Below are 67,838 nucleotides of genomic sequence, written 5' to 3' on the forward strand. Positions count from 1 at the left end.
GCCTCTCGGGTTCAAGCGATCTTCTCACCTCAGTCTCCTGAGCAGCAGGGATTACAGGCACACACCACGCCCGGCTAATTTATTTTTATTTTTTTGAGACAGTTTCACTCTTGTTGCCCAGGCTGAAGTGCAATGGCGTGATCTCAGCTCACTGCAACCTCTGCCTCCCAGGTTCAAGCGATTCTCCTGCCTCAGCCTCCGGAGTAGCTGGGATTACAGGCATGTGCCACCATACCTGGCTAATTTTGTTTTAGTAGAGATGGGGTTTCACCATGTTGGCCAGGAAGGTTTCAAACTTCTGACCTCAGGTGATGCACCCACCTCAGCCTCCCAAAGTGCTGGGATTAAAGGCATGAGCCACTGCGCTCAGCCTAATTTTTGTATTTTTAATAGAGACGGGAGTTTCACCATGTTGGCCAGGCTGGTCTCGAACTCCTGACCTCAAGTGATCTGCCCTCCTTAGCCTCCCAAAGTGCTGGGATTACAGGCATAAGCCACCACGCGCGGCCTGGAATGTTTTCTTAAACAGCTACATTTTGCACCTGTTTTCTCAAAGCTTCGTTCTTTACCTACCTGCATAAGATGCCTGAAATCTTTACCCCCAGTCCACACTCCAGACCAATTAAGAATCCTTAAGAATGACTCAGGCAGGCATCAGTACTTCTAAAGCTCCCCAGGTGATTCCAACGCCCAACCAAAGTTAAGAACAGCTGAAAACCTTCCCTAACCAAGGGGCACAGTGAATAGGTCATAGGTGTGCCTATTATTCCTATTAGGAATTGGGACACAAGCAGCCCCTGACTGACAGCATCCTTTTATCCGTGTGTGCCATCCAAATATTGGGACTATGTTAAAGGCAGCACCCCAACTGTAGGAAGCAGTTCATTTGTTTGGATGAGATGAAGTTGTCCCTATATAACCTCTACCTCAGGCTAGTAGTTAGAGTGAAATATATTTCAGTAGATGTTAGACAGCAAGTCTGCTTAAAGTAGATTAAAATCCAGTTATCTCAATGTTAAACCTCATTATCAGCAAAGAGCTGGGCTTCATTATCAAACTGAAGGGCATATAATTAGAACCATGATATTGATGATGCTCACCCTGAGTGAGGGGGAAAAAACCCTTACAATTACAGCATTAGATTATAAAAACTTCCTCTTTAATCAAGGCTTTTAACATGAACAGATTTCTTGAATAAAATGGAAAGTTTCCAGTACACTGAAACATAAATCCGCAAGTCACCATACATACAACACCCGGCAGGAAAAAACAAAAACAGCAAGTTTACATGATCCCTGTAACAGCCATGGTCTCAAACTCAGATGCTTCCTCCATCTGCCAGGTGTGTTCTGGATACAGAGCACATCGTGGCTTCTGGGGTCACACTGAGCTGAGGCTATGGGTCCACAGAGCACTCATCTGGCTGGGCTGTGGTGGTGGTGGCTCTACTCAAGAAGCAAAGCAGTTACCAGCACATTCAAACAGTGTATTGAACATCTTTTAAATATCAAAGTGAGAAACAAGAAGGTAACATAATAATGTTATCAGAAAGATGTTAGGAAGTAAGGACAGCTGTGTAAAGCCTGAGGCTGAAAAGTAGCTTGCCAGCTTCATTTCTTTGGTTTCTTGGGTAGTGGGCGCCGGAACAGCAAGATGTGAGGTTCTGAAAGAGTGAGGGAAATCTAAGAGACAAGCTCACACCATTCTATGTACAATCTATAGTGTATTCCACTACCACCTCCCCAGCTATCACCCACTCAGATCTTTATAACTAAATAAAGACTTAAGCATATGGCCTTAGAAGCAGACCCAGAAGTCTGGACTGTCTGCCAAGTACAGAATTGTTAATATCAGTTCTTTTGCTATGTTTATACAGCCCCAGGGTGTCCTTTATTAGTTTTGCCTGGCAGCTGGGTGTCTGGTGTCTTATCAATAAATATACTTTCCTTTGCTTATTTAGAATACATCCAAGAATGTTTTCTGATGGAGAATGAGGCAGGGGTTATGACCAGGCTATACGTGGCCTTAAAAAGAATACCCTCTGATTGAATGAAAGATTACAGGAGGTTTTTCAGTGACAGGTTCTCTGAACTTCCCAGATATTTTAGTCTTATTTTTGGTCACTAGTTGTTTTTAAAAAAAATCCCCCACGACTGGAGGGGGAAGGAACCAGTAAACCATTTCCTATCTCCCTATTTGGGTTATAGAATCTTATTCCTTCCTTCTCTCAGTGTAGCAGTTCTATATGGTTGTTTTTAGCCAGTGCACTGACCTGGTTCATGGATCATATAATGGACCCATCCCTGACTCTGCTGAACGCCAAGATTCCTCCATTCAGATTCAGACATCAAATGGGTTTTAGGGACCAGCTTGGCTATGTCCTTGGGCAGCATGACATGTCTGTAACAGAAACGGGGAAGTGGGGAATTTATGTTAGTACCAGATACAGTCTCTTAGACAAATGCCTGTTTACAAGGCCAAGAAAGGAAAGAAAAACTGGTTTTTGATGTCAGAGTTTATATAATTTTATTGTGGGGTAGCAGCAGCTAGAAATACAGGCTATGTTATATAAATTCCGAGAGTATATTAAAAATACAAATTAGTGAATAATTCCAGTGAATGAGCACTTAAGTTCCAGGCACATTTTCTCTGCCTTCATGGACCTTATAGTCTTCTAGTTGATTACCTACAACATAATGGGAGCCCCACGGAGCACACAGTGTTAATAATTAGAAGGAAGGAAGACAAGTTTTTTTGTGGAGAGGAAAGGCCTTTTATGAAGTACTGTGTGGACAAATTATCACAAAGGATGAAATGAAATATCTTGTCCTTTAAAATCTAAGCCAGGCATGGTGGCACAAACCTATAGTCCCAGCTACTTGGGAGGCTGAGGCAGGAGGGTCATTTGAACCCAGGAGTTTGAAAAAGATACAGTATGAAGTTTGAAATCTGATTAAAATACAGAAGAAATAGGCCGGGGCGGTGGCTCATGCCTGTAATCCCAGCACTTTGGGAGGCTGAGGTGGGTGGATCACTTGAGGTCAGGAGTTGGAGACCAGCCTGACCAACAACGTGAAACCCCGTCTCTACTAAAAATACAAAAATTAGCTGGGTGTGGTGGCATGCACCTGTAATCCCAGCTATTTGGGAGGCTGAGGCAGGAGAGAATCCCTTGAATCCAGGAGGCGGAGGTTGCAGTGAGCTGAGATCTGGGCGACAGAGTGAGATTCCGTCTCAAAAAAAGAGAAAAAAAATAAGAAAAAAGAAAGGGCTGCAACGCACAATGGTTGTGCCTGTGAATAGCCACTGCACTCCAGTCTCGGCAACAAAGCAAGACCTTGTCTCTTTAAAAAAAATTAAATCTATCCTGAATCTTATCTTCCTAACTCTGGAGGGATGTACCTTGAGACCTTCTGGGTAAATTCCGTGCTTTTCTAACCAAGGATAAGTCTCCCGTCATAGCAAAAAAATTATTACCCTGATATGAATCAAACTAATCCACATAGTCTGCGTCATGCTCAATGAAAATGTACTAAGTTCTCTCTCTGTGCTAATAACAGTGGTTCCCCACCATTCTCCTAAAAGAAAAAATTCTAGTCCAAATATAATGAAAATAGCTCACATTCTAACACCACCCTGGCACGAAATTTGGCTTCAATACATAGACCAAAAAACCCCTCTTAAACCAAAATGCCACTGCCAAGAGTTTCATCTTCCAGGGGATGAAACGGTGATTCCTTCCCAGCTCTACAAATCTCTTATAAGCACATACAGTTTTAAGTTAGTTTAGTTCAGATGTAGAGGAAAACAGCTGAGGAAAAGAAGTTAATTATATCAAAGATATATATGAAGTCGTCTTGGCATAAAGATGATTATGTATTTATTTGTCAATGCACATCGAGTTCTCTGGAAGACCCAAAGCCCTGAACTAGGCTGGGTGAAGAGACACAAGAAAAGCAAGTTTTCATTTTATGTTCTCCAATTGAGGAGACAAGATACAAACCAGGAAGTGGTGTTAATTATTACAATTAATACAGATTAGCATAATGCCAACATTTGTGGAATCCTGTGTCTTCCCTTATTCCCAATCTAGATTATGCACTTAAAACTTATCAAACCCGAATGCCACATCCAGTGCCAGGATTCCATCATCACCATCCTTGGCAGATGGCTATCCAGTGTCTTCTAAACAATTTCAGTCAAGAGGTGCTTTCTCCCACATACCTTTTTCTTAGAGTCTCATCTCAGGCTCTGCCCTCTAGGAAGCTTTCCCCAACTTTCCCTCTTCCTTTTTTTCTCTCAGTATTTTCAGTTTCATGTTCAAGGGTACATGTGCAGGTTTGTTATATAGGTAAAACCCTGACTCGGGGGTTTGGTGTACAGATTATTTCATCACCCAGCTACTAGACATAGTACCCGACAGTTTTTTTTTTTTTCCCAGAACCTCTTCCTCCTCCCACCCTCCTCCCTCAAGCAGGCCCCAATGTCTGTTGTTCCCCTCTTTCTGTCCCTGTGTTCTCATCTCCGACATATAAATGAAAACACGCGTAGTTTACTACTGGTTTCGTTTTCAATGGTGGTGAAAGAGACATCACGCTGAATTGGCCCTTAGGACACTCCCCCGCCCCCACACCAAGCCCAGGGAGGAAGACCGACTGAAAGTAAGAGGTCAGCCTGCAAGGCGATGGCGGGGGGCGGGGGCGGTTCTCGAAGGGTGGGATGGGGGAGCGTCCTGGAGTTAGCAAAAGTAGGGGACTGACTTTCTAGCCCCACCTCAACCCCCGCGCACGGCTAGGAAGCCGCAGCCTTTGGGTCGCCAGTTCTCTCTCCTTAGCAAGTCTTGTGTGCTCCAATCACACCATGTAATGGCTCCTAGCATAGCGTGTATCACTTTTCTGGTGTCTGTCGGTACCACCCACATATTTTTAAGTTTGCCAACAGCAGAGACCATATGTTATCCTTGCACTTTAGCAGAACACCTGAAACCTGTTAAGTATTCCGTAACTGTTTCCTTTGATATTTAAAGGGCATCTATTAGACCCATATTAAGTATTTTCTCAATGCTCCTAGCCAGTTTTATTCTATTGCAGTCCCAAGCGATCCCCTTCCTTACACAAGCCAGACAACTACGCCCCTTCTCTTTTTCAAGAGTTAATAAGCAATATTCAACTCTCTCAGCGCTACTCTCGCATTAGGGACGCGAGGAAACTTCCAGCTCCGCTTTTGCCACGTTCTCCCACTGGATTCGACAAGATTACTGTGAAACAGTCTCTACAAGGCAAGTTTGCCCGATAAAGTTCAGAGAATAATCCAGAAAGCCTCATGGGAGAGGGTGGTCAGTACTCTAACCACGCCCACCCCTCCCTCCCTCCCTCTCAACTGAGAGCCGACTCCAACTTCTCAACCACTTTGTTTTACGAGCGCCTCCCACCTCCGCGCATGCGCCTTACGCCTTCCACAATATCACACCCTTGCCCGTTCACATCTCGTACGCATGCGCCAATTCTATCGCCTCAGTTCCTGTTACTAATTCCTTGTGCCCTCAGCGGCCAAAGCTCACGACTTCGCTGTTGCTCCCGCGCCAGCACTAACCGATACTCAAACTCCTCGTCGTCGTATTTGTCCGAATAGTAAATTTGTTTGTGCGACATGATCGCTCAGTTTGCTAGCCTTCAGCCCCGCGCCGCCAACCTCCAAGCAACTCCCAACAGCAAGCGCTCCCACCCACTTTGGCCTCGCTTTCAAACACGCCGCCCGCACTTCCTATTGGTCCGTTTGGCTCGAGGCGGGACAGCTCTACTTTCAAGCTTCCGATTGGTTTAGATTTACTTCTCTTCCGATCCTTATTGGAGAGCAGTTCTTTCGCTTCTCAAAAACGAGCGTGGGTCAAAAGTAGGCGTCTTATTGGCCACCACTGCCTCTGTGCGCGATCTCGCGCTGCCATTGGCTAACTCGGGAAAGTGGGAAGCGGGAAGGAGGGACCCTGAGGTAGAGGGTCAGGGGTTAGTGAGGCCGGAAGTGAGTGTAATAAAGTTTCTCCAGGGAGGCAGGGCCCGGGGAGAAAGTTGGAGCGGTAACCTAAGCTGGCAGTGGCGTGATCCGAAACCAAATCGGCCCGCGGTGCGGTGCGGAGACTCCATGAGGCCCTGGTGAGTCTTGACTTTTTTCTCCTTAGGTGACTCACTCTTTCACCCCGGAACCCCTCTCCCGGGACCCCACTTCCGGTCTTCATTTATAAGTCCCGCCCCTGAGACCCCTCTCCCCGGAAGTCCCACCTCCCAACTTCAGGGGGCTCCCCCGAACCCCGACTTGATTCTTATTTTTTGTCTCCGACCCCACCCTGTCGCCCAGTTTTCCTGGAAGTCCCACCCCGCGACACGTTCCAAGCCCTACTACGAGAAACCCTTTGTTACTCCTTCCATTCTCCGAAACTCCGCCTCCTAGCAACGATCCTCCGCTAACTCCTGTCAAAAGACCTATCTCCCAAAAGGGCAAAACCCTGCTCCTCAAAGAACGATTCGAATTTGTTGAAGCTCCGCCCTTCCGAAGCCACGCCCCTTCCGTAATCCACGTCTGACTGTCCAGAAAGCCTCCCCGCCCAGAAGTCTGAAGTTCCCGTTCTAGGGGACCACGCCCCTTAGGAGCTTTATCTTTGTGGGACCTGGGTCATCAGCTGAAAAGCCTTGTCGTCAATCCCTGAAACTCCACCTGCTTATATTTTCTTGTCCTTTCTCTTTTTCTGGGCCTTGGGATCAGTTTTCCGAGCACTCTCGTGCTCCCCCAGGTGGGAAGTCAAAGTTCCCATCTCTGGCTGTAAGGAGTGAGATTAAAGGCAGCCGTTTTCCGTTTTCCTTTTTTTTTTTTGAGACGGAGTTTCGCTCTTATTGTCCAGGCTGGAGTGCAATGGTGCGATCTCGGCTCACTGCAACCTCCACCTCCTGAGTTCAAGTGATTCTGCTGCCTCAGCCTCCTGAGTAGCTGGGATTACAGGCGCCCACCACCACGCCCGGCTAATTTTTGTACTTTTAGTAGAGACGGGGTTTCACCATGTTGGCTAGGCTAGCCTCGAACTCTTGACCTCAGGTGCTCCACCCGTATCAGCTTCCTTAAGTGTTAGGATTACAGGCGTGAGCCACCGCGCCCGGCCCCGTTTTCCTCTTTCTTAACCTCCTCCAAGGGTAGAACTATTTGAGAGGGCTGAACTTGGGGTTTGGCACGAGAGGGAGAGAGAGACTTGCTCTCAGACCCCCTGCCTCACTTCCTGGCTTTCCCTTCCCAGGACCAACCCCATCCCAGAAGTAGCTCTAGGCCTTCCTAGACATAAGTGGATAGGACCATGGATTTGTTGGTGTGTGGCATGTGGGTGTGACAGGAGCAAAAGTTTTCTACTACCAGAAAAACGGTGGTTTGGAGTAGGGGTAGATAATAGTGCTCTTTTTGTTGTTTGATTTTTTTTTTTTTTAAGGGACAGTCAGTCACTACTTCTCTGTCTCTTCCCCTCCCCCTAACCAGAGTTCTTGTCTGGGCATTCCTCCTGGCCCCATTTGCCCAGCCTTCCCTGCTGGAAACATTCCTGAGGCTTTCGCCATTTCCTGCCACTTCCCGCCCCTCTCCCCTCCTCCCAGTTGGGCTGCGAACCACACACAGCTTTTCCCCTACACCCAATCACCTGGACTTCCAGCAGGCAATCTCCTTTCTCCCTATGTAAATTTCAAGAGTCATACTTCTTTCTTTTCTTCCAAACGCCCACACCCATTGGTCCTTCCCTGGCTCTGGATACTGTAGGCTCCCACAGAACATCATCTCTACAGATGAGGACATCCTAGTGTGTGTTTGTGTGTTTTGGGGGTGTGAGGCTATGGTGGAATCCTTTCCTTATTCTTTCTATGCCCGAGAGCTGGCTGGAAATGAAGTGATAAAATTCCTTCTCAGGATTGGCTGACAGAGTGACAAAGCTCTTCTGGAATGAGCACTAAGGGGAGATGTAAGAGTTAAGCACAGTATCTAACACACTTCAAGTGTTAATGTTGTTAATCAAGATAATTATCTATCTGTATTGACCAGGCTGGTCTCGAACTCCTGACTTCAGGTGATCCACCCGCCTCAGCCTCCCAAAGTGCTGGGATTACAGGTGTGAGCCACCGCGCCCTGCAGGAATATGTATCTTTTTTTTTTTTTTTGGTCGCTTTCCAGCTTTGCCTGTGGCATTCTCCGGAAGAGCAGTGGCAGGAAGCTGTGGGTGGCAGGAATGGGTTTGGGACTGTTCCATGTGTCCAGCTTCAACCCATCTTCTCCTGACACCCCTTTCTCCTGTACTTATTTATTTTTTCTCCTGTCCTTACTGACGCAGATGTGTCTTCTGATCTCTCTGTCCCTTCCTGGCCTGTGGTTTCTACTTCTCTTGGAGAACTGTTTCTTCCACCTCCTCCAGCCAGGCTCCTCCCCTGGTGTGAGGGATGCTGTGCTCTTTGGTGGGGCTTTCTTAGGGCCCTGTAAGAGGAGGGATATTAATTGGGGTGGTTTGCAGTGGGAGTGGGGACCTGATTGCCTCATTCTCTCCCTTGACAGTGTGCTGTGTTAACAAGGCCTGTGGAAAGGGGAGACAGGACAGTGCTTGGCTACGAGCCATCGGTCTTGGTGTGGTAGATGGCATACATAGAGAACAAGCTGTGACCAGCATGTCCTCTTGTTCCCTTCTTGCCTGGTAGCTTCCTGATGCACCATCCAGGTTGGACTTTATTCCCCTTTTTTCACCAGCTTTGCTCTTCCTCTTGGCCCTGCTCTGCATCCATTGGGACCACTTCCTTTCCATCCCCACTTCGCTAGCTCCAGTCCACAGCTGTCGTAGCAGAGGATGCTAATGGCCCAGGCTTACTGTATGGGGTAGCGGTTGGGGGTGGCCTGGGCTGGGGCCAGCCAGCTCTCGGGCATAGAGAGGGTGGGGGAATTCGAGTGTCCAACCAGGACAGGAAGGGAAATGCTGAGCTCTGAGATCTCCTCCCTTTTCCACCCCCAGCTGCCTCTGTTTCCTCCCTCATTCCCCTGTACTCTTGCCTGGCTTCCTGCCCCCTTTGGCCTGCGTGTGTCCGGTTTTGAGTGACCCAGAACTCCTATCTCCTTCCTTTCCGTCCCACTCCTCCATCCTTCCCTCCTACCCCCACTTTACTTCTCCCCAGATTACTAGTTGTTTGTATAGGGCAGGGGAGAGGGGCTTGGATAGCCCTACCCCCTGCTCCAGTTCGAGGTTGGGGCGGGGTGGGGGCTCAGCCCCTCTGAGCCTGTGAGTCAGCACTGTCCTCGCGATTGGTCTCTCCCCTTAGCTCCCCGCCTCTGGGGAGGAGCCAGCAGCTCTGGGTCCAGCCTGTTCTCTTCTCAGCGAGAGAAGAGGCTCCACGTTGGGCGGGGATGGGGCCTGAAACTGTCTGGGTCTGAGCTGGGGAGCGGAAGCCACTTGTCCCTCTCCCTCCCCAGGACTTCTGTGACTCCTGGGCCACAGAGGTCCAACCAGGCTAAGGGCCTGGGGATACCCCCTGCCTGGCCCCCTTGCCCAAACTGGCAGGGGGGCCAGGCTGGGCAGCAGCCCCTCTTTCACCTCAGCTATGGATCTCCTGCCCCCCAAGCCCAAGTACAATCCACTCCGGAATGAGTCTCTGTCATCGCTGGAGGAAGGGGCTTCTGGGTCCACCCCCCCGGAGGAGCTGCCTTCTCCATCAGCTTCATCCCTGGGGCCCATCCTGCCTCCTCTGCCTGGGGACGATAGTCCCACTACCCTGTGCTCCTTCTTCCCCCGGATGAGCAACCTGAGGCTGGCCAACCCGGCTGGGGGGCGCCCAGGGTCTAAGGGGGAGCCAGGAAGGGCAGCCGATGATGGGGAGGGGATCGTAGGGGCAGCCATGCCAGACTCAGGCCCCCTACCCCTCCTCCAGGACATGAACAAGCTGAGTGGAGGCGGCGGGCGCAGGACTCGGGTGGAAGGGGGCCAGCTGGGGGGCGAGGAGTGGACCCGCCACGGGAGCTTTGTCAATAAGCCCACGCGGGGCTGGCTGCATCCCAACGACAAAGTCATGGGACCCGGGGTTTCCTACTTGGTTCGGGTGAGTGAACATCCTCCTTTCCCTTCCCCCCCAGACCCCCTCCAGTTCTAGTGCTCACTCCAGCTTGGCTGGAATCTCTTTTTTCCTGCTGTTCCCCAACAACCCCGTTTCAGTGTCCTATTTCCTAAACCTTTCTCATCCCTTCCCCGAGTCTGTAGCCCCTTCCCTTCCAGCTCTGCCTGGGCCCCCTTCCTTCTTTTGACTCCCCCACCCCCACCCTGCCATGCTTAGCACAATGCCCAGCATGGCAGAAGCTCTTAATAAGTGTTGGAATGAGTGACTTCTTGATCCTTTCCTCCATTCTCCTCCCGCTTTCTGGAGTTGTCACTCCATCCCAGCCAATGCCTGTCGGTCCCCTCCAAACTCTCTCCCCAGTGCGTGAGGTCCTTCTAGCCTGCCTTTTCTTTTTCTCCTCATTCCCTGTTGTCTTTCACCTTGGTTGTGGGATGTAGCCACGGGAAGTGGGCAGAACTTCTTCCTCTTTACTTCCCTCAGGGACCATATGGGCAAAGTCCTAGGGCCCTTTGTGAAGGGGCTGGGGTGGGGGAGCCGCTGACCTGCTGTCTTCTTCTCCCTCCCCTTAGTACATGGGCTGTGTGGAGGTCCTTCAGTCAATGCGTGCCCTGGACTTCAACACCCGGACTCAGGTCACCAGGTTAGTGGGGAGGGAGTGGACTGTGGGAGTCCTGGGATTAGTGAGGCCATGGGAAACGGAGGAGGGGAGTGGGTCACTTGGGTGCTGCTGCTGGGGGCTGATCTTTGGGTAGTAAAGGGGATTGAGAGAAAGCTGGGGTAGTGATTCTGCCTCCTACTGAAAGGAGGTCCCTCTGGCCCGGATCCTCCTTACCTATCCAGCCTTGGGAGTTGTGGGGAAGGTGGCAGAAGCAGCTGGCAGGTGGAGCTGGAGTAGAAAATGGGGGTAGATGGAAGGTTGCTGCTGCCTTTGGGAAGGGAATGGGACATTTGGTAGCTGGAAGGGGGTGGGGCTATACCCATTGAGGCCCTAACCCAATCAGCCAGGAAGTGGCCTCTCAGTGTCATCAAATATTAAAGGCCCTTAATTCAATCCACCATGACAAACAGCCTGGAGTGCCCTGGGAGTCTGGCCTGGCTTTCCCCTCCCCCAGCCCTGTGGCAGCCCCAGTTGAGTGGGAGGCAGGCAGGCAGGCGCTGGGTCTGAGTACCCCTCTTTCCCCAGGGAGGCCATCAGTCTGGTGTGTGAGGCTGTGCCGGGTGCTAAGGGGGCAACGAGGAGGAGAAAGGTACTTGGGGTCCTTGGGGATAGGGATGCTGCTGGGAAATGTGGAGGGGCAGTGGGGGGACAAGTGTGGGGCATGTGGGGAGAGGGCCAGGAGGCAAAAGTGTCATTTGCCTGTGCTGGGAACCCTCACCTTCTGAGACCCTGGGCCCTACCTTAGCCCTGTAGCCGCCCGCTCAGCTCTATCCTGGGGAGGAGTAACCTGAAATTTGCTGGAATGCCAATCACTCTCACCGTCTCCACCAGCAGCCTCAACCTCATGGCCGCAGACTGCAAACAGGTTGGTGGAGGTGGGCAGGCGGACCAGAAACACCGATGGGGGTGCTAAGGGGAGATCTAGTTAGGAGGCCAAAAACGAGGAAGAGGGCTTGAGAGCAGGAGACCAGTAGCAGGAGACCAGTAGGAGGAAATGAGGATATGGGATAAGGAACCCAGAGAATGAGACTGGGGCACCAGGGTTCTGGGCCCTGAGGCTGCCTGACACATGGCATTCCCTTCCTTCTTCATCCCCTGCCCTAATTCTCAGATCATCGCCAACCACCACATGCAATCTATCTCATTTGCATCCGGCGGGGATCCGGTGAGTTGGGGAACAGAGCAAAGGTGGTGGGAGAAGAGCAAGGGACTAGGGATTGGGAAGACATTGATTAGAGAAGTGGGGGTGCTAGGATTGTGGGGATATCTGAAAAGGACTGGGTTTTAGGGGTCAGGAGTAAAGTAGAACTGTAAAATTTTTTGACCTTCCTCCCCAGGACACAGCCGAGTATGTCGCCTATGTTGCCAAAGACCCTGTGAATCAGAGAGGTGAGGCATGGTGGGGAGCACTGGGTGGGTCTGGCTGTTTGAGGAGGTGAGCAGGACCTGGGGTCATCTGTACCCACTCTAAGTAGATCTAAGTGGGGGTTCCTGCGGAGGAAGATGAGGGCCCCTGTCTGTGCCTCCTCCCAGTGGGCTCAGCTCACTGACAGCCTTTGCTGTGCCCTCAGCCTGCCACATTCTGGAGTGTCCTGAAGGGCTTGCCCAGGATGTCATCAGCACCATTGGCCAGGCCTTCGAGTTGCGCTTCAAACAATACCTCAGGAACCCACCCAAACTGGTCACCCCTCATGACAGGTGAGCAGGTGGGGAGAGTGTGGAGCAGCTTTTGGATTAGGATTAGGAAAGGAGGGCTGTTCTTCCTACACTTGAGCTGAGAGGTTCAGGGAGGGAATAACCTGTGTGCCTCTGCTTCCCACTTCCTGCTATTCTGTTTCCTGTGGCCCAGGAGGAAAGACTTTTGAGGCCCTGCTTGCTGCAGGACCAGCTTTTCTTGTTTGCTCATGGTGGAGCTGTAGTCCGGGGCCTCCAAGTTACATCTCTCTCTGGCTAGGTGGGATTTTCTACTCCCATCCCTCTTTCTTGCTCATTTCTTTGCTTGGCATTCTGTGTTTTCCTGCCTCTAGAAGCCATCAAGAATTTGGGTTTGGGAGGATATCTCTTTTCACTGAGATTACAACCTTTCCCACCTCAGGCCTTGAGGGATAAGCAGTGGAGCCAGCAGGGATTGAATATTTAGGAGAGGTTAAAATATTCTGGAGCTGGAGTGCCTCCCCCGACTCCCCACACCTCTACATGGTGCTTCCCTTCCTTGTTGGGAGATAGCACAGAGATCAAGAGCAAGAGCATTACTTATTTGAGACAGAGTCTTGCTCTGTAGCCCAGGCTGGAGTTCAGTGGTGCAGTCACAGCTCACTGTGGCCTCCATATCCTGGGCTTGAGTGATCCTCCCACCTTAGCCTCCTGAGTAGCTGGGACTACAGGTGCACGCCACCACACCTGGCTGAGTAGTAGTATTTTTATTCTGGTACAGATAAGGTCTCGCTATGTTGCCCTGGCTGGTCTTGAACTCCTAGGCTCAAACAACCCTCCCTCCTTGGCCTCTGAAAGTGTTGGGATTATAGGTGTGAGCCATTGCACCTGGCCAAGGGGATGAGCTTTAAAGTCAAACCTGAATTTAAATCTGAGCTCGGCCGCCTTTTAGTTGTGAGACCTTGGGCAAATCTTTTCACCTCTGATCCTCATTTTCCTCGTCTGTAAAATTGGGGAAGGAAACAATACCCACCTTACAGGGTTGCCAGGAGAATGACATGATTGTATATAAAACACTCAGCCTCAGGCTTAATCCATAGTAAACACCCAATAGATGGCTGCTGTTCTATTCCGTCCTCCCCTCCTCCTGCCTACCACACATTTACAGCCACAACTTCACTGTCCTGTCCCTCAGGATGGCTGGCTTTGATGGCTCAGCATGGGATGAGGAGGAGGAAGAGCCACCTGACCATCAGTACTATAATGACTTCCCGGGGAAGGAGCCCCCCCTGGGGGGGGTGGTAGACATGAGGCTTCGGGAAGGAGCCGCTCCAGGGGCTGCTCGATCCACCGCACCCAGTGCCCAGACCCCCAGCCACTTGGGAGCTACACTGGTAAGTTGCTTGGATGGAGGCGGGCTGGGCCTAGGGTGGGAGTGGTTGGTTAGGGCTTCTGGTCTCACCTTATTTTTATCCCTGCAGCCTGTAGGACAGCCTGTTGGGGGAGATCCAGAAGTCCGCAAACAGATGCCACCTCCACCACCCTGTCCAGGTATGAAGGGAGCCAAGATGGGCAGAGCCGGGGAGTGCTGGAGGCAGGGCTGGGATCACTGTAGAGCCTCCCTTTCCTCAGCAGGTAGAGAGCTCTTTGATGATCCCTCCTATGTCAACGTCCAGAACCTAGACAAGGCCCGGCAAGCAGTGGGTGGTGCTGGGCCCCCTAATCCTGCTGTCAATGGCAGTGCACCCCGGGACCTGTTTGACATGAGTGAGTGCTCATCTCTCTCCTCTCTGCATCCCCACCTTTCTACTTGGTTCTGGCCCTTCTCCTGCCTATCTGCTCTTTCCTTCCTGACTTCCCTTCCCTGAAGTGTGGGTCTTGGGTGTGTGTTGTGCCTGCTACTTCCCCTCACCCTCCCACTATACTTCCAGAGCCCTTCGAAGATGCTCTTCGGGTGCCTCCACCTCCCCAGTCGGTGTCCATGGCTGAGCAGCTCCGAGGGGAGCCCTGGTTCCACGGGAAGCTGAGCCGGCGGGAGGCTGAGGCACTGCTGCAGCTCAACGGGGACTTCCTGGTGCGGGAGAGCACGACCACACCTGGCCAGTATGTGCTCACTGGCTTGCAGAGTGGGCAGCCCAAGCATTTGCTACTGGTGGACCCTGAGGGTGTGGTGAGTGTGGCAGAGGTGTGGGTGAGGGGTGGCAGAAAGGAAGGTACAGTACCCTACAGTGTATCCCTGTTCCTTCCCTCATTGCTTTGTAGACATTCCCGCTGGGCAGCTGTCTGTGGGCCTCTCTTGCTCTTTAAAGTGTCTGGCATCTTCCTCCAGAGGCTCATCCCTTAGCCTGAACTATGTTCTTTATAGTCCTGGCACAGGGCCAGGCGTGGTGGCTCACACCTGTAATCCCAGCGCTTTGGGAGGCCGAGGCGGGTGAATCACCTGAGGTCAGGAGTTCGAGACCAGCCTGACCAATATGGTGAAACCCTGTCTCTACTAAAAATACAAAAATTAGCCGGGTGTGGTGGCAGCGCCCGTAGTCGTAGCTACTCAGGAGGCTCAGGCAGAAGAATTGCTTGAATCTGGGATGCAGAGGTTGCAATGAGCTGAGATCACACCACTGCACTCCAGCCTGGGTGACAGAGTGAGACTCTGTCTAAAAAAACAAAACAAAACAAAACAAATACAGTCCTGGCCTGTCCTCAAATCCCCAAGCCTTAAGCTTATCAGAGCTAGAAGGCAGTCATCTCATCTGTGCCCCTCTTTTGACAAATAAGGAAACCACCCTGAAGAGGTTGTGATGCCCAATGTCAGATAGTTAGAGACTAGACACTGCAAGTTTCCTTTTGTAAGAAGATCCAAGGGCTTCTCCAGCTCCCCAGACTCAGGACTCAGACCACTGTGCTTTCTCTTATCTGCACGGCCTCACTGTTCTTCAAAACTTTCCTTGTTTAGCCAGGTGTGGTGGTTCATGCCTGTAATCCCAACATTTTGCGAAGCTGAGGTGGGAGGATTGCTTGAGGCCAGGAGTTCGAGACCAGCCTGGGTAACATAGTGAGACCTTGTCTCTAGAAAAACAAAAAAAATTAGTCAGGAATGGTGACACATACCTGTAGTCCTACCTACCCAGGAGGCTGAGGCCTGAGGATCGCTTGAGCCCAGGAGTTCGAGGTTACAGTGAGCCATGATTGCGCCACTGTACTCTAGCCTGGGTGACAGAGACCGTCTGGAAACAAAAAAACTTTTGTCTGTTTTCTACAGCAATCTCAGCTTCCTTTTTTTTTTTTTTTTTTTTTTTTGAGATAGGGTTTTGCTTTGTCACTCAGGCTGGGGTGTGGTGGCACACCTGGCTAATTTTTGTTTTGTTTTTTTTTTTTTTTTTTGGTAGAGATGGGGTTTCGCCATGTTGCCCAAGCTGTTCTTGAACTCCTGGGCTCAAGTGATCCGCCTCCCTCGGCCTCCTAGAGTGCTGGGATTACAGGCACGAGCCACCATGCCGAGCCTCCACATCTTTTTTTGCACTGTGTATACTCTTCTGAGACATGCCAACTTCCTCCAGGTCAAGAAAGGGGTATATAGCTCTCAGCTTCACTCTTTCAGGGCTGATGTCGCCTTTGCCTTTTCTCACTTCACTGACCTGTCTATTCCTACAACTGTCTCTTTCTAGAGAAGCCTCAATGATCAGGACTGACAGGCCACACTCTTCCCCACCATTTTTTTCTCCTTCTTCAAGCCTCTTGTCTGTTTCACCCTCTTCCACCTTGGAGGCTGAGGTCTTATTTGACTCTTCACCTGAATTGACCTTCTTCCTTCCCACCCTCCCAGGTTCGGACTAAGGATCACCGCTTTGAGAGTGTCAGTCACCTTATCAGCTACCACATGGACAATCACTTGCCCATCATCTCTGCGGGCAGCGAACTGTGTCTACAGCAACCTGTGGAGCGGAAACTGTGATCTGCCCTAGCGCTCTCTTCCAGAAGATGCCCTCCAATCCTTTCCACCCTATTCCCTAACTCTCGGGACCTCGTTTGGGAGTGTTCTGTGGGCTTGGCCTTGTGTCAGAGCTGGGAGTAGCGTGGACTCTGGGTTTCATATCCAGCTGAGTGAGAGGGTTTGAGTCAGAAGCCTGGGTGAGAATCCTGCCTCTCCCCAAACATTAATCACCAAAGTATTCATGTACAGAGTGGCCCCTCACTTGGGCCTTTTCCTGTGCCAACCTGATGCCCCTTCCCCAAGAAGGTGAGTGCTTGTCATGGAAAATGTCCTGTGGTGACAGGCCCAGTGGAACAGTCACTCTTCTGGGCAAGGGGGAACAAATCACACCTCTGGGCTTCAGGGTATCCCAGACCCCTCTCAACACCCCCCGGACCCCATGTTTAAACTTTGTGCCTTTGACCATCTCTTAGGTCTGATGATATTTTATGCAAAGAGTTCTTGGACCCCTGAATTCAATGACAGGGATGCCAACACCTTCTTGGCTTCTGGGACCTGTGTTCTTGCTGAGCACCCTCTCCGGTTTGGGTTGGGATAACAGAGGCAGGAGTGGCAGCTGTCCCCTCTCCCTGGGGATATGCAACCCTTAGAGATTGCCCCAGAGCCCCCCTCCCGGCCAGGGGGGAGATGGACCCCTCCCTTGCTCAGTGCCTCCTGGCCGGGGCCCCTCACCCCAAGGGGTCTGTATATACATTTCATAAGGCCCGCCCTCCCATGTTGCATGCCTGTGTACTCTACAGCCAAAGTGTAGCCCTTCCTCCTGGAGCCTCTGCCCTGGCTCCCTTTCTGGGAGGATGGGGTGGGGGTGACTGAATTTGGGCCTCTTGTACAGTTAACTCTCCCAGGTGGATTTTGTGGAGGTGGGAAAAGGGGCATTGAGACTCTAAAGCAGTAGACAATCCCCAAATACCATCTGTAGAGTTGGAACTGCATTCTTTTAAAGTTTTATATGCATATATTTTAGGGCTGTAGACTTACTTTCCTATTTTGTTTTCCATGGCTTATTCTTAAGCACAAAATGATACTCAATTATTACATTTATACATCACCTTTTTGACTTTTCCAAGCCCTTTTACAGCTCTTGGTATTTTCCTCGCCTAGGCCTGTGAGGTAACTGGGATCGCGCCTTTTATACCCGAGAGCTGAGGCAGATGAAATTTATTTTCATCTAGGACTAGAAAAACGTGTGTCTCTTACCGCGAGACTGAGAGGCAGAAGTCAGCCCGAATGCCTGTCAGTTTCATGGAGGGGAAACGCAAAACCTGCAGTTCCTGAGTACCTTCTACAGGCCCGGCCCAGCCTAGGCCCGGGGTGGCCACACCACAGCAAGCTGGCCCCCCTCTTTTAGCCTTGTGGATAAGGGAGAGTTGACCGTTTTCATCCTGGCCTCCTTTTGCTGTTGTTTGGATGTTTCCACGGGTCTCACTTATACCAAAGGGAAAACTCTTCATTAAAGTCCGTATTTCTTCTACCTCTCCGTCTTAACCCTTCTGGGAAGCCTATTGTGTACGCCGCGGGCACTCAGCGGCGGACGGGGGAGGCGGGAGGTCGTGGCCGCCGAGGGAAGCTGGGGGTCTGCAGAGTTTGGGCGCGGCAGAGTGGGGCGTTTCGCGCCACCGTCCCCATGGGGATGTCGTGTCCGCAGAAGGGGCTGGCTCCGGGTGGGTCGAGGCGGGAGCCGGGCCTCCCCGGCGCCCCAACGCCGGCCCCCGGGCTACCTGGGCCTCCCGAGTGCGCCCTCTGCTCGCGCGCGCCCCTCCGCGGCGGCTCCACCGCCCGGGATGGTACGGCCCGGCAGCCGGACCGCGCGCCGCCGCCCTTCGGTGAGCTGGTGTGGGTCGTCGCTAGCGGAGACGACCCTTTCCACTCGCGTGGTGCCGTGGTAAGCCTCGCCCCTCGCCCGCCGCCTGTTTTCAGGCGTAGCGTCTTGTCCGGTCCTTGCTCCCCCTCCCCGCCGCGCTCAGTGGTGGTGGCCGCGCCGAGTTCCGGTTCCGGTTGCTGCAGCCGCTGGCGGGTGGCGAGTCTGGAGAGAGCGCGCAGTTCGCGCCGCGGCTCGGCGCTTCCCTGTCGTCGCACTTTGTGGTTGCTGCAGCTCGGGGGCCTGTGCTGCCCCTGACTCCCCTTCTGGGCGATGGTGCAGCCCGAGGGCGCCTCCATCCCCCGTCGCTGCCGCTAACCCCGGTCCCCCACTCCATGGCCGCCTCGGCGCCGCCCCCACCGGACAAGCTGGAGGGAGGTGGCGGCCCCGCACCGCCCCCTGCGCCGCCCAGCACCGGGAGGAAGCAGGGCAAGGCCGGTGAGCGCGCTGCGAGGGGCGGGGGCTGAAGAGGCCCAGGACTTGGGAACCTCAGAGGGGAGGGACGGTGGGCGGGGGGTGTTTCACAGGCTGAAGGCTTGAAGGGAGGCTCAGGTGAAAAGGATGAGTGGGTGTAATCCTCCAGGGGTTGGGGGCAGGTGTCACACATTGAGGACTCTAGGGTTTGGAGCCACATGGAATTCAGTAGTCACTTGGAGCTTGAGGATATCGAAAGATGGGATATCTCTCATTTAAAGGAAGGCATAGCTGAGAGTATGATCATCTTCACAATCTATTTTTCATATTGCACCGCTTGTTAGCATTTGTTGAATAAATAAGCAAGTATGTATTGACGTTAAAGGAGTTCCTCAGAGCATGGCTGAGAGAAAAGAGGTTGGGGAAACCTCAGGGAAACTTGTCTGCGTCTTCCTTTTGCCGCTCTTCCAGGTCTGCAAATGAAGAGTCCAGAAAAGAAGCGAAGGAAGTCAAATACTCAGGTGAACGGTGGTTGGTGGTGGGGTTGGTTCCCATAGCCCTTTGGCGGCACACTGTCTACTCTGCCATTCCAGTATCTGTATCTTGTATCAGCTGCAGGGAGGAGAGAGAAAACTGTCTTTCTTGCTTTGTTTCTTGTTCTGTCGCTGAACCTTATAACAAATTTAGGGGAAAGTATCCTCTCCTAAGAGATGATTCGACCAAAGTTCTTACCACGCAGGGTTCCAGTCTCCTCCATGTTTCCTGTCCTGGTTTCCTCATGATGATAACGTAACACCTACCACTTACTGAGCCTTTTTTTTAGTGCCAGGGATTGTGCTAACATGCTTTAACAGTTTGGGGAGATAGGCATTATCCCTATTTTACAGATGAGAAATCTGGGGGTTAACAATGTTAAATACGTGCTCCACAGTCTTGAGGTTGTTTTTCAGGGTCAGAGCTGGGATTCCATCCTAGTTCTGCCTGTTTTTAAAACATAGTTACTGCACTATGCTGGTTCCACTCTCCACCCTCTTTTTCTTGTCTTTTTTTTTCTTTTTTCTTGTCTTTTTCTTTTTTTTGTAGTAACAGAGACTTGCTGTGTTACTACTCAAACTCATGGACTCAAGGGATCCTCCTGCCTCGGCTTCCCAAAGTGTTAGCATTACAAGTGTGAGCCACTGTGCCCGGCCTGTGGTCCATATTTTTTTTTTTTTTGAGACGGAGTCTTGCTGTGTTGCCCAGGCTGGAGTACAGTGGCGCGATCTCTGCTCACTGCAAGCTCCGCCTCCTGGGTTCACAATTCTCCTGCCTCAGCCTCCCGAGTAGCTGGGACTACAGGCGCCCATCACCACGCCCGGCTAATTTTTTTGTATTTTTAGTAGAGACGGGGTTTCACCGTGTTAGCCAGGATGGTCTGGATCTCTTGACCTCGTGATCTGCCTGCCTCGGCCTCCCAAAGTGCTGAGCCACCGCACCCGGCCTGTGGTCCATATTGATTTTAGACCTGAGCTGCCCAGTATCAGCCTCCAAAATGTGTATTGTGTTGGTAGTGCTCTCTTGGTTTAGCTCTGTGTTTCGCTCCATGACCCTCTTTACCTCAACTGTTTCTCACTAGGGCCCTGCGTACTCACATTTGACGGAGTTTGCACCACCCCCAACTCCCATGGTGGACCACCTGGTTGCATCCAACCCTTTTGAAGATGACTTCGGAGCCCCCAAAGTGGGGGGTGCAGCCCCTCCATTCCTTGGCAGTCCTGTGCCCTTTGGAGGCTTCCGCGTGCAGGGGGGCATGGCAGGCCAGGTACCCCCAGGCTACAGCACTGGAGGTGGAGGGGGCCCCCAACCACTTCGTCGACAGCCACCCCCCTTCCCTCCCAATCCTATGGGCCCTGCTTTCAACATGTCCCCCCAGGGTCCTGGCTACCCACCCCCAGGCAACATGAACTTTCCCAGCCAACCCTTCAACCAGCCTCTGGGTCAAAACTTTAGTCCTCCCAGCGGGCAGATGATGCCGGGCCCAGTGGGGGGATTTGGTCCCATGATCTCACCCACCATGGGACAGCCTCCCAGAGCAGAGCTGGGCCCACCTTCTCTGTCCCAACGATTTGCTCAGCCAGGGGCTCCTTTTGGCCCTTCTCCTCTCCAGAGACCTGGTCAGGGGCTCCCCAGCCTGCCGCCTAACACAAGTCCCTTTCCTGGTCCGGACCCTGGCTTTCCTGGCCCTGGTGGTGAGGATGGGGGGAAGCCCTTGAATCCACCTGCTCCTACTGCTTTTCCCCAGGAGCCCCACTCAGGCTCTCCGGCTGCTGCTGTTAATGGGAACCAGCCCAGTTTCCCCCCAAACAGCAGTGGGCGGGGTGGGGGCACTCCAGATGCCAACAGCTTGGCACCCCCTGGCAAGGCAGGTGGGGGCTCCGGGCCCCAGCCTCCCCCAGGCTTGGTGTACCCATGTGGTGCCTGTCGGAGTGAGGTGAACGATGACCAGGATGCCATTCTGTGTGAGGCCTCCTGCCAGAAATGGTTCCACCGTGAGTGCACAGGCATGACTGAGAGCGCCTATGGGCTGCTGACCACTGAAGCTTCTGCCGTCTGGGCCTGCGATCTCTGCCTCAAGACCAAGGAGATCCAGTCTGTCTACATCCGTGAGGGCATGGGGCAGCTGGTGGCTGCTAATGATGGGTGACGCTGGTGAAGTGGCCCAGGGAAGTGCACATGTCTCTCCCTGCTCTTCCAGGGTGATTTTTCTGACGTCTGGCTCTTGGTCCTTGTTTCCACTGGCTTTCCATCCCCATGGGGCAGAAACAGTGGCTCCTAGGAGCAGAAAAGGAATTGAGGTGGGCAGGCAGAAGAGCCTGGATTGCTCACTTTTTTGGGAAACTTACATGTTGAGATCTACAGAGATCCAGGAAACCAAAGCCCTGCTGAGCAGAGCCATTTTGTGGCTATTTCTGGAGGCCCAGGAGTGTGGCTGCAAGAGAAAAGGGGCTGGAGGAAGATCCGGAGGGCAGGGGTGTTCCCTCTGCTGATGATGGATGCCCCAACACCTGTGCCTAACACCCCTACCGAACCCCACAGCTCCAGCCTTAGTTTTTGGAGTCAAGTGTTAAAGGTTTCTGGCCGGAGGAATTGGGGTCTTGCCATCCCTGCAATAGCCCTTTTATGGGCTCTAGGAGACAGCTTTAGGGAATAAATGGGGATTTTACCTTTTTTCTACCCACTCCTTTGCTTCCTCCAAGACTTACCCAACTCCTTCCCCCTCACAGAACCAAATAGCCTGAGGAAGCAGGAGAGTTCCTGATTATGGCAGTTTCTTGGTGATTTGGGGCTTCAAGACAGTAGGTGAGAGATGCTGTCAGGACGTATCTTCCTCATACCAAAGTCACTGGTCCTTTCTCAGCCTCTCTTGTGCTTTTCTCCTAATGACCATATTTTTGCCAAAAATTGGGATATGTTATCTGACAGACCAGAATATTTGAAGTTTGGGCTGTCCTGAAAGTCTGGACTTTGGTGGTACCCTCCTCCCCCAGCCCATCTGTTGCACATTATACTCCATGTGTTCTTCAATTTTCGGCGCCCTTATTCCCCTGCCTTCCTGGCTTGATTGAAGGAAAGCTTGAAAAGGTGCAGAGCCCTATACCTCATTTCCTCCCTGATAAAAGGATCCAAGTGAGGCCCTGTCACAGCCTGTGGGTAGGTAGGGGATGCGGCGGGATCCTCATTGCCATGGTACTCAAAGGTAGAAGAGCCTGGAGTTTGTTGCTTCTTTTTGCTATTTCATATCCTCTTGGGCCTGGTGATTAATTAGCAATTCTCATTCCTCAGCCAAAGGCCTGCACTGGGCTTTATTTGTCTCTTTTTATTTTTTAAGCACTGCCTGCCAGAGATGGGCCTGGGGCCTGATTAGGACCTTAGCGCTGCTCGTTCTCCTTTTCTGTTCATGCCACATTCCTCCGTGGGGTGGGGAAGGCAGGCATGGGGTGTGGCCCTCCTCGGAGAAGTTAGGGGTCCTCCAGCTCGAGGTATAGTGGCAAAGACCTAGTGGTCCCCTACCCCCACTTCTCTCAGTTCCTGGCATGAGAAGAGAAGACCCTGCTCTGGTGGAGCTGACAACCTTTGAGGCTGGGAGGAGAGCAACCTCTGGGCATCGTTCCCAGTGTCCCCCACACTAAAACGGCGTAGATGGCAACCCCCCACCCTCACCCTGCTGCTCAGCTCTTGTGTTTGTTGTTCTATTTGCCCCATTTATCTGTTGCTATTTTTGTGTTGTCTTCCCCTGCTCTGCATTTTGTAAAATGGCCCCTGGGGGAGTGTCTTTGCTGGATCTGCTCCCTCTCGCCCTCTCACTCCACTACTTTTTGGAAGAAAGTGATGGCAGAATGCGGTGGTGGTGGGGGGTCTTTTGTACTGTTGGATTAATAAAATGACTTTAAAATCCCAGACAAGGACTCCTTGCTGTTGCTGTGTGAAAAGGCTGGAATGAGCCACTGTCACTGCTGGGTAGGGTGCTTAGGGGTTGAGGATATGTATACTCCCCAGGGTCCCTGGGAGTGGGAATGGCAGATTTGGCCCCTGAGCTGACCCTGGTATAAGCTGCTGAGCCAAGGGAGGCCTGTGTTTCCCCGCCCATCCCCCTGTGTCTCCACTGTGAGAAACTGAGTTTCCTTTCTGAGCATATTCCTGGGCCAGGCCTGGAGCCAGGCGGATTTGGCACCAAAGCCTCTGGAAGACAAGTGCTTGAGCTCTTCTGGGTTTTGCACCCCACCCACGTCCCAGTTGTTTGGGTTAGGGAGCAAGTGTCGCTCTGAGGGTGAGGGGAGGGGCTGCTTCTGTTCTAGCAAATTTCATTTTGGGATGTTTTTCAGATCGTTCCCGTCCTCCAACCGTTTTTTAAAGTAGCAATGGCATCTTTTAAGCAGTCTGTTTTGGAGCAGATTGGGGAGAATGGCAGGAGGGCTATTTCCACACCCTGGATTTGCGACCTGTTTCCCTTCCCCCATCTCACAGCTGTCTCTGTCTATCCTGGGGCCAACCTGGCCCCTTGTCTTCGTCATCTCAGAAGACGGCACCCTCTGCCTTTCTCTCAGTTTGGGGGGGTTCCCTCTGGAAACTGTTTAGACACTGGGAAAGAAGGGCAGGAAACTCAGGATTCAGTTAGCTGGGACCCCGGTCGCCCACCAGGAGGTAAGCCCAGGTTTAGGGCCGTGTCGCTAGACCTCCCTTCCCCGCCCCTGGCTCTCAATTCCTGCTCTTATTGGCCAAAAGTTTCCGCCCCTTTGGGGAAGTTGACTTGTCATTGGTCAGTTTCTGGTCACATGATTCTCTTCTCGGGCTGCAAACAAAGGGAAGCCAGCAACAAGTTAAGCTGAAGACCGAAGCAAGAGCTGGTTCAGGTAATGCCTTAGCTGGGAAGGGGTCCACAGATTCCCTTCGAAGGGGGTGGAATAAGGAAAAGGGAAGGCAGAACTAATCTAGAAGGAATGAGCTGCTTTTCATTTCTGGGCTGGGGGAGGAAGGCCAGGTGCCGACGCTGACAAAACAGGAACTTGCTCTGGGTACCCCAGGCAAGTGGCCCTAGATCCTTTGCTTTAGCGGTTTGGAGGAGCAACTGTTAGAGGAGTTTAAATTAACTAGAGGCGAGACTTCCTAGCTTTATACTGAGTGGGAGAGCTCCCCCTTTAGCTGTTTTTTAGAAATAGCAGAAGTCTCTGTCATAATCCTTACAGGAGGTGTTTGTTGAATCCTGCCTGAATGAAAAGAAGGGGGTGGAGGGAGGGAGTGGAGGTGGGTTTTCTTCCAGAAGGTCGATGAAAAGAAAAAGATCTGGAAACACAGCAGGGAAGGGTGGAGATTAGACAGCAGAAGGAACTTCCTAATAAGGCAGTGAGATGCTGGCTTGGGAGAAGAGGTATTTTTTTGAACCCTGGGTTAACCTAACCTAGAAAGAGGGATCAGGGTTTGGGACCCAGAGTATAGGAGTTTCAGAGTGTCTCCTTTTTGGGTCTCATAAGTATTTGTTTTGTTGACCCAAATACCTTTGCTGGTTTCCATGGAGACAGTGGGTCTGACATCACTGTGGTTGCCATGGTGCCTGGTTCTAGAGGACCTGAGCAGGCTGTACACACAGCTAGGGATAAACAGGGACTTCAGCCCAAGCTGCTGCCACTTCCTTCCTGCCACCACCTGTTAACAGTCAGCAACTGGGGATGGGGAGATGATAACAACGGCGGGGGTGGAGCCACAAGCGGAAGGCTGAACAGCCATGGCTCTATGGATACTTACAGATGCATGCCAGGGTGTCCTGTTGGATTTGGTACAGGGAGGTCATTGCAGCCATTCTCCTGTCTCCGTGTGGAATGGGTGCATGTGTCTGGGAGGATGGGCATTGGGAAAGACCTATCCAGGACTTGGATCTTGACTGGCAGGAGCCACAGGAGGTTACTTAGGGCACCAGGCAGGACTTGAAAACAGCTCAAACAGAAGGCGATAATGTGGCTGGTTTCAAAGGTAGAACTGCCATACTCTCCCAGCCTCACTTCCCTTTTCCTGAGTTTCCTTATAAAGTGCTTGGGAAGCAGTCATTTATCCTCTTCTGAAGGATCACAATCCAGTACTCTTGAGAGGTCAGCTCATCTATCCTTCCACCTTTATGCCTGGTCCCAACAGGAGCTGCCTGAGGGAACTGTCTTAGCCTTGGATGAAGGGGCAGATCCCTCTCTTCTTACCCTGCTTTGTGTCAGTCAGGCTTTGGAAACTGGAGTGATTCCCTCCCCTATCCCTGTCAAGTCAGAGCAGATTAACCAGGTGCAGGACCATAACCCTGATTTTTGTCTATTTTTTGCAAGCTATAAAGTGATGTATATATACATGATAGTTGCCATAAATCCATTTTCCCAGTCACCTTCAAGTTCCCTAAGATCAAACTCTGGCGATTACTAAGAAGGTAAACAGAATTTAGGATGGAGACTGAGAGTGATGAGGAGACTTATAAAAGGTGCATCCAGGTGGATCTAAGCTATGCCAGTGGTTCTCAACCCTGGCTGTGCATGAGAATCATTTGAGTGGTTTTTAAAAAGACCCACGCCCGGGCCTGCCCCCCAACTCAATTGAATCAAAATCTTAGGTGATTCCAATGTGCAGCCAAGATTGAGAACCACTGAACTAGACCATACCAAGGACTTATGCTGGGCAAGTGGTGGGACGCTTAGGGCTGAGGGAGGCCATTGAGTCTTCCCTTCCAGGTCCTGGGGGAGAAGGTAGTGATTGTGTAGGTACCTGGTGTGAAGGGAGGGCTGTGTTGTTTCCCTGCTCTTCTTATTAACAAGTCTTCTTATTGGCAAGTCGAGTCTGTCAACCTTGCTGGGCTTCATCTTCCTTGACTAAAATGTCAGGGAGCTGGACTGGAATTCCCCAGAGCCTTTCCAGCCTATGCTACTTTGACCTTTCAAGGTCAGTTCAGTTTTCCAAGGCCCTGTTGGTCCCTGGAAGAGGCTGGCTTCTCTGTGGCTGTTGACAGATTCTGATTTGCAAGGCAAATACTGCTTAGAAGAGCTGGGGTGTCAGGGAGAGAAGGACTGGAACCAGGCTTGGTTCTGGAGGCTGCTGCCCAGCACTTGAACCTTGGAACCCAGCCAAGTCTGCTTTCTGCATGCTGCCCCTCCTGAGGGGAGCTCCCATCCTTAAGAGAGCTTTCTTCTGCAGGTGGCAGCCACAGCAACCTCAGGGACCTCAGCAACTATGGCCTCCTGCCTAGACTCTGATAATAGCTGGGTGCTTGCTGGCTCTGAGGTAGGAAGAGCGGGTCTGGGAACCATGCGGGCGGGGTTGGGAGGTGTTTCTGCAGTGCTGGGCTTCTTTCTTGGTGGGTCCTTTTCCTTAGTCCTGATGGTCACCTACATCACTTCCTGCCGGCTGTTAGAGGAACTCCAGTAGCAGGAAGAAGTAGATCGGGCCCCAGGGGTCAGGTGTTGGCACTTGGACCATGCCATGAAGAAAGGGACCAGTTGGGTAAGCTGAGACAAGTAGGGAGGGATTTCGAATGGAGAGACCAATGTGAACAAAGGTCCCGAGGCGATAGTGGGGAACGCCATGCTGGGGGAGACTGTGGGACGCCCATGGGTGATGTGGAGACGTGGGTTGGAGCCAGTGTTGGAGTGAGGTTGGGGACAGAGCCTGGGAACCCCTGGAAGAGACTTGAAGGGCCTGGCTGAGGCCTTCAGGCCTCATCCTGATGGGAAATCAGTGTGGGGCTTTGGGTTAGAGGGATCAGGACAATCATTGTCTCAGGCAGAGGGTGAAGCCACTGTGCAGGCTGGGTGGGAACAGGGAGACAGTGTTTTGAAGACCCCCTGCATCAGTCCAGGTAGCAGCTGGTGGGGCAGAAGCCCACTGAGGAGGGAGAAGGGGGTTGGCAGGATGGGGAACTGAGTGGCTAGAGAAGGGATGGCAAAAATTTGTCAAAGGCATCTCTGAGAGTTCCAAGACCTAGCGACTTTGTATATTAGAGTCACCAGGAGGGGAGGAGGGGAGAAGCTCAGTTTCAACATGTTGAGTTTGAGGTGCCCTTGAGGAACCCAGCTGGGAGTAAGGAGTTGACCTTGGGGATGACGCTGGAGCAAGATAATGGACTGGGGCTCACTGGCAGAGGGAAGGCAGGTATGAGTAGACGGGCACCAGGCTCTCAGAGCCCTGGCCTCCTGTTGAGGTGTCTTTGTTGACAGCTGGGGGACCTTGGGCATGCCATTTCACCTCTCTGTCGTCTCCTGTAAAACGGGTGTCATGATTTTTGCCTTGTAGGGGGGGACCATGAGAATAAAAATGTTTTGAAAATAGCAAAGACACAATTAAGGTGAAGCATGATTCTCAGCGGGTTAGTCGGAGCCACGGGGCGGGTGGCAGGCCAGGGCCCTGCGGAAGGGGAGTAGGCAGAGGGAGGAGGCCGAGGCTGTGTGGCCAGGGCTGGATGTCCAGGCTGAGAGCACCCTGGAGACAGGCTGTCTGTGGTTGGGGTGGGTTGGGCTTCTGTGAGCAGCTGCTGGGAGACGGGTGTCAGGGGAGTGTCAGGGGCCAGTGGGAGAGGCCAGAAAGGCTTGAGAGATGTAAGTAGTTGTCCAGTTGAGAGGGCAGCTGCAGGGATACCCCGGGAGGCATAACTGTGACCCATGGGCACCCAGGGGACGTTGTTTTCTTGCCTTCCTCCCACCCTTAATATTATAATATCTGAGTTGTTCATCTGTGGGGAAGGAAGTGCTGCTGATCTTGATGGGAGGGAAACGTAGGCTCTAGCTCACCTCCTGGAGGCGGGGTACCAGGTTTGTACTGCAACCAGTGCCTTGGTCTGGTGGTGCTTCTCTGTGTAGCGGAAACCTGGCCCCTGAAACTTCCTCCTCGCAGTGAGTGAGGCTGGGCAACGGCCGAGCACTTGGTGCTGCCCCGAGCCCCTTTTCGAGCCAGCTCATGACTGAACGTGTGTGTTTCTGGGATGTGGGCTGGGGCCCCATTCTTGGGTGCAGCCTTCTCCTTGCACTTCTCCTCCCAGAGCCTGCCAGTGGAGACACTGGGCCCGGCATCCAGGATGGACCCAGAATCTGAGAGAGCCCTGCAGGCCCCTCACAGCCCCTCCAAGGCAGATGGGGAAGAATTAGCTGGGACCATGGATGGAGAAGGTACTGGGCCCTGCTTAGGACATAGCTTACCGGACAAAGCTATTCTCCATATTTTGGGGTTTCTCAGTTTCCTCAGAGAAAGGGAGGCTGGTTCGTTTTAGTTCCTCCATTAATCTCAGTTGACAGACTCCTTTTCTCATTCCATCCTGGCTTTTTCCTGCCCCTTCCAACCTGGTAGGGGCCCGTGGGATGGACAGAGGGCTGCACAGGAAATTCAGCTGGGGCAGTGGGTTTTTCTGGGCCTTTTCTCCTACCACAGGGACACTCTTCCAGACTGAAAGCCCTCAGTCTGGCAGCATTCTAACAGAGGAGACTGAGGTCAAGGTGAGGAGATTCCCTGGGGGAAGGAAGGGAGGCAGGGAGGGCTAGCAGCTGCTCACTGCTGCATCTGCATTAGGGCACCCTGGAAGGTGATGTTTGTGGTGTGGAGCCTCCTGGCCCAGGAGACACAGTAGTCCAGGGAGGCCTGCAGGAGACCACCGTGGTGACAGGCCTGGGACCAGACACACAGGACCTGGAAGGCCAGAGCCCTCCACAGAGCCTGCCTTCAACCCCCAAAGCAGGTGAGAGTCCTCCTTGCCTCTCCTGTCACTCTCCTTCTAGAAGGTATGGGAGAGGGATCAGCCATCACTACTGAGCACATGCTGTGGTCCAGGCCCTGTCACTGAGCAGCTTGGTGCTCTCCTTTCTCACCGCTACCCCTGGGACATTGAGGTCCAGAAAGGTTGAATGACGTGACCAAGGTCACACTGCTGGTAAGAGGCAGGGCCCACATCTGGTTGACTCTTTCCTCTCTGCCATGGGGACCTCCTCTTTTCTTGCTTCCAAAATTCAACCCTCATTTCTGGAGTCCCTTCCTTGTGCTGGCCCTGGGCCTGGGCAAAGGGAAGATGGTTGGTTACCGCCTATGTAAGCAGCAGATCAGACTGAGCCAAGGTGCATATCAGACCTAAGAGAGGTACAGAACTGTAATTAAGGTACTCCCAAAGGAGAGAGAGGCCATTCAGTCAGGGGACTGGTTGAGGGCAAGGGAGAGGCTGGGACAGTGAGAGGTGACATTTGAGTGGAGCCCTGAGCACAGAGTAGGCTTTTGGTACATAGGGCAGGGGAAAGAGAATATTTTAGGCCAAGGCTGCAGCATCAGCAAAGGAGTGGAGACCACCTGTCTTGTGCTAAGGAGCTCTGTTCCAGGCTTGTGGCAGAGAAGTGTAGGAATTGGTCCCTGTTGAGTGACAGGATGGAGGGCCTGGGGGCCATTTAGGAGGCAACTGCAGTGGTCAGGCAAAGATGATGCAGACCTGGGCCGGGCATGGTGGCTCATGCCTATAATCCCACCACTTTGGGAGGCTGAGGTAGGAGGATTGCTTGAGCCCAGGAATTCAAGACTGCAGTGAGCCATGGTCATCCCACTTCACTCCAGCCTGGGCAACAGAGCGAGACCCTGTCTCTATAGAAAATAAAAATAGGCGGCTGGGTGCAGTGGCTCACGCCTGTAGTCCCAGCACTTTGAGAGGCCAAGGTGGGTGGATCACCTGAGGTCAGAAGTTTGAGACCAGCCTGGGCAACATGGTGAAACCCCATCTCTATTAAAAATACAAAAATTAGCTGGGTGTGGTGGTGCATGCCTGTAGTCCCAGCTACTTCCCAGCTACCTGGGAAGCTGAGGCAGGAGAATCGCTTGAACCCGGGAGGCAGAGGTTGCAGTGAGCCAAGATTGTGCCACTGCACTCCAGCCTGGGTGACAGAGGTAGACTCTGCCTCAAAAAATAAAATAAAAATAAATAAATAAAATAAAATAAATAAAAATAAAAATTGGCTGGGTGTGGTGGCTCACACCTGTAATCCTCACGCTTTGGGAGGCTGAGGCAGGTGGATCACTTGAGCTGAGGAGTTTGAGGCCAGCCTGGGAAACATGGCAAAACCTCGTCTTTACAAAAAAATACAAAAAAAAAAAAAAATTAGCCAGGTGTAATGATGCATGCCTATAGTCTCAGCTACTCGGGAGGCTGAGGTGGGAGGATCGCTTGAGCCCGGGAGGTGGAGGTTACAGTGAGTTGTGATCGCGCCACTGCACTCCAGCCTGGGTGACAGAGCCAGACCCTGTCTCAAAAAATAGAAATAAATAAAAATAAATAAATATTAAAAAAAAAAAGAAGATGCAGACCTGAACTAAGGCAGGTACAGTGTGGGTTGTGAACAGGGGTGGACTGTCAAGATGTTTAAGTGTAGAACTGTGAAATTGTCTGGATGTGAGGTGGAGAGGGAGGGCTTAGGTTAGCTAGATAGTGGCAGCAGTGCCTTCCCCTGAATTGGGGAAACACCAGAAAAGAACCAGTTTGCAGGGCAGTGTGTTGAATGTTTGGTCCCAGAGGGAGTGGCCAGTAGGCAGTCAGACATACAGGTTTGGAGCTCTGGGAGGCCAAGTGAGGAGTTACACACTAAGGACTCATTGCTGAAGGGGGTGTCAGTGGTGTGGGTCAGAGAATTGTGACTACGTGTACAGTGAGAAGAGCAGAGAACCTGAAATGGTGCCAGGGAGACCACTGACTTTAGGATCAGGGAAGAGCCAGGCAGGGAGAATGGGAAGGAGTGGCCAGAGAGTTTGGAGGGGACCCAGGAGGGTGGTTAATAGCTGCAGAAGTTTGATGCACGGCGCACACGGAGGAAGGAGGAAGCTTTCAGGATGAAAATGGCTTTTATAGCTTGTAGATTGACAGCACTGGTCTCCTGCCTCCAGACTGGGCAGGGACAGTCATCAGTGCCCAGGCAGAAGTGGGCAAGTGGGCAAGGTCTTCATGTGCCCCTCTCTGGGGTCAGGGCTGAGGACCTCCCTCCCTGTGCCTTCCTCTGCTTCCCCTCTCTCCCTGTGTCTCCCCATCTCTCCAGTCACCTCACTGCCCTGTCCCTGCCCTTTCCCCTAGCTTGGATCAGGGAGGAGGGCCGCTGCTCCAGCAGTGAGGATGACACCGACGTGGACATGGAGGGTCTGCGGAGACGGCGGGGCCGGGAGGCCGGCCCACCTCAGCCCATGGCACCCCTGGCTGTTGAGAACCAGGCTGGGGGTGAGGGTGCAGGCGGGGAGCTGGGCATCTCCCTCAACATGTGCCTCCTTGGGGCCCTGATTCTGCTTGGCCTGGGGGTTCTCCTCTTCTCGGGTGAGTGGTACCTCTGAGGCTGGGGCTTTGGGCTTCCACGCCTGCCTGCCCTCCTGCCATGTTCTCACCTTACCTCACCTCAGCCCTCCCTGAGGGCCTCATCAGACTCCTCTGTCTCTGTCCTTAGGTGGCCTCTCAGAGTCTGAGACTGGTGAGTAGGGAGGAGCCTGTCTTGTGCTAGGGGGTTGTGTGTGTTCTCTGGTTCTCTGGTTCTCTGGGTCAGGAGTAGGGGTGCTGGGGGCTCACATTTATTTCTCAGTTAGTGGCCTTGTCAGCTGTTCAGGGTGCCCCTTGGCCCTTTACCTCACCAGACCTCTCAGCCACAGGGTGGGTCCTGAGCAGGAGTAGTGGCTGTGTGAATGGGAGGGTGTGGGGAGAATGGGCTCTGTGTGCCTCAGGACCAGTTTCAGGGTTTCCCTTTCCCACAGGGCCCATGGAGGAAGTGGAGCGGCAGGTCCTCCCAGACCCCGAGCTGCTGGATGCTCTGGGGGACAGGCAGGTATGTGTGAATGTCTCCAGAGGCTGGTGGGACCTGGCTGGGGAGAACCTGGGCTGTGGGGTAGCATGGCATAACAGGCTCTTCTGCCCTCAGGATGGGCTAAGGGAACAGCTGCAGGCCTCAGTGCCTCCTGACAGTGTCCCCAGCCTGCAAAACATGGGTCTTCTGCTGGACAAGCTGGCCAAGGAGAACCAGGACATCCGGCTGCTGCAGGCCCAGCTGCAGGTGGGCATAGGCAGGAGGGGCTGGGCTAGGGTAACCCACCTAGGCCAGGTGTCTGTCCTAGCATCCTCCCCCAAAAGGAATGTTTCCTATTTACCCACACATCCTGACCCTCCCCTCTCCCACTGTAGTCAGGGCATCTTCCCAGTTCTTGGTTCATATCCCTTGTGCTAAGGTTTGGGCCAGGGCTGGCATACCTGTTCCACATGATACATGAAACATACATGGTATCACCTGTGATTGATTGGTGTGGTCTGCCTGGAGCACTGTGTGGAAAAGGATTTAAAGAACATGCCAGGTGCCGTGGTCAATTAACACTGTTCCAGGTACGGGAGGTGGAAACAAGACTGTGAGAGCCACACACTGGCTATCCTTAGGTGAATCTAGGAAGTGTGTGCTTATATAAAGACGTAGATGCCAAGACCCAGGATGGAATTTGGGGATCCCTGTGTCTCATTCATGATGGAGATGGGGTGGAGGATGAAAACCAAATCCTCTGGGTGTTCCAGGCCATAAAACGGGCTCAGGCCACCTGCCCACTGTAATGGAATGGAATTGGGGTAGAAGGCATTGGGGCTATCCTGACAAGAACTCTTTGTGACTTCCTTCGTCCCAAACCATATTCTAGGCCCAAAAGGAAGAGCTTCAGAGCCTGATGCACCAGCCCAAATGGCTAGAGGAGGAGAATGCCCAGCTCCGGGGGGCTCTGCAGCAGGGTGAAGCCTTCCAGCGGGCTCTGGAGTCAGAGCTGCAGCAGCTGCGGGCCCGGCTCCAGGGGCTGGAGGCCGACTGTGTCCGGGGCACAGATGGGGTGTGCCTCAGTCGGGGCAGAGGCCCACAGGGTGACAAGGCCATCAGGGAGCAAGGCCCCAGGGAGCAGGAGCCAGAACTCAGCTTCCTGAAGCAGAAGGAACAGCTGGAGGCTGAGGCACAGGCATTAAGGCAAGAGTTAGAGAGGCAGCGACGGCTGCTGGGGTCTGTACAGCAGGATCTGGAGAGGAGCTTGCAGGATGCCAGCCGCGGGGACCCAGCTCACGCTGGCTTGGCTGAGCTGGGCCACAGATTGGCCCAGAAACTGCAGGGCCTGGAGAACTGGGGCCAGGACCCTGGGGTCTCTGCCAATGCCTCAGAGGCCTGGCACCAGAAGTCCCACTTCCAGAATCCTAGGGAGTGGAGTGGAAAGCAAAAGTGGTGGGATGGGCAGAGGGACCGGAAGGCTGAGCACTGGAAGCATAAGAAGGAAGTATCTGGCCGGGAACGGAAGAAGAATTGGGGAGGTCAGGAGGACAGGGAGCCGGCAGGAAGGTGGAAGGAGGGCAAGCGACAGGGCCCGAAGGAACCCCCAAGGAAAAGTGGTAGCTTCCACTCCTCTGGAGAAAAGCAGAAGCAACCTCGGTGGAGGGAAGGGGCTAAGGACAACCATGACCCCCTGCCATCGTGGGCAGAGCTGTTGAGGCCCAAGTACCGGGCACCCCAGGGCTGCTCAGGTGTGGACGAGTGTGCCCGGCAGGAGGGCCTGACTTTCTTCGGCACAGAGCTAGCCCCAGTGCGGCAACAGGAGCTGGCCTCTCTGCTAAGAACATACCTGGCACGGCTGCCCTGGGCTGGGCAGCTGACCAAGGAGCTACCCCTCTCACCTGCTTTCTTTGGTGAGGATGGCATCTTCCGTCATGACCGCCTCCGCTTCCGGGATTTTGTGGATGCCCTGGAGGACAGCTTGGAGGAGGTGGCTGTGCAACAGACAGGTGATGATGATGAAGTAGATGACTTTGAGGACTTCATCTTCAGCCACTTCTTTGGAGACAAAGCACTGAAGAAGAGGTGGGCAGCTGTGGGGGAGTTGGGTCGGGTGGGACAGAGGCAGTTGGGAGGATGAGAAGAGCAAGGGTCATTAGTTTGAGGATGTATCCCTACTTTTGATCCCCAGCTGGCTTCCCTTAGAGAAGGCATCCAGGTCCGCTTCCTTTCTTCCCTTGAGGGTAGGAAGCCGCCTGTGCCCACCCCAGAGTGGTCCTGAGCAGTCCCCTTTTGGGCGGGGGGATTCTTTCTCCTGAGTTGCCCTGCCCTACCTCTACCTGCATGGCCCAGGGGACGAGGGAGATCCCCATCTTCCTGCCTCCCCGACTGGAGCCTTTATCCTGGGAGACCAGGTTTTCCCCCCATATGCTTGGCGGTGCCTGCTCAAGTCACCTTCATTGGGAGGAGCAGGGTCCTCTCTCCTTGGGGAACCCATTTTCATTGCATGGTATTGTCCCCTAAAGGCCTCTTTCTCCCCACAGGTCAGGGAAGAAGGACAAGCACTTGCAGAGCCCAAGAGCTGCGGGGCCCAGGGAGGGGCACAGCCACAGCCGCCACCACCACCGGGGCTGATGCCCTGCCCCACAGGGAATGGCCTTGGCCTGGCCCAGCCTAAGATCCCAGCGTTATCTAACTCCTGGAGGGCTTGTTTGGTGTCCTCGGATATCTTTCACACAGTAGAGCAAAATCACCAGCCCTGCACTGATGTCACTTTATGTAGAAAAAGGCCTTAGCTGGACCTGTGTTGCCGTCTATGCAAATGCATGCAAATACTCCAGGCCCTGGGATGTGGGCTTGTGTTTTGTCACTGTGAAGGGGGAGATGGGAGAGGAGCCTGTTTTGGGGTGGGGTGTGGGGAAGACAATCTGATTCTGAAGCTAAAGAGCTTTCATCCTCTTGTGTGTATGTCCCCAGAGTGGGCCCCTTGACCCACATGCTGACCGGCGCCTTGGGATTTGACTAGAGTTGCTGGCTCGAGGCCCGGGACGAGGACTTTCCCTAGGGTTTTGTTAGGTTTGGAAGCAGCTGTCCCTAGGGGGTGAAGTCCCCCCTTTTTTTTTACCCCTGCTTCTCCCACGGCCTCACCTCCCTATGTGAACTGTAGACTCAGATCCCAATAAAGTGCTGTTGCAGCTATGATGCTGGGTGGTTTCTAAGCTCAGGGGAAACACCCCACACCCCCTGCCTGAATGGATGGGTCCATCCCAGGCACTGGTACTTGCCCCCTTGTTCTGTATCCCCCTTTGCCCTTGCCTTGCCCTTCCAACAAACCCTAGGCCCTTGAGAAGCTGATACTTCTACTTTTGCTCACAGCTGCCTTGGCCCCACCCCTGGGAGATGTAGCAAATTGAGTGTGGGTTTTGGAGTCTGAGCCTCGGGCTCAAATCCAGGCTAAGTGATCTTGGGCAAGTTAATCTCTGGGAACTTTGGGTTTCTTATCCTCAAAAAAGGCGATGGAAGGGCTGGGGAAGTGATTAAATAAAGCAATGCAAGAAAAATGCCTCTCCTGTTTTGGGCACTCAAAGGTTATTGCCTTCTTTAGGGAAGGGTGTGGAGGAAGGAAAAGAACCCAGGCCCAGAAGGAAGAGCTTCTGGGGCTGGGGAGGTGAGGGAGCCACTAGGTGGCACCCTGGCTCCACGTTTGCTCCAGACCTCGCCTCTCCCACTACTCACTGTCCCCAAAATCTCAGACCCTACCCCACTGACCCCAGGGCCTGCTCCACTGGCCAGCTCTCCCAGGATGACCAGACTCCCCTTGGCTATTCTCTAGGAAGTCCTTCCTGAGATCTAACCTTAGTCCCTTCAGCAATACACTGGGCTTCTTGACGACCCTGGAAATACCCAGGAAGTACAGGAGACAGAATAATGTGGTGTGACTGCTCAGGCAGGAGGTGGGGTACTACAGGTTCTAGAAGGGGCTGTAACTGATTTCTGTATTATTTAGCAAGCGAATATGTAACTCTGTTTAAGGGCTTAAAGGTATTAGCTCATTGAATTCATGTGTGGGTGGGGCAGGGGTTAGGGCAGGCTGGGGATGGAACAGGGACCACTAATTCAGCAAACATTTATAAAGTCTATTGTGTACCAGAAACAGAGAGGCACTGGGAATACAGAGGCACCTTAAGAAGCCTAAAGTTGGGTTGGGTGCCGTGGCACACACCTATAATCCCAGCACTTTGGGAGGCCGAGGCGGATGCATTGCCTGAGCTCAGGAGTTTGACACACCAGCCTGGGCAACACAGTGAAACCCCGTCTCTACTAAAATACAAAAAAATTAGCCAGGCGTGGTGGTGGGCGCCTGTAGTCGCAGCTACTTGGGAGGCTGAGGCAGGAGAATCACTTGAACCTGGGAGGCAGAGGTTGCAGTGAGCTGGGATCGTGCCACTGCACTCCAGCCTGGGCTACAGAGCAAGACTCTGGCTCAAAACAAAACAACAACAACAACAACAAAAAAAAAAAAACAAAGAGAAGCCTATAGTCCAGTGGAACCTTTCTACAGCAGGAGGAACTGCAGTTAGATCTAAGGAAGAACTTCCTTTCAGGCAGAAGGTCAGTGATATGGGCTGGGGAGGCTTTAGGATTTGGTACCCAGGCCTGTGAACCACTGCTCCTTGAAGAAGCCTAGTTTTACCCTGTTCACATTGCTTACCTTCTGTAGGTGCTCAAAATTCTTGCTGCCTGAACAGCTGACTGGTAAAGTTGGGTTGCTGAGAGACAGATTCAGGCTAGAAGGTAGGTAGGATTCAGTGTCCTGGGGCAGGTGGCTGGGCCTGGGAAAGGGGATGCAAACTGGCCTACCTGGGTTCCCAGAGGGTGGTGACTCTCACTCTGGCCCCTTAGGGCTTCTCAGTTTCATTTTTAGGGCTCATTTCCTTCGTTTGCATAACGAACGCTCAGGGAGGCTGCCAGGTTCCCCTGAGCCCCCTCCTGTTCCTTACCCACTCAGGAAGTAGATATGCTGAGCTGGAGGTTTCTGAAGCTGCTGAATCAGGAAGAAAAAGCCACGAACCCAAGGGGTATGTTGGGGAGGGCCGGGATGCCAGTGACATTGGCTGCTCTGATCGCCCTCTCTCTGGGATGCCCCTGGGAGGCGATCCTCGCACTCATCACAGGCCACGAGGCCCCTCTCTCTAACACACCCATGCAGCACTGGTAGTGAGGAGGAGCCCAGGGTCCAGGTCTTCGGATGATCTCCTGACCATGGGCCCAGTGTGTAGAGATGAGTCCCGGAGGCTAGAGCCAAGGGACAGCATTCCCTCCTTCCCACAGGGCTTGGGGATAGCTCTGGCCTGGGCAGGGCTTCGGGGAGCCTGTGGGTAGACTCACTGGATTCCACCACTTGTCTGTTTGGCCTCCCAGGGTTTGGGCTGGGCTCTTCCAGTTTCAGCATTTGGCATTTTTAGCACTTGGCTTTCTGCCTTTTCCTCTGGGAGCTCCCCCAGCTTGCCCAAGTAGGGCCTGCTTCCCTGAGAGCTCAGCTCAGGGGTCCTTGGGAGGAATCACTAGAGTTGGGGGTGGCCTTCTTGGGCCTTCTACTCTCAAATGGAAAAATTCTATTTCCTGTGGCCAGTCCCAAAAACTCATTTCCTGGTAGTCCCCAGTCTGCATTCCCCGCTCCCGTCCTTATCTCTCATTCTTCAGCCTCACCTGCTTCCCAGGCTCCTTCAGCCGCCCTTTCCCCAGTGACCTCAGCCCAGCCTCTGCCACCCATGCCCTGTCTGGCCCTGTGCCTCCTCCAGGATCTCCCCCATCTCCTGCTGCCTCCCCAGGTCCCCTAGGCCCCAGCCTTTCCCCATTGCCTGGCATTCACACCCATCCTGGGGTGACAGGTGGTGGAGACAGATGGGGTGGGTGGGTCATAGGTGGTAGTGGGTCACGTCACTTCCCAGCCTGACCACCCCTATTGGCTTCTGGAAGGTCAGAGGCACATGCTCCTTTTGAGAGTGGCTCCCAGCCTCGTCCGGCTGGGCCCAAGGACACACACTGGACTGGCTGGCTGTTGCCATGGGAACCTCCCAGGGTTACCCTGACACAGGAATGTCTCCTCATCCTGCCTTGTTCTGGGCCACGGATGTTCCTGGCCCCTTCACATGCTCACAGCAGGGGTCTGGTAGGGACACTGCAGGTTGCAGGGTAGGGGTGTGGAGAGCTGTTGCCTAAATCAGACAACAGGTTCTTCCCCTCCCCAACTCAGCTGCCTGAGCCACAGAAGCCCCTTGTTAAGCACTTATCTGAGTTCCCTGTCCCACCTCTCCCAGGCCTCCCTTAAGGTGGCCACCCATCTCTTTGGTAACCTTTGGCACCCAGGATAGGTGACTGCCCGCTCCCAAATGGAGAACAACAGTGAACCCCTTCCCTGCTCACCTGTTCTTCTGGCTGGGCCTGTTCCTGTCTCACCTGTTCCTGGGCCAGGTGGGGGCCCAGCCCAGATCTTTTCTAACCAGAGCTTTGGCCTGAGCGAGATTTGAAGTCGGAAAACCCAGAGTGGCGGTCTCCACCGCTGCCCACCTGTAGGCCTTGGGCAAGAGGGCTCTCCTTGCTTAAGGGCTCAGCTTTCTCATCACTGAAGTGGAGACCACATATACTGCTCTCAGACGCTGTCCCGAGGGTGAAATGAGTCAATGTAAGATACATGAAAAGGCTTTGCAAGCTAAAGGGCACTGATAACAGCAGTTATTTTTATTGTACTTAACCTCTAAGGGGGAAACTGGGAGCCACTGGGAGCTACTGATATGGGAGGAAAGGGTGTTGGTTCCCTGAGGTGGCAGGAGCTGGCAGGAAAAGATGCTAACTAGCATTCAGGTCTCAATACTGTGCTAGATGCTGTGGGGCCCCCAATCCTTGCCCCGAGGCTAATTGGATTAGCTGCACACAAAGGAGAATTTTAATAGTACTCTCTTAATGGTGCCAGGAGCAGTCTGCCAACTGGGTGAAGAGGAAGAAAGGGGTGGCCTTTGAGTTGGATCTTGAAAGATAATAGGATTTCAGAGATGGGAGGATGGGGGAAGGGATTTCAGGCTAGGCAAAGGTGAGGCCTGAGGTGGGGGTGTTATAGCCTACAGCTAGATGGTTCACAGAGGGGGCAAATTCTGCCACAGGCAGTCTGCAGATCTGAGGGGAAGGCTGTAGGAAATGGGAGGGGTGCCACTAATCCTCACCATTCCCCCCACCCTCCACTTCCTCTCCAAAGCAGGGCCCCTTTGCAGGAGTTCTCACCAGCATGGGACACTTACCTTCGCTCAGCCCCAGGGGAGGCATTCAGCAGAGGGGAGGGACATCCATGGAGGTCATCACTGAGACCCTGTTCAAAATCAAAGGGACAGGTCATCTGGCTAGAGCAGGATAGGCAGACACCTGAAGCCACATGCTGTGGAGAGGAAAGTGCTAGATAGCTCCCTTTGGAAGGTCCATCGCCCATGGGTCAAAGAGGCTGGCCATCAATGCTTGCACATCTGGAATGACAGGACTAGTCCAGAAATAGTGGCACGAGGCCAGCAAAGGAACAGGCTGGCTGGGTGCTGTGGCTCATGCCTGTAATTCCAGCACTTTGGAAGGCTGAGATGGGAGGTTGGCTTGAGGCCAGGAGTTTGAGACCAGCCTGGGAAACATAGCAAGACCTTATCTCTACTAAAAATTAAAAAAAAGAAAAAGTTTAACTGAGCGTGGTGGCACACACCTGTAGTCCCAGCTACTCAGCAGGCTGAGGTGGAAGGATTGCTTGAGCCCAGGACATCAAGGCTGCAGTGAGCTCATGACCCACCACTGCACTTCCAGCCTGGGCACAGAGTGAGACCTCGTCTCAAAAAAAGAAAAGAAAAGAAACAAGCTATGGCTGTCATCTAGGTGGATCATTAACTTTTCTTTTTCTTTTCTTTTTTTTTTTTTTTGAGATGGAGTCTCGCTCTGTCACTCAGGCTGGAGTGCAGTGGCGTGATCTCTGATCTCCGCTCACTGCAAGCTCCACCTCCTGGGTTCATGCCATTCTCCTGCCTCAGCCTCCCGAGTGTAGCTGGGACTACAGGCGCCCACCACCACGCTCAGCTATTTTTTTTTTTTTTTTTTTTGTATTTTTAGTAGAAATGGGGTTTCACCATGTTAGCCAGGATGGTCTCGATCTCCTGACCTCGCGATCCGCCCGCCTCGACTTCCCAAAGTGCTGGGATTACAGGCGTGAGCCACCGCGCCCAGCCACATTTACCTTTTTTTCCCCGGGTTGTGGAAGGCAGGCAGAGCATGTTGTATAATGTAACCAGTTCCACCAGCTAGTGGACTTGGGAGGGAAGTGCTACTTTGGGGAGTATTTGAGCAAGTGACCTTGGAGGGTTGGGTGGATGAGCATGTGAGTTTGCAGGATGAGCAGCTTCTGGTGATGACAAAGCCCAGGGTGTGTCCATAGGAGCTGGCCTTTGAGGAGGAGAGGGGGAAAAAGGCTTTGAACAGCCAGGGCCAAGGGATTGAGCAGCGGGGTGTTGGATGGGCTGGCCATGACAGTGATGTCACCGAGGATGATGACAGCAACTCTGTAGAAAAGAAGACTGGGAGCCAGTGGCTGAGTCTCAGAAAATGAGAATGAGGCCGGGTGCAGTGGCTTACACCTGTAATCCCAGCACTTTTGGAGGCTGAGGCCAGAGGACTGCTTGAGCCCAGGAATTCCAGACTAGCCTGGCCAACATAGCAAGACCCTGTCTGCATAAAGAAACAAAAGAAAATGAAAATGAACCACCAGGATTGCTGGGCTGCCAGTACTGAGGAAAGCAGGAGGGTAGCGCAGGCAGGTGGCATGAGCCTTAGTTTTCCAAGAGGCAGGATGAGTAATGGTGTGGAAATTAAAATGGGGAGGAAGGGAGGCCATAGACTCAAAGCAGATGTTGAGGGATGAGGGCTGGGAGACTAAAGCCTCCACTTGAGACCCCAGTAAGGGACAGTGGAGTTCAGTTGAGGCATACTAGGTAGCCTAGTATGGGGGAAGATTTTTTAAATTTTTTGAGACAGTCTTTCTCTGTTGTCCAGGCTGGAGCGCAGTGGTACAATCTTGGCTCACTGCAATCTCTGTCTCCCAGGTTCAAGTGATTCTCATGCCTCAGCCTCCTGAAGCTGGATTGCAGGTGCCCGCCACCACGTCCAGCTATCCAGCTAATTTTTGTATTTTTAGTAGAGATGGGGTTTCACTATGCTGGCCAGGCTGGTCTCGAACTCCTTCCCTCAGGTGATGCGCCTCAGCCTCCCAAAGTGCGTGAGCCACCGTGCCTGGCCTGGGGGAAGTTTTCTGATCGCTCACTACGTATTCAGGGAGCTGGATCTCAGAGTCAGAGAGGGAGGTAAGGGGCGTGCATTCGGTCAGGTGAGGAAAGAGACTCCGGGAGTGACTCCTTCCATGTGATTCAGGTAAAGCAGGAGATTTGCATTTTCCGTGGAGGCCCAAATACATGTTTATTGAAGATGAGCTGGAAAATCTGATTCTGTGTTGAATGACAAAGTGCTAAGAATAAATAACAACCCCTTACATCTGGATGATACTTGAGAACTTACAAAGTATTTTATTGTACCTTGTTATATATTTTCTTCATTCCTTTCTTATAACCCTGGGAAGTGGGCCTTATCAGTGGTAAACTCAGAGTGACTTGCTAAGTGTCCAAGCTAGGACTGAAAATCCACTCTGTGCTGCCTTCTAGGGCGTTGATGAGTGCAGTGTTTTCTGGGTTGCTGAAAAACAAACAAACAAACAAAAAACCACCTCCTTAAGTCTGTTCTTTTTGCATCTGACCACTCTCCTGTGCCTCTTTTCAACATTCAAGAAATTAATGGTTTCTCCCTAAGTCTCCACACTACACTTTTTCTCTAGTGGAGACACTAATGAGTTGCAGGCTCTGTTCTGACATGCTCAGAAAAATGCAGGACGGCAAGTCATAGCCAAAAACAACTTCACGTACTCAGCTGGGGCTACCCGTCAGCTACTGCGGGAAGAGGCAGAACCGGGGATTCAGGGAAAGGACAGATTATTCTTATCCTGCCTCTCAAACTCCCGGCTGGGAGCCAGACTTCGGATGAAACCAGGCAATCTCATCTAGGGATTCAACGCTCCCTTGCTATTGATGTCACCCACGCCGTTTCAAGTGCTCTTGCTTCCGAAAACCTTTGGGCCGGAGGCTGCGGCTAGAAAAGCAATCAAACGTTTCTCGCCGGGCTTAAAGGGCCACATCTTAGTGACGTCTCGGGTTATAAAATTTGCTTGACAATAAAATATCGTGGGCGCGATTCCGCTCCTCCCCCGACATGACGTAGCCAGACACGCCGCTCGCGTCAGGGCTGCTTACACCCCCCAGGAAGACCCATTCCCATTCTGGGGCGCGCGCAGATTTGCTGTGGCACATGCACTATAACGCACAGGGAAAAAGCCAGTTTCCAAAACGTCTCCAACGTGATCTCGCTCCAGAGATTTTTTTTCCTAAAGTTTTAGGGCTGCGCGGAAGGGAACAAGGGGTTCACCTCAGGAAATTTCAGACGCCACCCCCCTCGGAGGAAGGTAGTCGCGTCCGGTTCCTCCCCGGGTGTCAGTTAAGCAGGCTCGGCTGTGAGCGAAGGTTCTGGGCGGGGCTGGACTGTTCTAAGTGAGTTCGGGTGGGGGAGCTTCACGAGGGGAGGCTGCCCTGTGAAGGAACCACCTTTCTCTCCGCGTGTCTCACCCTTTTCTCCCCGTATCTGTTTGGACATGAGTTGAGCGCACGGTCGCGGGCGGTCAGCCCTGTTCGCAGCTACGGCGAGGAGGGGCGGGATTGCCCCTTGTTGCCGCTCCGCTTAGTGGCCGCGTCCATTCCGCGCGGTGTCCCGATTTTAGGGGTAGGGAGAAGTGTCAGCTTCAGGCATCGCGAGGCGTGGCGGCCCCATGGCCCCGCTGGGAGGCGCCCCGCGGCTGGTGCTGCTGTTCAGCGGCAAGAGGAAATCCGGGAAGGACTTCGTGACCGAGGCGCTGCAGAGCAGGTGTCCGTGAGGCGGGAAAGGTGGAAGGGGGAGCTCTCCACATCACGTGACACGAGGAGTGCTTTTGGGTGTCACGGAGTGAGCTTTGGAGTAGGGGTCGTCCGTTTGCAAGGCAGGAGGAGCACTGGGCTGGGGAAGGTGGAATGCCACCATTACATAAAACAGCAATCTACACAGGCGAGCCTCAAAGAACCAGATGACCACCTCTCCAAAGACCTTCAGCTGCAGGTCTGTCTGAGAAGCATTAATAATGGTTCCTACCAAGGCACTTTCTATATACCAGGAGTTGGATACCAGCCTGGGCAACATGACGAGACCCCGCCTCTACGAAAAATCCCAAAAGTAGCTGGGCGTGGTGACGCGTGCCTGTGGTCCCAGCTATTCAGGAGCCTGAGGCAGAAGAATCGCTTGAGCTCGGGAGGCGGAGGTTGCAGTGAGGCGAGATCGGCCACTGCACTCCAGCCTGGGCGACAGAGCGAGACCCTGTCTTAAAAAAACAAAACAAAACAAAACAAAAAACCCTCTTCACCTCTTTGTTCGGTACTGTGTGCCATTATTAGCATCTCCATTTCACAGGTGAAGAAACTGAGGCTCTTAGAAAGTTAAACAGGCCAGGTGTGGTGGTCATGTCTGTCACCCCAGCACTTTGGGAGACAGAGGTGGGAGGATCACTTGAGAGCCCAGTAGTTGGAGACCAGCCTGGCCAACACAGTAAGACCCTAGTCTCTACAAAAAAATGGAAAAGTTAGCCTAGTGCGATGGCGAGCACCTCTAGTCCCAGCTACTCAGGAGGCTGAGGTGGGAGGATCGCTTGAGCCTGGGGGCTGCAGTGAGTTGTAATCATGCTAATGTCCTCCAGTCCGTGCAGCAGAGCCTGAGACCCTGTCTCGAAGTAAAATAAAATAAAATAACGTACGAGGTTAACAACAACAAAAAACCCTTGCTGGTCACAAAGTAAGTGGCAAATCCAGGATTCAAATTCAGCTTTGTGGTTCATGATGGGCATATCAGCAATTAATATATAATTGAAACAAAAAGAAAAAAAACCCAAACAAACTCAGCTTTATCTTGCGCCAAGGACTGGTTTCTTTCTGTTTTATCTGGCTGCCTCCCCAAATAATAATACCTTTTGCACAGTGTTTTCTGTCAAAGCAAGATCTTCTGTGCAGGAGCATTTTGCTGAGACCTGGGCTAGGAGAGCAGAGGATGGGGAGAAAGTGGAGTGGGGTTCCTCTCCTCTTGAAGGCCAGTGTGGTGGGGGTACCAGGAAGCTGCTTTTGGGTACCACAGGGGTTCTACGAAGGTGTGGGAGAGCCCAGAGCAGAGGTCGCCACCTGAATTTTTCATCACTAAGTATCTCACCACCTTTTCCTAAGTTGCATTTCTCCTCACCTCCAAACCCTGACGTCAAATAGTGGTCCGAAGCACAGGCTCTGGAATTGGACTGCTGGGATGCAAACCCTGGCTCACTGTTGATTAGTGTGTGATCTTGTACACATCTCTCATTCATTCTATGCCTCAGTTTTTTTTTTTTTTTTTTTTTTTTGAGACGGAGTCTTGCTCTGTCACCCAGGCTGGAGCACACCCAGGTTGCGGCTCACTGAAACCTCTGTCTCCCGGGTTCAAGCGATTCTCCTGTCTCAGCCTCCCGAGTAGCTGGGATTACAGGTGTGTGCCACCATGCCCAGCTAACTTTTGTATTTTTGGTAGAGACAGGTTTCACCATGTTGGCCAGGCTGGTCTGGAACTCCTGACCTCAGGTGATCTGCCCGCCTTGGCCTCCCAGAGTGCTGGGATTACAGACGTGAACTGCCACTGCACCTGGCCGGCGTCTCAGTTTTGTCATCTGTAAAATGGGGATGATAATAGGGTGGTTGTGGGGATTAAATGAGATAATGTGTGTGAAGGGCTTAGAATAATTATTGGCACCTAGCAGAGGTGGAGGAACTAAATGTTGGTTATATTTATTTTACCAATCTTGGCTTCACTACTTGCAGTGTTGCTTTGGGGGAGTCAATCCTCCTTTCACAACCTCAGCTTCCTCATCTGAAACATGAAAATAAGAACACTTACAGCCAGGGCAACATAGTGAGACCCCCTCTTTACAAAAGATTTAAAAAAATTAGCTGGGTGTGGTGGTGCGTGCCAGTAATCCCAGATACTCAGGAGGCTGAGGTGGGAGGATTGCCTGAGCCCAGGAGTTCAAGATTGTAGTGAGCTGTGATCATACCACTGCACTCTAGCCTGGGTGACAGCAAGACCCTGACTCTTAAAAAACCAAACCAAACCAAAACAAAGAACACATCGCTGGGCGCAGTGGCTTACGCCTGTAATCCTAGCACTTTGGGAGGCTGAGACGGGTGGATCACTTGAGCTCAGGAGTTCGAGACCAGCCTGACCAACATGGTAAAACCCTTCTCTACTAAAAATACAAAAATTAGCTGGACGTGGTGGCACAGGCCTGTAGTCCCAGTTACTTGGGAGGCTGAGGCAGGAGAATAGCTTAAACCCAGGAGGTGGAGGTTGCAGTGACCTGAGATTGCGCCACTGCATTCCAGCCTGGGCTACAGAGTGAGACTCAGTCTCAGAACAACAAAAACAAAAAACAACACTTATCTTCCTGTGCATTAAGTGTATTGTGAGCATCTCAAAGCTAGGACAGGAAGCATGTATCATTCACATTTTTATCACCTAGATCCAAATATGGTACCCAATAAATGGTTGGTTAAGCCAGGAGGCAGAGGTTGTGGTGAGACAAGATGGCGCCACTGCACTCCAGCCTGGACGACAGAGTGAGACTCTGTTTCAAAAAAGAAAAAAAGAAGGGCCGTGTGCGGTGGCTCACGTCTGTAATCCCAGCACCTTGCGAGGCTGAGGCGGGCGGATCATGAGATCAGGAGTTTGAGACCAGCTTGGCCAACACAGCAAAACCCCGTCTCTACTAAAAATACAAAAATTAGCCGGGTGTAGTGGCGGGCGCCTGTAATCCCAGCTACTTGGGAGGCCGAGGCAGGAGAATCGCTCAAACCTGGGAGGCGGAGATTGCAGTGAGCTGGGATTGCGCCATTGCACTCCAGCCTGGGTGACGGAGCAAGACTCCATCTCAAAAAAAAAAAAAAAAAAAAAAAAAAAAAAAAAAAAAAAGTTGGTTAAGTAAATAATGAATGAGTTATTTTTATTTTTATTTTTATTTTTGAGATGGATTTTCGCTCTTGCTGCCCAGGCTGGAGTGCAATGGGGCAATCTCGGCTCACTGCAACTTCCACCTCCTGGGTTCAAGTGATTCTCCTGCCTCAGCCTCCCAAGTAGCTGGGATTACAGGCATGCACCATCATGTCCGGCTAATTTTGTACTTTTAGTAGAGACAGGGTTTCACCATGTTGGTCAGGCTGGTTTCAAACTCCTGACCTCAGGTGATCTGCCTGCCTCAGCCTTCCAAAGTATTTGGAATTACAGACGTGAGCCACCGCACCTGGCTTTTGTTTCAGTTTTTTACATTTGCTTTTCTTATTTCATTTTTTTGAGACAGGGTCTCACTCTGTCTCCCAGGCTGGCATACAGTGGTACAATCATGGCTCACTGTAGCCTGGAACTCCTGGGCTCAGGAATGTTTCCACCTCAGCCTCTGGAGTAGCTGGGAGTACAGGCACATGCTGCCATTCTCAGCTAATTTTTAAATTTTTTTGTGGAGATGGTATCTCTGGGTCTTACTGTGTTGCCCAGGCTGGTCTTGAACTCCTGGCCTCAAGCACTCCTCATGCCTTGGCCTCCCAAAGTGTTGGGATTACAGGTGTGAGCCACCATGCCCAACCAGTGAATTAATAAATGATATATGTTATGGTGAGCAAGTCAGTGGAGACAGATACCTCTGGCTGTGAGAGAATTAGTTTAGGGTCTGGGCAATAACCTAATCCAGCCAGAATATTGCTGTGCCTGTTCACACTGTAATTAGCACTTTATAAGTTTTACCTGTTAGTTTCAGGGCTATTTTATATTCATCAGAGTTTCGTAATAATCCTGTGTGGGAGACAGAACAGAAAGTGTTATCCTCATTTTCCGATGAGGAAATAGGATCAGGGACATTGAGACCTACCAAAATTACATAATACCAGTAGTGGAAATGGGACTTGAACACAGGCCTCTTGACTCCCTTTCTGGGACCTGGAAGCTCCTGGAAATTCTAGACTAACTGGATTCTGATCTCCCTGTCCCGCAGACTCGGAGCTGATGTCTGTGCTGTCCTCCGGCTCTCTGGTCCACTCAAGGAGCAGTATGCTCAGGTAGGTGGTGCTCTGTGGCATCCGGTGTGTCGGGCGGGGCCATCTCCAGGACTTTGGAGCTGTGGCTGCTGCCTGAGTCACTGGCATGATCCCCGTCACCACTGCTGGCAGGGTGGTGGCCAGCTCTTGGTTTTCTGTGAATGGACCTTTCGGGAGCATTTTCAGCTTATATTTCTTTCCTAATAGCCTCCCTCCCTTCAGAGTGAGTTCAGGAAGGTGTGCCCAGAAAAGGCTGTCGACACTCGAGTTGGCAGCTCTGATGCTGTGTGATTAGTAAGGACCTGCCTGTGCCTCCTCACACCACCCTCTCACTCAGCTGGCCTGACACAGCCACTGGAACTTTGCTCCTAGAAATTTAGTACAGGCTGAGCACGGTGGCACATGCCTGTAATCACAGCACTTTGGGAGGCCGAGGCAGGTGGATTGTTTGAGTCCAGGAGTTAGAGACCAGCCTGGCCAACATGGTGAAACCCCATCTCTGTTTCTTTAAAAAAATTTTTTTTTAAAGTAAACAACAACACACAAAAAAGAAATTTAGTCCCAAAAGTTGTCAAAATGTATCACTAAGTGAAAAAAAAAATTAAAAAAGCCAATACCAAGATGTAGAACAGTGTGTAGAGAATGCTACATTTGTCTAAAACTGAAGAGGCACTTTGTGACCAAGAATTGTAAAAGAATTCTAAATATATCTGCTCATATATTTGGCTATTTAACAAATATTTACAGGGTGCCTGTCTCATGTTCAGCACTGTTTCAGGTGCCTGGGATGTGTTCCTGCACTGTGTGGGAAAGACACTTTAGAAACTGTACCATTGGTTGCCCTCAGGGAGGGGACAGGGTGAGAGAGAGATTTTTCACTGTAAATTACTGTGTATCTTTGAATTTTGAACCACATGGATTAAAAAAATAGGATCGTTAAAATAGAATAAAAAAATAAGTCAATAGGAACTCTCAGAATCTTAGACTTCAGAGAGGGAACTTGGAAGGCAAGATCAGCCTCCCACATGGTGAAGAGCCCTCTTGTCACCCACATTTTGCCCTTGGCCTCTAGGTGCACCCTTCTGGGATGTGTGCTTTGGCCCCTCAATTGGCCTGAGTGTGGTTTCCGGAACCACATAAAATGAATTGTCCCCCCTTCTATATGCCATCTCTGCCTCCATGGGAAGCATTGGGTCATCTCTCACCAGCTGAACAGACCCATTCGTAGGGTGGCAGCCTGAGGAATTGTAAGAATAACTAAATTAAGTGGTTTTTTTTTTCTTTTTGAGACAAGGTCTTGCTCTGTAGCACAGGCTGGAGTGCAGTGGCGCATAATGGCTCACTGCAGCCTTGACCTCCTGGGCTCAAGTGATTCTCCCACTTCAGCTTCCCAAGTAGCTAGGAATACAGGTGCATGCCACTATGCCTGGCTAAGTTTAAAATTTTTTTTTGTAGAGATAGGAGTCTCATTATGTTGCCCAGGCTGGTCTCCAACTCCTGGGCTCAAGCGATCCTCCCACTATGGCCTCCCAAAGTGCTAGGATTTGGGCGCGAGCTACTTTACCTGGGCTGGTTTTCAAAAATTTTAAGCAGGATTCTTTCTCAAATGAAACTGGATACAGAATTTCTTTGTATCCAGGAGGTAGATTGGGAGCGACTCTGCTGGGTGGTGGGGTGGCGGTAGGGGGATGGGAGGAAGGAAGGGGTGAAGGGGAAGGCACTGAGCCTTCCCTAGTGGGGCCTAGGCACTTCCAAAGGCCTCCCAGGAGCACTTTCAAAGCTGATCTTCCAAAGTTCCCAGATAGGTCTTGCTTCTGTCCTACTGAGTCAGACTAGTGGGGTTGGGTGGGTGGGGGGGGAGGAAGAAGGAGCAGGAGTTTGCATTTTTTTTAATTTATTTATTTTATTTATTTATTTGAGACGGAGTCTTGATCTGTCGCCCAGGCTAGAGTGCAGTGGCACGATCTTGGCTCACTGCAACCTCCACCTCCCAGGGTTCAAGCAGTTCTACTGCCTTAGCCTCCCAAGTAGCTGGGATTACAGCCATGCGCGACCACGCCCGGGTAATTTTTTTGTATTTTTAGTAGAGACATGGTTTCACCATATTGGTCAGGCTGGTCTTGAACTCCTGACCTTGTGATCTGCCTGCCTCGGCCTCCCAAAGTGCTGGGATTACAGGCGTGAGCCACTGCACCTGGCCAGTTTGCATTTTTAAAAGCTCCATGGAAGACTGATAGGCCAGACTGCCCTTGCTCTGTGGAAGTCCAGCACCACTCTATCCCCTACTCCCATTAAAAAACAAAACCAAAATGAAATGTTCACGCATTGATTTCCTAAGTCACAAGGGGAAATATAACCAACAAGTAGACCACAACGCTCCTGGAGGGAAACTGGTTCAGGAGCAGGAGGTGGCTACTGACCTCCTCTTGCAGCAAGGGGAGCAGGTGGGTGATCAAGAAATTGAGAGCCTGAGGGGAGAAGGTCTTGCTGCATTGAGTTCATGGAGGAGCCAGAACCTGAACGAGGTGATGCTTTTCAGACCCCTCCTATCCTGGATCCCTTTGGATGGACTCCTCTGCTTGGAAAGGGGAGAAAGGAGTTCCCCAGGGTGGTCAGAGTAGCCTCTCCTGCCTTGGGGGTCCTCTGGGTGTGGGAGGCCTTGCAAGTACCCAGAGCCAGATGGAGTGATGCTGTTTCAGCAAAGGCGCCAGGAATTTGGGGATGGGAAGGGGTAAGGGGGAGAGAAAGGAGACACAGTCTCCGTGGGATTTGGGATGGGGGCAAACAATGCTAGTGGGAGGACATGGAGTGCAGGATTCTTTTCCCCCCTCAGATTTCCCACTTTAGTTGAAGGCTAAGCCTTTGCCCAGGGGATGCAAACTAATTTCAGGATTAGTTTAAGCCAGAAATAATTGGGAAGGTAAAACTTGCAAAACAGAAACCATGCCACACATTTCAAAGACAAATTGAAACAATTTCTGGATTATCCCCAGACCTTTCTTCCATCTACCGGTGATCGGGATTTCTTAGTTGCTGAGGCTCTTTCCCTTGCAGACCTTTGACCTGGCTGAAACCTCATTAATCCTTGCATCAGCCTTGGGGGAGGCAGGTGAGGGTGAGGGATGGCTCTTCCGCTGTTTTAGGAGAGACCACTGAGGTTGAAAGGCCGGTGACATAGATATAATGTCCTTTGGGCAGGAGCATGGCTTGAACTTCCAGAGACTCCTGGACACCAGCACCTACAAGGAGGCCTTTCGGAAGGACATGATCCGCTGGGGAGAGGAGAAACGCCAGGCTGACCCAGGCTTCTTTTGCAGGAAGATTGTGGAGGGCATCTCCCAGCCCATCTGGGTAAGAGGGCTCCATGGCAGCATGAAGAACACCTGTTTCCCTAGCTCTTCGCTGTGTCCATCTCTCTTTGTCTCCACTGCCACCATCCTGGCCCAAGCCCCCACCATTTCTGGCCTGGACAGTCGCAGTAGCCTCCACACTGGTCTCTAGCTGTGGCTCTTGCCCTCTGTGGTCTATTCATTACACAGCAGCCAGACTGACCTTTTATTATTTATTTATTTATTTATTTATTTATTTATTTTTGAGATGGAGTCTCACAGTTGTCACCCGGGCTGGAGTGCAGTGGCGCAATCTTGGCTCACTGCAACCTCCGCCTCCCGGGTTTAAGTGATTCTTTTGCCTCAGCCTCCCAAGCAGCTGGGACTACAGGTGTCCACCACCACGCCTGGCTAATTTTTGTATTTTTAGTAGAGACAGGTTTTCTCCATGTTGGCCAGGCTGGTCTCGAACTCCTGACTTCAGGTGATCCACCCACCTCGGCCTCCCAAAATAGTGGGATTACAGGTGTGAGCCACTGCTTGCGGCCCAGACTGACCTTTTGAAAACATGAACCAAGTAACGTCACTCTTCTGTTTAGAATACTTTGGTGGCTTCCCATTGTTCTCATGAACAAAATGAAAATCCTTCACATGAACTTCTGGGCCTTGTGTGATCCAGTTTCTGCTACTTTTTTAGCCTCCTTACTCCTTGAGCTGCAGCGACACTGGCCTTCTTGGTCCTCAAGTCAGTCGAACTCTTTCTGGAATCAGGGCCTTTGCACATGCCCTTCCACCTGTCTGGACTGCCCTTTCTTTCTCTTTCCCTGGTTAGCTTCAGCTCAGTTGACATGACACCTCCACAGGGAAGCCTTCCTTAATATTCAGGTCTTAACTGGTGCTCCCTGGCAGGTGCTCCTATAGCACCCTACCCCTTTTTTTCCTTATTCATTCTGGCAGTGAACATTGAGTATCTGCTTCTACCAGGCGTGGTTGCATGTTGTGGGGATATATTGGTGCAAAAACGCAATGAAGTCTCTTCCTTCAGGGAGCTTACATTACAGCTGAGGGTGGTGGGGAGATAGGCACAGAATAAATACAGAATATATCAGGCAGTGGTAAATACTAAGGAGTAAAATAAAGTAGGTCTAGGATATGAGGAGAGATAGGGAAACGTTGCTGTTTTATTAAGGGTGCCTGGGAAGGCCACACTGATACGATGATGTTTGAGCAAGATCTGAAGGAAATAAGGGATAACTGAATGGATATTTGGGGAAGCAGCTTTCCAGAGAGAGGGAGGAGAAAGTGCAGAGGCTTGAGTGGTGAGTGTGCCTGGTGTGTCTGAGGACAAGCCAGGTGGCCAGAGTGGGTGAGGGTGAGTGGTGGGAGGTCAGGTCAGACTTCCCAGGGAGGACCTTTGGGAGAGCTGGGATTTTATTCTGAGTGAGATGGGGAGTCACTACAGGGTTCTAAGCAGAGGAGAGACATGATCTGATTTAAGATTGAGAAGGCTGGCCATAGCTGCTGTGGGGAAGATGGGAGCAGAAGCACAGGGGCCAGGTGGAGGACTTTCCTGTTTTTTTTTTTTTTTTTTTGAGACAGAGTCTCACTCTGTCACCCAGGCTGGAATGCGGTGGCGCGATCTCGGCTCACTGTACCCTCTGCCTCGTGGGTTTAAGCGATTCTCGTGCATCAGCCTCCCGAGTAGCTGGGATTACAGGCATGTGGCATCATGCCCAACTAATTTTTTGTATTTTTAGTTGAGTCGGTGTTTTACCATTTGGCAAAATTCGAGCTCCAGACCTCAAGTGAACCACCCACCTCGGCCTCCCAAAGTGCTGGGATTACAGGCGTGAGCCACCATGCCTGGCCAGGACCTTTCTGTAACAGACAAAATGACTGTGGTTGGGGCGCAGAGGGGAGCAAAGGTAGAGTGGAGAGAAGGGGTCGATTTTGCATGTATTTTGAAGAGAAAACCAACAGGATTTGCCCATGGGTTGGCTGAGGGATGTGAGAGACTATACCAAGGATTTCGTTCTGAGCAGGTGGACAGATATAGAATTATCATTTTCTAAGACAGGGAAGGTGGAGAGGAACAGGATTGGAGAGGAAATCAGGAGTTGAGTTTCAGCCGTGTTGAGGTTGAGACACTTGTTGACATACACTGTAATCACACGGTTATTTGATCACTGAATACTTCTTCAGTGTCTCCCACTAGACTGTAAGCTCTGAGAGGGCAGGCACAGGGTCTGTTTTGCTTACCACTCTAGCCTTAGCACCTAGCACAGTGCCCAGCACACAGTAGGTACTTACTATAATACTTGCTTAATTGGATCAATGAACTTGTCAGCAGCACTGCCTGACATGTAGTCAGCACTCAGTGGCGTATGTTCAATGAATGAATGAATCCGTGAATAGTGAGTCTAGCTGCTGACATGTTCACGATGGTGGGGGGTAGAGCCACACCCCCACACTGCCCTGGGTTCTGTAGTCCTCCCACCTCCCCTCACTTCTATCATCCTGTCCTGTTGGTCACCTGTCTGTCCCTCCCCTGCAGCTGGTGAGTGACACACGGAGAGTGTCTGACATCCAGTGGTTTCGGGAGGCCTATGGTCCGCGTGACGCAGACGGTCCGCGTTATAGCGTTGGAGCAGAGCCGACAGCAGCGGGGCTGGGTGTTCACGCCAGGTGAGCCACTCCATGTGTAGGGCACAGGAGGACACAGGCTACCCACCCTGTGGTTTGTCTCCCGGGCAGGCCTGGGGGAAGTGAGTGAGGGATGATAAAGGAGAATCTGAGGCCTCCTGATTAGGGAGTAGCATGCTGGACAGAATCCTGGGGGTCAAGGTTCCCTTGGCTTAACCTAGGCTATCTTCTCATGGCCAGTGGGCTGCTTTGGTGGTCTGGCTGGGACCCACCCCCATGGTTCTTCACCTTTGCTTTCCAGCCCAGTAGGGGCTGACAGTGGTCAAGGGCAAACCTGACAAAGCTCACTTCTGTTTAACACAGTAGTGGAATTAGGAGTTAGTAGTGGAGAGGCAGTTCTGCTGGGAGCTTCAGTGGTGCAAGCCCAGGACCCGCTCTGTGGGCTTCAGAAGCACAGCTCAGGCTTCCTTCCTGCCCTAGATCACTGTAACTTGGAGCAGTTCAGATCCAATGGGTATGACCACTACTAATGCTGCTCATTTCTAGGGCACTCATATGTTCCAGGCCTGTGCTAAGCATTTTATATGCACTGTCTCACTTTACCATCAAAACAGATTCAGCAGGTAGATGCTGTTATTAGTTTATCCATGGTTGGATGAGGCCCTGGCCCGAAAGGTTAAGTCTCTTTCCCAGGGTCACAAAGAGTGAGAGGAGGAGCTGGCCTCCTGACCCTCTGCTTCTGACTCCAGCACATGCTGCCTCCTGAGGGGATTGAATCAGACAGATTTAGGGATAGAAAAGGACACAACCAGCTTGACAGAAAATGAAAACCCAGTGCCCTTTTGGGTTGTGTGTGGTTTTAGATGACCCGATTCACCCTCTGTAGGCAGCAGCAAGTGAAGAATTAAGTCAGGAGGGATCAGCTGGGGTGCCCAGGTGGCTATGGGCTGCTGAACCTGCCATCACAGTGTTTCAGGGGTAGGGAGGTGCCTTCTGGGTGGGTAGCCCTTGGCTCTGGGGTAGCAGAGGAGAGGCCGGGAGGGCCCACTCCTGTTGGGGCTAGCAGGCCTTGATGCCTGGTGTCTGTCTGGAGGGCTGGGGCCTGACCTCGCCATGCTTCCTTCACAGGGGTGGATGATGCTGAGTCAGAATGTGGCCTGGACAACTTCAGGGACTTTGACTGGGTCATCGAGAACCATGGAGTTGAACAGCGCCTGGAGGAGCAGTTGGAGAACCTGATAGAATTTATCCGCTCCAGACTTTAGTCACTAGGTTCTAGGAGTGAGCTGGGGCCTGCTGAGGTGGGGGTGGGGCTGACTCTGCAAGATGGGGGGGTCCCCTGATCCTGGCCGAGGTGAGGAACAGACAGAGGGGGGTCTAGACTCTGAGGGGGTTGGTGGATATTGGGCAAGGCAGGAAACCTCTGGAGACCTCATTTTCTCCATGGGGAAGACAGCCGTGCTCTTCAGGAGGAGACTCCAAGGGCAAAGGAGGGTGTCTTGGCTGTGCTTGAAGGAGAAACCCTGCCATATCCCCAGTGCCAGTCCCCTCAGCCTGTGGCGGCCTTGCATCCTGACTGGATATTCTCAGCCCCTTGTTCTGGGCAAGAACCCAGGGCTCCCCAGTGTGGATACTAATAAACCTCTTTGGAGCACACTCTCAGAGCTGCTTGTCTCTCATTTCCTTGATGCCAAGCTGGCTTGGGTGGGGTTTAGAAGGCCTTAGGGTGTCATGGTGGCTGGAGGGTCCCTGTTCCACCTCCCACCTGGCTAGAATGTATCCTGCAGAGGTTGACCTATGCTGCACCCCACAGGCAACTGGCCTGTTTATGTTGGAGGTGGGATTGGGTTGAGGCCCTTACCCTCTGGGATAGCGCCATGAAAGGCTGTGATCCATAGAAAGTGCCACCAGCGAGTGCCCCCTCCCCCCGCTTTTTTTTCTTCTTTGAGACAGGGTCTTATTCTGTCACCCAGGCTGGCATGCAGTGGCGTGATCATAGCTCATTGCAGCCTTGACCTCCTGGGCTCAAGCAATCCTGCCTCAGCCTGCCAAGTAGCTGGGTCTACAGGCGCACACCACTATATTTGGCTAATTTTTTTCGTTTTTGGTAGAGACATGGTTTCGCTATGTTGCCCAGGCTGGTCTTGAACTCCTGAACTTAAGCAATGCTCCCACCTTGGCGACCTAAAGTGTTGGGATTACAAGTGTGAGCCATCATGCCCGGCCCTGCCCTTGTAATTTATATAGCCTTTTATAATTTCCAAATTTCTTCTAGAGTCTTCACAGCTACCCCCTGAAATGGGCGAGGATAGGATTTTCATCGCATTTAGCAGATGCCAAGAACTCAAAGAAGTGAAACAACTTCTCCAGGGTTAGAGGGCTTAGTAAGTGTCAGTGCTGTGTGGAACCCAGGCCACTTGACTCCTGCACATTCCTATGGTTGTGGTACAAAGTCCCAAGGCTCCTTGCTGTCCCCAGGCCAAGCCTAAGCCCTCCAACTCCGGCCCTGGCTTCGTAATCCTCCCACAAATTCTGTTCTCACAGATAAGGGGACAGCCAAAGAAATTACGCTTTCAGTGTGACCCAAACTGAATTTTGTGCACTTCTGCCCAGATCTCCTCTGCTCTGCTGCCATCATCCTTGCTGGGTGCCAGGCACTGGGGACATAAAGATGAACAGGTCACAGGACTGTTCCTTAAGGAGCTCTTGACCGCAATGAGAAATAGACACCCTCCAGGTGCCCAGGAACCTGAAGGCAGTGCCAAAGACAACTTCAGTTCTCTGGGAAGGAGGGTGGGCTTCCATGAGCACTGACCCCTTGTCCCAGGGGCACTGTCATTGCTGCTTGGAAATCCCTCTCTGGAGCTGGGAGCAAATGACTGTGAACAATCCCAGTCATAGAAATGTCCAAAAGTCACTGGGGCCAACTCTGATGAATGTGGGAGGCAAAGTTTTTGGGTTACAAACCTTAACGAGTATAAAGAAGTCGATTAGGGGCCGGGGTGGGGTGGCTCATGCCTGTAATCCCAGCACTTTGGAAGGCAGAGGAGGGTGGATCATTTGAGGTCAGAAGTTCAAGACCAACCTGGCCAACATGGCAAAACCCCGTCTACCAAAAATACAAAAATTAGCTGGGCGTGGTGGCAGGTGCCTGTAATCCCAGCTACTCAGGAGGCTGAGGCAGGAGAATTGCTTGAACCCGGGAGGCAGAGATCTTGCCACTGCACTCCAGCCTGGGTGACAGAGCGAGACTATCTCTGAGAAAAAAAGAAGGGCAGGAAGGACACAATCAAACCAGGGAGAACATTGAGTCCATGGGGCCAGCTAAGAGGCTTCTGCAAGATTCCAAGCAAGAAGTAGCACAGGCTGAAGGAGAGAGGGTCACTGGAAAGCAGATGGGTTGGTGGTGGCATTCAACCTTGTTTCCAACCCAACCCACCTGATACCGGGCATATTCCCATCAGTGAAACTGGCTCACTGCCTGAAGGGGAGCAGAGGTTCCGGGCACAGGAGCCCGGTCAAAACCTCCGTGTTGGAGGTGAGGAAACACCTACTGCATGACATCATTACCTGCTTGATTCCAGCATGTCTTCTGTAGTCCTGTCTCACTATGCATTCAATCACTTCCACTTCCTGAGCACCTGCTGTGGCTCTAGGAGCTAGGGACACAGCTACAAGAGAGACATGGGCCCTGCCATCATGGAATTTACCTTTCAGAAATAATCCTAGACAGGGTAGGTTCCACAGAACTTGGGGACCGATTAGCCACAGCAGCTGGGGAGATGGAGGAGTTCAAAATTGTGCCAGAAACCCTGGGTTTTGTTGCCTTCCCTGAGGGGGGTGTCTTCAGCATGTGGGAATGTGGTAGTACCTTCTCAGTTTGGAAGCCAGTGAATCCCTGCCTTCGTAGGCGATGAGGGTCAAAGCTCCAGATGGATGTGAACCTATCAAGTGTGGTACTAGAGTAAGGGTTGATGCAGACAGGGGGGTAGGGACTGGTGGGTCTCCTGTGCCCTCCGGGAGGGGTGCTGCCCTGCTTTCTTGGCTCTGGGTATTTAGAGGAGTCACAGGATTATGACTTGGGAAGCCAGTGGGTCTGTCTACCTGGTGACAGGTTGGTAGTGATGCCTTTTATAATAGGAAGCCCAAGTGTCTGCCGGATTTGAAGTTCATAATTTTTTTTTTTTTTTTTTTTGAGATGAAGTCTCGCTCTGCACACCAGGCTGGAGTGCAGTGGTACAATCTCAGCTCATTGCAACCTCCACCTCCCAGGTTCAAGCGATTCTCCTGCTTCAGCCTCCCGAGTAGCTGGGATTACAGGCTCCTGCCACCACACCTAGCTAATTTTGTATTTTTGGTAGAGACGAGGTTTCACCATGTTGGCCAGGCTGGTCTCGAACTTCTGACCTCAGGTGATCCACCCATCTCGGCCTCCCAAAGTGCTGGGATTACAGGCGTGAGCCACTGTGCCCAGCCTCATAATTTTTTTTTTTAAGCAAGGTCTTGCTCTGTCACCTGGGCTGGAGTGCAGTGGTGCAATCACAGCTCACTGCAATCTCAACCTCCTGAGCCCAGGTGATCTTCCTATCTCAGCTTCTTGAGTAGCTGGGACCACAGGTGTGTACCACCATGCCCAGCTAATTAAAAATTTTTTTTTTTTTTAGTGATGGGGTCTTGCTGTGTTGCCCAGGCTGGTTTTGAAGTCTTGGGCCCAAGTGATCCTCCTGCCTTGGCCTCTCAAAGTGCTAGGATTACAGGCATGAGCCACTGCGCCTAGCCCATAATTTTTTTTAACTGATATTTCCCTAAATATAAAAACCAAGAATAACCCTGACTTTTGACACTATATGTTATGATGAGAGCCTTAGCTGCTTTTTATTTCAAGATATTCTCCCCACCTTACTGCTACAGGTTGACCATCCCAAGTCCAAAAATCTGAAACCTGAGGTGCTCTGAAGTCTAAAACTTTTTGAGTGCTGATATGACACCCAAAGGAAATGATGAGTGGAGGATTTTGTATTTTGTGTTTTTGGATCTGGGATGCTTAACTGGTAAGTATAATGCAAATATTTTAAAATAAAAGTCAGAAATTCAAAACACTTCTGGTTCCCAGCATTTTGGATAAGGGATACTCAACCTATAGTCTTTGCTCACTTTGTCTGTGGTTATAATCTCAGAGTATTAAGCTACTTATTTATTTTTTTCTTTAAGACAGGGTCTCCCTCTGTCCCCCAGGCTGGAACGCAGTGGCATGATTATAGCTCACTGCAGCCTCAAACTCCTGGACTCAAGTGATCCTCCCACCTCAGCCTCTGGAGTAGCTAGGACTAAGGTACGCGCCACCATGCTTGGCTAATTTTAAATTTTTTTTGTAGAGATGGGGTCTCACTATGTTGCCAGGGCTGGTCTTGAACTTCTAGCTTCAAATGAAGCTTCCACTTTGGCCTCCCAAAGTGCTGAGATTACAGGCATGGGCCACCATGCCTGGCCAAGTTATTTTTAATATTACATGTCTGTTATTTTATTACTTCTTCTTTTTTTATTTATTACCCACCCATGAATGTATGTATATGTTATTTTAATCATGATTTGTAACACTAACAGCCTCTTTAAAAATTTATTATATTTCTAAACAACTTTATTGAGCTATAATTAAAATATAATAACTACATATATTTAAAATGTACAATTTAGGTGGGGTACGGTGGCTCACACTTGTAATCCCAGCACTTTCGGAGGCTGAGGCGGGTGGATCACTTGAGGTCAGGAGTTCGAGACCAGCCTGACTAACACGGTGAAACCCCGTCTCTACTAAAATACAAAAATTAGCTGGGCATGGTGGTACGTGCTTGTAATCCCAGCTACTTGGGTGGCTGAGGCAGGAGAATCACTTGAGTCAGGAGGTGGAGGTTGCAGTGAGCCAAGATGGTGCCACTGCACTCTAGCCCGGGCAACAGAGTAAGACTCCGTCTCAAAAAAAAAAAAAAAAAAAAAAAAAAGTACAGTTTACTGAGTTTTGACATATGTATACATCTGTGAAACCACAGTACAATCACTATGGACGTATTCATCACTCTCAAACATTTCCTCATGTCCCCTTGTAATTCCTCCTCTCACCTCTCCCTGATTCCCCACCCTCACCCCCAAGCAACCACTGGTCTGCTTTCTGTCTCTATGGATGTTTATATTTTCAAGGACTTTATATAAAGAATAATAAAATTTGTCCAGATGCGGTGGCTCACGCCTGTAATCCCAGCACTTTGGGAGCTCAAGGGGAGCAGATCACCTGAGGTCGGGAGTTCAAGACTAGCCTGGCTAACATGGTGAAACCCGTCTCTACTAAAAATCAGTCAGGTGTGGTGGCGAATGCCTGTAGTCCCAGTTACGTGGGAGGCTGAGGCAGGAGAATCTCTTGAACCAGGGAGGCGGAGGTTGCAGTGGGCTGAGGTCGTGCCACTGCACTCCAGCCTGGGTGACAGAGCCAGACTCCATCTCAAAAAAAAAAAAAGATTAATAAAGTTTTATACAAAGAACATATATTCTTTATTGTCTGGTTTCTTTTCATTGAGCATAATTATTTTGAGGTTCATCCACATTATTGATGGTATCAGTAGTTCATTCCTTTTTCTTATTGGTATGTGGTAAGAATATACCACAGTTGTTTACCAGTTCACCTGTTGATGAATATTTAGGTTGTTCCTAGTGTTTGGATATGACAAATAAAGCAACTATATACATTGATGTACAACATGTATAAGTCTTTGTGTGAACATGTGCTTTCATTTCTCTCAGGTAAATATCTTTTCAACTTTTTTTTTTTAAGACGGAGTTTCGCTGTTGTTGCCCAGGCTGGAGTGCAATGGCGCAATCTTGGCTCACCGCAACCTCTGCCTCCCGGGTTCACACGATTCTCCTGCCTCAGCCTCCTGAGTAGCTTGGATTACAGGCATGTGCCACTAAGCCCGGCTAATTTTGTATTTTTAGTAGAGACAGGGTTTCTCCATGTTGGTCAGGCTGGTCTCAAACTCCCAACCTCAGGTGATCCACCCGCCTCAGCCTCCCAAAGTGCTGGGATTACAGGCGTGAGCCACCACACGCAGCTGACTTTTGTTTTTGAGGCAGAGTCTTGCTCTGTCGCCCAGGCTGGAATGCAGTGACAGGATCTCAGCTCACTGCAACCTCCACCTCCTGGGCTCAAGCGATTCTTCTGCCTCAGCCTCCTGAGTAGCTGGGACTACAGGTGCCTGCCACCATGCCCAGCTACTTTTTGTGTTTTTTTGTAGAGACTGAGTTTTGCCATGTTGCCCAGGGTGATCTCGAACTCCTGGGCTCAAGCAATCTGCCTGCCTTAGCCTCCTAAAGTGCTGGGACCACAGGCATGAGCCAGCGGACATGGCTTAACTTTATTTTTGGAGACTGTGCCTCACTCTGTTGCTCAGGATGGAGTGCAGTGGCATGATCACAGCTCACTGCAGCCTCGACCCCCCTGGGCTCAAGTGATCCTCCCATCTCAGTCTCCCGAGTAGCTGGTACTACAGGCATAAACCACCATGCCTGGCTAAATTTTTTTTGTATTTTGTAGACAGAGTGTCTCCATGTTGCTCAGGCTGGTCTCAAACTCCTGGGCTCAAGCATTCCTGAGCCCAGGAGTTTGGCAGGCTGAGGCCTGCCTCATCCTCCCAAAGTGCTGGGATTATAGGCATGAGCCACTATGCCCAGCCACCTTTTTAACTTTTTTTTTTTTTTTGAGACAGAGTTTTGGTCTTGTTGCCGAGGCAGGAGTGTGATGGCGTGATCTTGGGTCACTGCAATCTGTGCCTCCTGGGTTCAAACGATTCTCCTGCCTCAGCCTCCCGAGTAGCTCGGATTATAGGCATGCACCACCATGCCAGGCTAATTTTTGTATTTTTAGTAGAGATGGGGTTTCGCCATGTTGTCAGGCTGATCTCGAACTCCTGGCCTCAGGTGATCTGCCCACCTCGGCCTCCCAAAGTGCTGGGATTACAGGCGTGAGTCACCATGCCTGGCCATAACTTTTTTTTTTTTTGAGACGGAGTTTTGTTCTTGTTGCCCAGGCTGGAGTCAATGGTGCAACCTCAGCTCACGGCAACATCTGCCTCCTGGGTTCAAGTGATTCTCCTGCCTCAGCCTCCTAAGTAGCTGGGATTACAGGCACCTGCTACCATGCCCGGCTAATTTTTTTTATTTAGTAGAGCCAGGGTTTCACCATGTTGGTCAAGCTGGTCTCAAACTCCTGACCTCAGGTGATCCATCTGCCTTGGCCTCCCAAAGTGTTGGGATTACAGGCATGAGCCACTGCACCCGGCCTACCTTTTTAACTTCTTTTTTTTTTCTTTGAGTCTGTGTTTCACGCTTGTTGCCCAGGCAGAAGTGCAATGGCACGATCTCAGCTCACTGCAACATCCGCCTCCCAAGTTCAAGCGATTCTTCTGCCTCAGCCTCCCAAGTAGCTGGGATTACAGGCATGTACCACCATGCCCGGCTAATTTTTGTATTTTTAGTAGAGACGGGGTTTCATCATGTTGGCCAGGCTAGTCTCGTACTCCTGACTTCAGGTGATCCACCCGCCTCAGCCTCCCAAAGTGCTGGGATTACAGGCGTGTGCCACTGCTCCTGGCTTACCTTTTTAACTTTTTAAGAAATCCCTGCCAAATTGTTTTCCAAAGTGGTTGTACCACAGTCCCATCAATTGTGAATGAGAGTTACAGTTGGTGTGCATTCTTATCAATACTTTATATGATGAGTCTTTTACCTTTTAGCCATTATAGTAGGTGTGTAGTGGTATGTCATTGACTTTTTTTTTTTTTTTTTTGAGACAGAGTCTTACTCTATTACTCTGTCGCCCAGGCTGGAGTGCAGTGCCATGATCTTGGCTCACTGCAACCTTCACCTCCTAGGTTCAAGTGATTCTCCTGCCTCAGCCTCCCGAGTAGCTGGGACTACAGATACATGCCACTATGCTGGGCTAATTTTTGTATTTTTAGTAGAGACGGGTCTTACCAAGTTGGCCAGGCTGGTCTTGAGCTCCTGACCTCAAGTGATCTGCCTGCCTCAGCCTCCCAAAGTGCTCGGATTGCAGGCGTGAGCCACTGTGCCTAGCCCTCATTGGTATTTTATTTGCATTTTCCTAATGACTAATTTGGTACAAATCCTGTATTCACATTTGATAAAATCTGTCAGCAAGCTTGAAATAGGACGGTGATATAGTTTGGATATTTGTCCTCGCCCAAATCGCATGTTGAAATGTGATCCCAGTGTTGGAGCTGGGGCCTAGTGGGAGGTGTTTGGATCATGGGGGCAGATCCCTTTTGAATGGCTTGGGCCATCAACTTAGTCATAAGTGAGCTCTTGTTCTGACTTCACACGAGATCTGTTTGTTTAAAAGTGTGTGGCAGAGGCCAGAGTAGGAAGATCACTTGAGCCCAGGAGTTCAAGACCAGCCTAGCCTGGGCAACATAGTGAGACCTTGTCTGGGTTCATCAAAAAAAAAAAAAAAGTATATGGCACCTTCCCCATACTCTCCCTCTCTCTTGCTCCTACTCTTGCCATGTGACATGCCTGTTCCTCCTTTGCCTTCTGCCATGATTGTAAGCTTCCTGAGGCCTCCCCAGAAACTGAGCAGATGCCAGCACCATGCTTCCTGTAAAGCCTGCAGAACAGTGAGCCAATTAAACCTCTTTTCTTTATAAATTACCCAGTCTCAAGTATTTATAGCAATGCAAAAATGGCTTAATGTAGATGGAATATACTCAGCCTCATTAAGAATATCTGTAAAAGCCCTACTGCTAACAACACACTTAATGGTGAAATACTAAATGTTTTCCCCCTAAGACTGGGAATAAGGCAATGATGTCTGTTCTCATCACCTATTCGACATTCTACTGGAGGTTCTAGCCAGTGCAATAGGAGAAAAAAAAGCCATCTAAATTGGGAAGGAAGAAATAAAACTCCTTTTATTCATAGATGACATGATCATCTATGTAGAAAATTGGATGGATTCTCCAAAAAAGCTACTAGAACTTACAAGTGAGTTCAATAAAGTTGCAAGGTCAATATACAAAAGTCAATATTTCTATTTCTTAGCAATGAGCAATCAAATTGAGATAAATAATGCCAATTACAATACCATCAAAATATGAAATAGGGATAAATCTGATAAAAGACATAACATCTGTACATTGAAAATGACAAAACATTGCTAAGAGAAATTAAAAGACTAAATAAGCAAAGAGATTATACTACATTCATATATTGGAAGACTCAGTATTGTTTATTTTTTTGAGTTGGAGTCTCACTCTGTTGCTTGGGCTGGAGTGCAGTGGTGTGATCTTGGCTCACTGCAACCTCTGCCTCCCAGGTTCAACTGATTCTTGTGCCTCAGCCTCCCATGTAGCTGGGATTACAGGCACATGCCACCACACCCAGCTAATTTTTGTATTTTTAGTAGAGATGGGGTTTCACCATGTTGGCCAGGCTGGTCTCAAACTCCGGACCTCAAGTGATCCACCCACCTCAGCCTCCCAAAGTGCTGAGATTACAGGCATGAGCCACCACACCTGGCTCAATATTGTTAACATACTTATTTTTTAAATTCAGGTATAATCACATACAGTGAAATGTACTGACCTTAAGAGTAGAGTACAGTGAGTTTTGACAAATGCGCACACCTGTGTAACACAAACCCTTATCATGATAGAACACATTTTCATTATTTCAGAAGGTTTCCTTTTAACTCTTCCTACTCAATCTCTGCTTTCCCAGAAACAATTGTTTTGAATTCTTTCACCATAGATTAGTTTTGCCTGTTCTAGAATTTCATACAAATGACTAACATCCAACTTTAAACCAAATTTACAACAATAATTTATAATTTAGACTTCACCAGTTTATTGCTCATTTTCAATCCTTTTATAGTACCTCAACTTCCCCATTTTTGAATTTTGTATTTTGATTCCTCTCCAGATAGTTGATGTGTCTTGAAAAATTTTTTGAAAATGGTATGTAGATGATTTTTTGTTTTTTTTTTGAGACAGAGTCTTGCTCTGTCGCCCAGGCTGTAGTGTAGCAGCATGATCTCGGCTCACTGCAACTTCTGCCTCCTGGGTTCAAGTGATTCTCCTGCCTCAGCCTCCTGAGTAGCTGGGATTACAGGCATGTGCCACCACACCAAGCTAATTTTTGTATTTTAGTAGAGATGGGGTTTCACCATGTTGGCCAGGCTGGTCTCGAACTTCTGACCTCAAGTGATCGGCCTGCGTCGGCCTCCTAAAGTGCTGGGATTAGAGGCATGAGCCTCTGCGCCCGGCCATCATCTATTTTCTGAACCTATATGTATGAGAGAATGACATTCTCTTGCCTCTATATTTGGACAATGACTTGGTTGGCATAAGTTTCATGACCTGGTTCCACTGTCTGGAGGGTATGAGGTCACCTTGACTTTTGTTCCTTTGAAGGTAACCTTCTTTTTTTGCCTGGATGCTTTTGGATATTTTCTTTCTTCTTTTTGTCTTCATTTTCGAAATTCAAATCCTGGCATTCTCCAAGGCAGAGACATGGACGTGTCTTAACAGGAAAAAGTTGGCATCTTATTGTTCCTGGTAAAGCATTATTGAATAATGAGATGGGAACTGAAATGGTCTTGTGCATCCAACTGTCTGCTGCAACCTAAAGTAGTCACCTTGGGCATTTGGGCTGAGACACTTCAGGGCTGTTGCCTTTATCAAATGACTTTGGGAACTCCTCTTTGCTTTGAGGACCTGCCCTCAACTCTGCCAAATTCTCATCCCCAAAAGTGCATTTGGGTTTTGGAAACAACCAAAGGGAATTTGGTACTAAACTCTGGTGAAGGAGACATCTTATGGCCAGGAAAAATAGTCCTGTAATGTAATAATTCTAAAACTTACCAAAGTTAATTCTCAGAGAGGAATTTTTTAAAGTTGCCTTAGCAATCAAGCCTCTGTATCTTTGCATGTGCCATTCATGCTGCCTAAAGCGCCCTTCCTAGTTGCTTGGGCTTGGACCCCTACAATTTGAGCAGAGCAAGGGGCACTCCACTTCCATTCCCAGAATGCTCCACAGTGTACACTTTCTCACTCCTCCACCACGCTGTGAGCAAGTAAGGAAAGGTTTTTTTTCTTTTGAGTCTTTGGTACATTGCACATAGTAGAGGTATATTAGTCGGTTTTGCATTGCTATAAAGGAGTACCTGAGACAGTGTAATTTATAAAGAAAAGAGTTCTGCAGGCTATACAAGCATGGCACCAGCATCTGTTCTGCTTCTGGTGAGGCCTCAGGAAGCCTCCTCTCATGGCTGAAGGCAAAGGGGGAGCAGGCGTGTCACATGGTGAGAGAGGGAACAAGAGAGACAGCAGGAGGTTCCAGGCTCCTTGAAACAACCAGCTCTCCTGTGAACTAACAGAGAGAGAACTCACTCATTACCACTGGGATGGCACCAAGCCATTCATGAAGGTTCTGGCCCCATGACCCAAACACCTCCCATCAGGCTGTACCTTCAACATTGGGGATCGCATTTCAACATGAGATTTGGAGGGGATAAACATCCAAACTATATCAGTAGGTCTCAATACATGTTTGTGACAATGAAGAAAGTTTATGTGTTAGAAAACAATATGACCTCCTAAGCTTATTGTCATGAAGCAGTTAACAGTCATTTGGATGTAGAAAGTTACGGTGAATGTGTTTGAAGCAAGAACAAATTGCCTCCCATTGCATTACTCTTACTCATTATACACAGTCGCGTGCTGGCAAATGTTTAACAATCAGCTCCCTGGAAGGGGAAAAACAGCCCTGATTTGTAGTGTTTGACCATTGCTGTAGTGTAAATATTCCCACTGTGGCTGATTTCAATCTACCAGTGGGATGTCAACTGGCTAGCAAAATCCCTGAACATGCAAAATGTTGGCTCTTGCAAGCCAGTAGAAGGTGGCTGAAGCTGGCTCCAGTGCACCATTGTACACATTTTACACCTCTTTTGTTTTTCCATCATCACCCAGTTCATTTGCGTGCCCTTTATACAGCACATGTCTATGACTATATTTTATCCCTTGCATCAATCTGATACTATTTTTATCTTCATTTTACAGGTAGTAAAATAAGGCCCAGAGACAAAGGGGCTTGTCCAAGGTGGCAAAGCTTTCCTGTCTATTCCTGGGTTCAGTTTCTCACTGTAGCTCCCCGCCTGGAGCCCGACACTGCAAGGGACTAGAGAGATGTCTTCTTTGCCCAGTTTTCTTTTCTCTGATGTTGAGGGAAGGACCCAAGCACCCCGTGCTTGCCACCAGCTCTCATGCCCAGGACATCCCCGCTGGCAGCTGAGCTGTGATGAATGCTGGCATTTGTCTTGTTCACTTGCTACCTGATAAACAGGTGACAGGGAGTTTAACAACTTTCATTAGATGGGGATCAGCTCTCACTCTCATGGCCTAATTCAGGATCTGGACAGTGTCTTGTTGCCTGACAGCCAAGTGAAGTGATGAGTCCCCCTTTACGTTTAGGATTTTAATTATTTTCTTCCAGGTGAGTCCCAGGAACATCCAGCCAAAGGCAAGTTCTTTGGGAGCCCAAGCTCATGGCGGTGACAGCTCCCCCAGGAGACGAGAGGTGAACCTGATGCCTGCTTCCTGCTATGTTATTTTGTCTTTAACAGTTGCCAGTTTCTGGGCTTGTTGAAGGCCTATATTAGGGACTGTGTGAGACTTTCTGAGAGATCACCACCTAGATATGTGATGTCACACAAAGTGAGTATTGTAATGGACCTCAGTGATCTAGCTCGAAACCTCTTGCTTACAGATGAGGAAACTGAGGCTCAGAGAGGGGAAGTGGTTTGCTCAAGGTCAAGCGGCAATGACTGGCAATGCCAAAAGTTGGCCCCAAGGCTTCTAACTCCCCACTCTGTGCCCTTCCCTTACCCTAAATGTCTCTGAGAGAGCATGAACCTGTGCCCTTTATCGGAGGAGGGCAGAGACGGCTCAGCCTGAGCCCGTGGGAGCTCAGCCCAGTTCCCTGCTTCCTGGGTTTGTCCAGCCTTCTCTGAAGAGGCCAGGCCACCTGCCTATTCCACCTGGCATGTCCTGCTTAGGTGAATCAAGCTGTACCATGATGAGGAAGCCACAGAGTCACTTCCCAGAAGGGAATAATGCTGTGTGCTAGAGGACGATGGGGTGGGAGAGATGGGAACAGACTTGGACTTGCTGTTCCTAGGGTGCCGAGGCTGAGATTCCTGAGGTGGGGGAGGCCCTGCCCTTCACTGTGGCTGTTTTTCATCTGGGCATTGACTGTGTCTGCTAAATGGGACATGCCCAGCAATGTCCTTCTGCCGTGACACCTTTGGTGAATTTCCAGGCACATTACAACTGAGCCAGTGGTAGCTTTGGCTCCTCAGCTCTTCTGCTGCAGTGGCTGGCTGTCCTCAGGACAGCTGGCTTGGATTGGGCGTTGTTCTAGCAGATCTGGGTTGTTCCAGGAACCGCACTATAAATCCTGTTGAGTATTGGCTGAGTGTGCCAGGAAGGGCAGGGGGCCAAGGACTTGGGTCCATTTGGCAAAGTTACTCTCAGCACCTCTTGAAGA

At 51.1% G+C, this 67,838-nt stretch overlaps 5 protein-coding genes across 33 annotated transcripts; 4 read left to right on the forward strand and 1 right to left on the reverse strand.

Annotated features, from left to right (window-relative positions):
• Positions 1-1,137: 1,137 nt before the first annotated feature.
• On the reverse strand, positions 1,138-5,823 carry CKS1B (CDC28 protein kinase regulatory subunit 1B). The gene is made up of 3 exons (XM_002810090.6): positions 5,593-5,823; positions 2,273-2,400; positions 1,138-1,663 (listed from the first exon to the last, which is right to left on the reverse strand). Exons 1-3 carry the CDS (start codon positions 5,649-5,651, stop codon positions 1,611-1,613), a joined length of 240 nt encoding a protein of 79 aa, XP_002810136.1. The 5' UTR covers positions 5,652-5,823; the 3' UTR covers positions 1,138-1,610.
• Positions 5,824-5,857: 34 nt separating this feature from the next.
• Positions 5,858-17,882, forward strand: SHC1 (SHC adaptor protein 1). Of its 25 annotated transcripts, none has more exons than XM_063716757.1 (15): positions 5,978-6,149; positions 6,352-8,131; positions 8,569-8,728; positions 9,927-10,094; positions 10,679-10,749; positions 11,293-11,356; positions 11,513-11,632; positions 11,879-11,932; positions 12,105-12,156; positions 12,339-12,465; positions 13,616-13,814; positions 13,902-13,971; positions 14,056-14,187; positions 14,352-14,590; positions 16,244-17,882. In XM_063716757.1, exons 4-15 carry the CDS (start codon positions 9,930-9,932, stop codon positions 16,370-16,372), a joined length of 1,422 nt encoding a protein of 473 aa, XP_063572827.1. In that variant the 5' UTR covers positions 5,978-6,149; positions 6,352-8,131; positions 8,569-8,728; positions 9,927-9,929; the 3' UTR covers positions 16,373-17,882.
• PYGO2 (pygopus family PHD finger 2) lies at positions 16,571-23,120 on the forward strand. 3 transcript variants are annotated; one of them, XM_054535801.1, is made up of 3 exons: positions 16,571-16,657; positions 19,155-19,204; positions 20,299-23,120. In XM_054535801.1, the coding sequence occupies exons 1-3, from the start codon at positions 16,639-16,641 to the stop codon at positions 21,364-21,366; spliced, it is 1,137 nt and encodes a 378-aa protein (XP_054391776.1). In that variant the 5' UTR covers positions 16,571-16,638; the 3' UTR covers positions 21,367-23,120.
• An 856-nt stretch (positions 23,121-23,976) lies between these two features.
• Positions 23,977-35,155, forward strand: PBXIP1 (PBX homeobox interacting protein 1). 3 transcript variants are annotated; one of them, XM_009243554.4, is made up of 11 exons: positions 23,977-24,073; positions 26,382-26,468; positions 28,219-28,345; positions 28,605-28,669; positions 28,743-28,908; positions 31,267-31,500; positions 31,628-31,651; positions 31,929-31,999; positions 32,093-32,224; positions 32,850-34,042; positions 34,501-35,155. In XM_009243554.4, the coding sequence occupies exons 2-11, from the start codon at positions 26,418-26,420 to the stop codon at positions 34,589-34,591; spliced, it is 2,154 nt and encodes a 717-aa protein (XP_009241829.1). In that variant the 5' UTR covers positions 23,977-24,073; positions 26,382-26,417; the 3' UTR covers positions 34,592-35,155. The 3 variants fall into 3 exon arrangements, with proteins under 3 accessions (XP_009241829.1, XP_054408411.1, XP_054408409.1); XM_054552436.2 differs by lacking the exon at positions 23,977-24,073 and adding an exon at positions 24,500-25,187; XM_054552434.2 differs by lacking the exon at positions 23,977-24,073 and adding an exon at positions 24,500-25,003.
• Positions 35,156-42,639: 7,484 nt separating this feature from the next.
• On the forward strand, positions 42,640-54,884 carry PMVK (phosphomevalonate kinase). The gene is given in 6 exon segments (XM_024248075.3): positions 42,640-42,997; positions 47,214-47,277; positions 50,455-50,607; positions 53,140-53,196; positions 53,198-53,270; positions 54,357-54,884. Coding segments are annotated over 6 exon segments (579 nt in total). The 5' UTR covers positions 42,640-42,902; the 3' UTR covers positions 54,494-54,884.
• The last annotated feature ends 12,954 nt before the right edge of the window (positions 54,885-67,838 follow it).

The sequence above is a fragment of the Pongo abelii genome, chromosome 1, assembly GCF_028885655.2.
Source record: "Pongo abelii isolate AG06213 chromosome 1, NHGRI_mPonAbe1-v2.0_pri, whole genome shotgun sequence".
Taxonomy (NCBI): domain Eukaryota; kingdom Metazoa; phylum Chordata; class Mammalia; order Primates; family Hominidae; genus Pongo; species Pongo abelii.

What these genes read in the sequence shown, in the direction of transcription:
- CKS1B (XM_002810090.6), bottom strand. Translation starts at nt 5,651, where the DNA reads ATGTCGCACAAACAAATTTACTATTCGGACAAATACGACGACGAGGAG. An exon ending in GACGAGGAGTTTGAGTATCG is followed by an intron (nt 2,401 to 5,592) that starts GTTAGTGCTGGC and finishes TTTCTGTTACAG; the next exon opens with ACATGTCATGCTGCCCAAGG. An exon ending in TTATATGATCCATGAACCAG is followed by an intron (nt 1,664 to 2,272) that starts GTCAGTGCACTG and finishes TCACTCTTTCAG; the next exon opens with AACCTCACATCTTGCTGTTC.
- SHC1 (XM_054531392.2), top strand. Translation starts at nt 9,600, where the DNA reads ATGGATCTCCTGCCCCCCAAGCCCAAGTACAATCCACTCCGGAATGAG. An exon ending in TTGCATCCGGCGGGGATCCG is followed by an intron (nt 11,933 to 12,104) that starts GTGAGTTGGGGA and finishes CTTCCTCCCCAG; the next exon opens with GACACAGCCGAGTATGTCGC. An exon ending in CTGGTCACCCCTCATGACAG is followed by an intron (nt 12,466 to 13,615) that starts GTGAGCAGGTGG and finishes CCTGTCCCTCAG; the next exon opens with GATGGCTGGCTTTGATGGCT.
- PYGO2 (XM_054535801.1), top strand. An exon ending in GAAGGAAGTCAAATACTCAG is followed by an intron (nt 19,205 to 20,298) that starts GTGAACGGTGGT and finishes GTTTCTCACTAG; the next exon opens with GGCCCTGCGTACTCACATTT.
- PBXIP1 (XM_054552434.2), top strand. Translation starts at nt 24,965, where the DNA reads ATGCATGCCAGGGTGTCCTGTTGGATTTGGTACAGGGAG. An exon ending in TGGGACCATGGATGGAGAAG is followed by an intron (nt 28,346 to 28,604) that starts GTACTGGGCCCT and finishes CTCCTACCACAG; the next exon opens with GGACACTCTTCCAGACTGAA. An exon ending in GGGGGTTCTCCTCTTCTCGG is followed by an intron (nt 31,501 to 31,627) that starts GTGAGTGGTACC and finishes CTCTGTCCTTAG; the next exon opens with GTGGCCTCTCAGAGTCTGAG.